Source organism: Callorhinus ursinus, unplaced genomic scaffold (genome assembly GCF_003265705.2).
Source record: "Callorhinus ursinus isolate GAN/ISIS: 27379988/994484 unplaced genomic scaffold, GSC_fseal_2.0 scaffold19, whole genome shotgun sequence".
Classification (NCBI taxonomy): Eukaryota; Metazoa; Chordata; class Mammalia; order Carnivora; family Otariidae; genus Callorhinus; species Callorhinus ursinus.
The window spans coordinates 19,658,084-19,710,381 of record NW_027397081.1 but is presented as its reverse complement, the minus strand read 5'-3'; the positions used below and the strand labels follow the sequence as shown (position 1 = coordinate 19,710,381).

General features: G+C 39.4%; 2 protein-coding genes, 1 long non-coding RNA gene and 1 other non-coding gene across 4 annotated transcripts; 2 read left to right on the top strand and 2 right to left on the bottom strand.

Moving 5' to 3' along the window:
- Nucleotides 1-19,943: 19,943 nt before the first annotated feature.
- On the bottom strand, nucleotides 19,944-20,891 carry LOC112818016 (olfactory receptor 6M1-like). Its single transcript, XM_025865287.2, has one exon. It carries the CDS (start codon nucleotides 20,889-20,891, stop codon nucleotides 19,944-19,946), a length of 948 nt encoding a protein of 315 aa, XP_025721072.2.
- Nucleotides 20,892-32,054: 11,163 nt separating this feature from the next.
- LOC112840243 (olfactory receptor 6M1) lies at nucleotides 32,055-32,996 on the top strand. Its single transcript, XM_025893474.1, has one exon. It carries the CDS (start codon nucleotides 32,055-32,057, stop codon nucleotides 32,994-32,996), a length of 942 nt encoding a protein of 313 aa, XP_025749259.1.
- A 535-nt stretch (nucleotides 32,997-33,531) lies between these two features.
- LOC112840658 (U6 spliceosomal RNA) lies at nucleotides 33,532-33,637 on the top strand. Its single transcript, XR_003212551.1, has one exon. It is a non-coding gene; the product is annotated as a U6 spliceosomal RNA (small nuclear RNA).
- Nucleotides 33,638-42,744: 9,107 nt separating this feature from the next.
- On the bottom strand, nucleotides 42,745-50,961 carry LOC141374583 (uncharacterized). Its single transcript, XR_012381596.1, has 3 exons — nucleotides 50,541-50,961; nucleotides 46,027-46,217; nucleotides 42,745-43,536 (listed from the first exon to the last, which is right to left on the bottom strand). It is a non-coding gene; the product is annotated as an uncharacterized lncRNA (long non-coding RNA).
- Between the last annotated feature and the right edge of the window lie 1,337 nt (nucleotides 50,962-52,298).

Below are 52,298 nucleotides of genomic sequence, written 5' to 3'. Positions count from 1 at the left end.
TAATACAGGATAATAATATCAGTTTCTACATTGATTCTAGTTAGTTATTTGTCCCAAATTTGGGGACACCTGAAAAGTCTCTTACTTTTCCCATACTCAACTATGACTAGGTATTTTAAACTACTCTTTTTCAATATGGGGATAAAAGTGGGAAAAGATTAAAATTATCTGTAGAAATTTCAAGCAAGATCCACTTGCTAGATAAACTCTATTCCTCCAACTATGGACAAAGGGCATCCCAGCCAGAGAACCACTGTTGTATGTAATGAATTCAGTGATCGACTTCCCCTTGCCTGCTAATTCTCACATATTCCTTCCTCCTGACTCAGTTGTAATAAAGTGTTCGGTAACAACAACTACGAACATATGTCTCAACTAATCAGAAGATTCTCAAAGGCTGCAGTGAAATATACCAAATTATTTATTATCAGTGGTCAAGAGTTTAGCTAAGCTACTCCGTGGTATTGCTGCCTTGGCCCCCAATTGGCCAAGCAGCCTGCTGTGACTTTAAACCATTATTAGTCCCTCATGCAAACACATGCCCCAGATAGCAGCCTGCAGAGTCACAAACACATGTAACTTTCTGACATGACCTCTCCAACAGCCCTTGTGCTCAACCATCTTTCCTGCCTGCCAGTACCTTCCTTTTATGGGTATCTCAGTGTAACTTACCAAAACTCACTCTTTTGGTTGCAACTGACTAACCTGGCCTTGGTGGCCCGGGAACCCCAACACCCTCCACCCATAGACTCTAATGAAGGCATGTGCCCCAGGGCCTGCTTCTCTCTCTGTACTCTCCTTCCAAGCCTGCCCCCCTCCCCCCACCAGGCATGCCAGGTACTCCTCCAGGACCTGTGAGTAATAAACTCTCTTGTAATTCCTCTTGTGGCCTATTGAACTGCAGCCCACCGTCTGGTATCCTCTGCTCCACTTAAGAAATGTTAACTTGACAAATTAATTACTAGTTGGTACAACCACATATGACTATTTGCTTCATTCTTGAAATGTACTAAAAAGTAGTTGTGTGTGTGTGTGTGCACATGTGTGATACATTTCAGAAGTATGTATTTCTTTTTGAACTTTAAAATCTTTTATTAAAAAAAATTCTTTATCATCCTGGACTGCTGGCCCACCCCAAGGATATTGTTTATTTTTTATTTATTTTTTTAAAGATTTATTTATTAATTTGAGAGAGCGAGAATGAGAGAGAGAGTACATGAGAGGGGTGAGGGCCAGAGGGAGAGGAAGGCTCCCCGCCGAGCAGGGAGCCCGATGCGGGACTCGATCCCGGCACTCCGGGATCATGACCTGAGCCGAAGGCAGTTGCTTAACCAACTGAGCCACCCAGGCACCCCCCAAGGATATTGTTTAAAGCTAACCAGGGATTCCTTCATTAATATGTTTTCTTACTTTTAGCATTTGGCAGAAAGTAAGCCCCCTTTTTAAAAAGATGATAATGTTGAAATTGATAATGTATAAGCTCTTTCTAGTTATAAAAATTTTAGTAATTAATATATTTTCACCCTTAACCTATTTTTGTTTTTTTTTTTAAAGATTTTATTTATTTGAGAGAGAGATAGCAAGAGAAAGCATGAGCAGGGGGAGGGGCAGAGGAAGAGGTGGGGGATCGGAGAAGCAGGCTCCCCGCGCAGGAGCCCAGTGCAAGGCTGGACCCCAGGACCCTGGAATCAGGACCTGAGCCAAAGGCAGACGCCTAACTGACTGAGCCACCCAGGCGCCCCAGGTTTTTTAGCCGTTCTGAGTAGAGATCTTGAAAAGAATTGACCATCATATAACCACATGATATAAAAGAGAAGAACTTGAAATAACATGTCAAAAGAATACCATATACAACCAATAAATAAAATACCAAGTTATTCTAATACTATTAGTACTTATATAGTCTCTTCATGTGCAGACATACATGTATATACCCTCCTGATGTAGAACTGAATTCAGAGTCATCACCTGACTTTAGGAGTGTATACAAAAAAATGCAGTGTGTCATTTTACTTATTTAGGCAAACATGTTGCATTCTGTTTAGGCAGCAGTCATGAGAGTGACTATGAAAACACCTGTATGTGGGGTGCCTGGGTGTCTGACTTTTGATTTCAGCTCAGGTCATGATCTCAGGGTCCTGGGATCAAGCCCCGCATTGATCAAGGCTAAAAAGAAACTTGCTCTCAAGCCACTTAAAAAAAAAAAAATAGAGGGAAACTTAAATGCATATTATCAAACAAAAGAATTAATTTGAAAAAGGTACTTCTCCATGATTCCAACTCTGCCATTCTGGAAGACGCAAAACTATGGAGTCTGTAAACAGCTCGGTGGTGGTGTGAATGGAGGGAAATCAATAGGCAGAGCACCGAGCATTTTTAGGGCACTGAAATACTCTGTATGATACTGTAATGATGGATACACATTATTATCCGTTTGTCTACACCACAGAATGTACAACACCAAGAGTGAGCCCTAAAGTAAAGTGTGGGCTTTGTGTGATGTGACAGGTTCATCGATGGTAACAGATGTACTGCTTTGGTGAGGGATGTTGGTCATGGGGAAGGCCATGCATGCAGAGGGGCAGTGGGTATTTGGGAAATCTTTGCATCTTCCTCCCAGTGTTGCTCTAAGAAAATAAAATCCTTTAAATAAATAATGGAATTGATATTAGGAAAAAGCATCTTTCAAAGAAAAAGAAATGCTTGATATACTCTTCCTGTATCAACAGTGAACAGTATTAACACAAGAGTGTAAAAAGTCAGTTTGTTCAATCAAAAATTATGATATCTCTGTACAGGGGATATAGGATGAAGACAAATGACCAAAGAACTTAACACTCATCTTTCATAACAGGAATTTAATAGACAATGTGTAAATTTGATAAATTAAGAAAGAAGGATATAAGCATTTATTTAAAAATATGAAGGTAACATTAGAAGAAACAAAAGTGTGTTTTTTTCAAGATTTTATTTATTTATTTGAGAAAGAGAATGAGAGAGAGAGAGAAAGCATGAGAGGGGGGAGGGTCAGAGGGAGAAGCAGACGCCCCGCTGAGCAGGGAGCCCAATGCGAGACTTGATCCTGGGACTCCAGGATCATGACCTGAGCCAAAGGCAGTGTGCTTAACTAACTGAGCCACCCAGGCACCCCACAAAAGTGTTTAAATAATTCCCTATAAGAAAAAGGACTAAGAAGTAGAGAAGGGAAGGAGGAAGTGACCTCTCTTTTTCTGTGCAAAACTTTTAATATTCATTCACTTTTAACTATATAATCTGTTTAGTTTAAAAAATGAAAATCAGGGGCACCTGGGTGGCTCAGTTGGTTAAGTGACCAGCTCTTGATTTCAGCTCAGGTCATGATCTCAGGGTGGTGAGATCAAGCCCTGGGTTGGGCTCCACGCTCAGCACAGAGTGTGCTTGGGATTTTCTTTCCCTCTCCCTGTCCCTCTGCCCCTCCCGCTTGTGCTCTCTCGCAAATAAATAAATAAATAAATAAATAAATAAATAAATAAATCTTTAAAAAAGTGAAAATTAATTTTAAAACAATGGAAGGAAAATGAGACTGGAGGAAAGAATAGCTTAGCTCCCAACCAGGAGAACATGGAAGGAAAGATGCCAACACACCCAGAAATTCTCAGCTCACAGTGACGGAGCACGGGGTACTTAGAGAGCCAAGAAGACTTCATCTTGGTAGAATGGAAAATGATTCAAGTATCTGAGTTGCTGACACTTAACACACTTGAGATAAGCAGAGGGACATGACTTTTGGCTAAAACAGTGAATGTGAAGGCTGATGCGAAGAGTCAAAGCAGTAGCTTTCAGATACTTAGTGATCTGAGGGAGAACAGGAATCCCGTTGCCAGAGCAGGAGCTAATATGGACTCACTAAGCCTATTCCTCCACTGTGGAAACTGATTTTTGTAGCAATACCCCGATCGTGTACATGCGGACAAGAGGAACACCAGTCCACAATGCCCCACCTGGAAATACTTCATGTTGAGTGCCAGTTCTGAAAGGTAGAGCAGAGAGGAGAGAAAAAGAGAAACTACATCAGTATGTTAACGCTGATGATCTCCGTAAGAGAATTTTAATGGATTGTATTTTTGCCTTCATAGTTTCAGACTTCTCTTCACGTATGTATGAGCATGAACTATGTAAAGTGTTCAAATTTTTCAAAACGGTCACTGGTGTTTCACATGAGTCATTACCCATCAGACCTTAGGGCAAAATGCAACCTCCATCGAACTTTGTTCTTGCCTATAACTTGAGGAAGAGTTGGGGGCTGTTCCTGAAATGTTATATTTTATCAAAACATCGTCCAGCTAGTAGGTCAATGAGTCCTTCCCAAAACAATTTCAATATATTCAATCTATCTATCTGCCTATTTCATAAAAAAGAGAAGGAAAATTCTATTCAAGGAAAGAAGGTCAAATGTCCATAGCAGGAAGATATCATAGAAATAGTCTGTAACAGAATGTCTGACACAAAAGACGGATCCAATACATAATGACTGAGTGAAAGATAAATTAGTGGATATATAAAGAGAAGAAAATAAACTATCTTAAAATTATTGCCCTAGAAATCATAATGTAACTAAGAATATTTAAGGCAGGCAGCACATTCATAGACAAAACAGCATGACCAAAGTTGCAAAATTCCTCACAGGTCGTATTTCCTGATGGTTCTGAATTTGTTATAGCACGACAATGTAGAATTACTTCATTAGGCTCTGCTCTTCTGGATTCCTTTTCATTTTTGCTCTTCACCTTTTTCCCTTGGTAATTATCCTTACGTTCACTGTTCTCTGGCTCGCCTGAGTCCTCAAGGAATAGCCTGGAAGAGGTTGAAGAGTTCAAGAATTCAAAATGTGGTGTTTGGGTTCCTATAGTTTCAGAGTTAGAATGAGAGATACAAGCAAGGCAATTAAAATGACAGCATCAGAAATAAAAATCAAGTAAGTTCTACTGGGAAAATTTTACCACCAGAAGAAAAGGCACACATATTCGCAAATTTAAATTTTCTCATGGAAGTACAAGTTCACAGACTCCTTAAATATGTATGAGCTGGCTATAAACTTGGGGTTAAGTAGCTTAATTCTAGACCAAAGTGTATTTCTCCATATATCTTTGTAGATGAAGGCCTATCACAAGTTCAGTTATAAATCCAACAGCTGTGTTTCCTGGAGGAGTGTTGCAGGAACAAAGCTACCACATTTTAGGGAACTCACGAGGCATTGCAACTTCTTCCTTCAAGCCCCGATCCCCAGGGACTTGCTGAGCTTTAATCCCATTCACAACTCATTAAAATGCACTTACCGGGCGCCTGGGTGGCTCAGTTGGTTAAGCGACTGCCTTCGGCTCAGGTCATGATCCTGGAGTCCTGGGATTGAGTCCCGCATCTGGCTCCCCGCTCAGCGGGAAGTCTGCTTCTCCCTCTGACCCTCTTCCCTCTCATGCTCTCTGTCTCTCATTCTCTCTCTCAAATAAATAAATAAAAGCTTAAAAAAAAAATGCACTCATCATGTGCACCTGCAGGGCAACCTGCTACAGCCACCCATGCTTCATTCTATGTCACTTTTGGATAACCCTATAGTGATAATATCATCCCCACCTTACAGATGAGCTAACTGAGGTGCTGAGAGATGAAATAACTGTCTCAAAGGGACTCAGTGAGCAAGTGGAGTCAAACCATGGGTCTGACTTCAAAATCCATCCTCCTGCTTCCTACACCCCACTGTTTCTCTCTGTGGTAAAAACTGCAGGAAAGCTATTTGCAGTGAGTATCTCCCACAGATACAGATAGAAAATCAAAGACAAGGAATTACAGGACTTTAGAGAGAGTCCGTCTCAAATATTTCATTTTACGAATGAGAGAGCTGAGGGTAGAATTTTCAAGATCCAGGTGGTAAGAGAGCCAGAACCAGAACCGATCTTTTGTTCGCCAATTTAATATTATTTCCTTTATGGCATCGAGCCTCCTATTCAGTCCACATTTATTAAACACTTATTAGATGTTAAGAGAGAGTTCTAGAACTATAATACAGAAGATAAAAATCTATAATGGAGTGGAGTTAGGAGAAGGAAAATTGAGGAAAACACTAAAGAAAATTTGGGTTCAAGTCAAATGCATCTGTTAACAAAATCACACTCTTGGCTTGTCAGTAAATGAAGAAGTTTGCTCTATACCAGAGACAGCCCCTCCCACATTTTATCCCCATGATATGGGACTCCTTAAAAACAAATCATCTTATTTTTCTAAAAGTTTAAGAATAAGGGATTTGTGTTAGGTTTGGCTGGCTGGGGTATTGAAAGTGGTGAACACAGAGAATAAATGTTTACATGGCAGCTATTTAGAGGCAATCATGAGATGCCATCCTATCTAATTTACCACTATTCCCATTTATTATTTCTTGTGTATTTTCTCACCAGAACTCTCTCTAAACTGCTCCCAATTTACATTTCTGGCTATCCCAAACACAACACAACACAACACACACACACACCACACACACACACACACACACACACACACACACACACACACACACACGGCTGGAGAGAAGTGTTGCCCTTGTCAGTCTTCACCCCTTTGGTGAGGAAAGGAGCTCTGCCTTAGGAATGTGGGGATGGCTGAAAGCAAGAGTCCTGATACGGGACAGATAAGACTGACAGTAGCTTATTAGTCACATACGCTTACGGCTGAGGAAAGAGGATGCCACATACCATGCAGGACCACATGGGGGATGCCCTCAGAGGCAGAGTGAACAACTGCTTTGTTGGCAGGAACCAAAACCCTTTTGGGGTTTTTGTTTGGTTTGGTTGTTGCTGTTGTTTTTAAATTTTTATTTAAATTCCAGTTAGTTAACATACAGCGTAGTATTAGTTTCAGGTGTACAATTTAGTCATTCGACACTTCCATACAACACCCAGTGCTCATCACGACAAGTGACCTCCTTCATCCCCATCACCTATTTCCCCATCCCCCCCACCTCCCCTCTGGTAACCATCAGTTTGTTCTCTTTAGTCAAGTCTGTTTCTTGGTTTGCTTCTCTCTCTCTCTTTTTCCCCCTTTGCTCATTTGTTTTCTTTTTTTTTTTAATCTCAGTCTTTTTTTTTTAAGATTTTTTATTTATTTACTTGTCAGAGAGAGAGAACACAAGCAGGGTGAGCGGCAGGCAGAGGGAGAAGCAGGCTCCCTGCTGAACAGGGAACCCAATGTGGGATTCGATCCCTTGGGATCATGACCTGAGCCAAAGGCAGACGCTTAACTGACTGAGTCCCCAGGCGTCCCACATTTGCTTTGTTCCTTAAATTCCAAATATGAGTGAAATCATATGGTATTTATCTTTCTCTGACTGAGTTCACTTAGCATAATACTCTCTAGCTCCAACCATGTTGTTGCAAATGGCAAGATTTCATTCTCTTTTATGGCTAAGTAATATTCCAGTGTGTGTGTGTGTGTGTGTGTGTGTGTGTGTGTGTGTGTGTGTACACATTCATCAGTCTTCTTTACCCATTCATCAGTCAGTTGAGGACTGAGGTCTGGTTGAGAGGGGAACTAGACAAACAGGGGCCTTTCCTCAAGTGGGGGAGTATATCTGGCAAAAGTAGGGGAACTTAGTCAGGGCTTTGTGCCCCTGGGAGGCTTGAAAATGTCAAGACTACACATAAAATAGTAGGCATTATAATATATCTCCCCAGTGTTACTTGAAATATGTTTTAAAATACTGCCCACAGGCTCTTGTTTTTATACAAGCTTCCATTTTGGAGGTGTTCATTCCACTGCAAGGAATTATATATTCTCTTTCACTCTCTCTCCTCTCTCTCCTTCCCTCTTTCTCTTCTCTTTGTAGAAATACATATATTTGTAGAAAAATATATTTTATGAATATATATTTGAAAAAATATATAATACACACACACATTTTTATAAATATCCATATATCAGGCAGAAAGGCTGATAAGGAAAAAATAGGGTCATCCATAGGCTGGAGATCTAGGTGAGGCCATGCAGTATGTGTTTAGGAAATAAAACTATAGAATTGGGAGATTGTGGTCCACTATTGGTACCTTGGATTTTGGGATTTCAGAGCTTGAGCAATTCTATCTACAGGTAACACCCAGGTCATAATAATGGAGCTGATGGTTTAAAAGGAATGCAGGTGATACTCATTGGAAGGAAGATTAAGAAATTCAAGTTTTAGTATATTTTATGAACTGTTCACATAGATATTAAGGTTTCCTATGATAGCAATCCCTAGGATGAAGTGGAAGACCACGAACCTCTAAAAAAGTCTTTACTCAATGTGCCACCAATGGTTTTCATGTTTTGAAATTCAATTAAAAAAACCTCCCTCATTGTCTTACCTGAACACTCCATTGCCATTGTTTACCGCTCCCTAGAAACTCAGGTAATAAAGGGCAGAAACAAAGAAAACTTACAAGATTGTGTAAGATAAGCCCTGGGGAAGTTTTATCAAAAACCAGAGGAATGGTGATTTGAAAGTGGAAATTGGGAGCAAAAGAACACTGCTAACAATAGCAACAATAATCCTGAGCCCGTTCCTCCAGCCCTCTGGAACATGGAAGAGAGGTGTGCTTGCTTGCAGGAGCTTCAGGGCTATCAGTGTCCTCAAGTGAAATTCAGATTCATGTTCAGATATACAGGTATCATGTTTTGGCTAAGAGGAGAATGTTTAAGAGAGTTTTTGTTGAAAAAAATATAAATATTAGAGACTACAGTGGATGCTTGAGCAAGCTTGCTGCTGTGGGATAAAGTCAGGAGGTTGGAAGAACAGAGTCGAACTGGGCTGAGTTCAGTCCAAGGGCTTATCTTTCTGAACAGCGACATGACAGGAAAAAGCATAATGGAATTTACTATAGCTGTCTGGAATTTTTAAAATGTAAACTACATCACATTCAAACAAAAATTTGTAGGCATACAAATGGACACAGGAGCGGATGCTCAACATCACTGATCATCAGGGAAATACTAGTCTAGATATCACCTCACACTGGTCAGAATGGCTAAAATTAACAACACAGGAAACAACAGATGTTGGTGAGGATGTGGAGAAAGGGGAACCCTCCTACACTGTTGGTGGGAATGCAAGCTGGTGCAGCTTCTCTGGGAAATAGTATGGAGGTTTCTCAAAAAGTTAAAAATAGAAGTACCCTTTCAGCAATTGTGATACTATGTATTTACCCAAAGGATACAAAAATACTAATTCAAAGGGATAAATGTACCCGGATGTTTACAGCAGCATTATCAACAATAGCCAAATTGTGAAAAAGAATCAAATATCCATTGATGGATAAATGAATAAAGATGTGTTATGTATATACAATGGAATATTACTCTGCCATAAAAAAGAATGAAATCTTGCCATTTGCAATGCCATGGTTGGAGCTACAGAGTACTATGCTAAGAGAAATAAGTCAGTCAGGTATTTAAGTATTCTTACTTTTTAATTTTTCTTTGTATTTTAGTTTAAATAATTTATACTAAGTCCTCTTTCAGTTCACTGATCCTTTCTTCTGATAACACCATTGAGTGGATTTGTTACTTTTGAGAGTGTTTTTTGCTTCTAGCATTTCATTAACCTTATTTTATTTTATTTATTTTATTTTTTATTTTTTTAAAAGACTTTATTTATTTATTTGGCAGAGAGGGACACAGCAAGAGAGGGAACACAAGCAGGGGGAGTGGGAGAGGGAAAAGCAAGCTTCCTGCAGAGCAGGGAGCCTGATGCAGGGCTTGATCCCAGGACCCTGGGATCATGACCTGAGCTGAAGGCAGACGCTTAACGACTGAGCCACCCAGGAGCCCCTCATTAACCTTATTTTAAAATTGCCCACCTCTCCGAGGAAATTTTATGTCTTTTTATGAATGTTTTCTACCCTTTTCACTAAAATTTTTTCTACAGATGTATTGTAGTTAGTTTGAAGTTCTTGTCTAAGAATTCTAGCATCTGGGAGTATGCTCTTACTGACTATTCTTTTTTCTTAATTTGGGATTATTTTCTTGTTTATTTCCATGTCTCATGTTTTACCATTTTATGGTCAACATTATAGTAAAAGATCATGAGAGACCAAAGTAGATAAAATGTATCCAAAAAAGACCATTCCTCTTTCTCTGTCAAGTCAAGGCTTCAGGCTTGTTGATTTTCTTTGTGATTTTTCTCCATTGGTTCCTCAGTTTTGCTATTTCCTTCTTTTTGGATTAATTTGTCCCCTTTTTTTTTTACCAGAATATTAAAGTGCAAGTTTATATCATTAATGTGAGACTTTACTTTTTTTCCAATTTAAGCATTTAATGCTATACTTTCTCTTTAAACTTTCCCTTAGCTGTAACAATTTTGTTATATTGTGTTTTTCTGGTATTTATTTTTTTTTTTACGATTTTATTTTTTAAGTAATCTTTATACCCAAGGTGGGGCTCAAACCCACAACCCTGAGATCAAGTGTCATGGGCTCCCCTGACTGAGTCAGCCAGGTGTCCCTGTGTTTTTATTCTCATTCAATTCAAAATATTTTTAACTTTCCCATCTGACTTCCTCTTTTGCCCCTAGATTATTTAATGACTTTGTTTTCTAATTTCCAAATATTTTGGGACTTCATACATACCCCCTTTGCTAATTAGTTTAATTCTGTTTTGGTCAGAGAATATATTTTGCATAATTTTAAATTCATGATCTTTCTCCTTTTTCGTATGACTATTGCTATTTTGAGTATATTGCTGCCTGAATAAAAGACTATTTCCTTAATCTTCTTTACCCTAGGTGAAACTATGTGACTAATTCTGGCCAAACAGATGCAAGTAGAATTTTTGAGTGGGTCTAGTAAGGTTTCTTAAAAGGGAGGGAATGATCCTTTCTTCTCTCTTTTTCCTTCTTACACCTTTGGGAGTTAACATGTAATAACTGGAGTTCCAACAACCATTCAAGACCACAAGTTGACCTTGAGCATGGAAGTGGCTTGTGAGGATGATAGAGCAAAAAAAAAAAAGGGGGTTTTCCACTCATGTTATGCATGCATAAAGACAGTTTTACTTTTTCTTCATTCTTTATGACTTTTAATTTTTTTCTTTTTTTACTCCATGGGCTAGGCTTTAACAGGTAATATTTATTTACTTATTATTTTTTAAAGATTTTTAATTTATTTTAGAGAAAGAGAGAGAGCATGTGCTGGAGGAACAGAAGGAGAGGGAGAGAATCTCAAGCCAACTCCGTGCACCAAGGCTCAATCTCACCACCCTGAGCCAAAACAAGATTCAGACACTTAACCAACTGTACCACCAGGCACCCTATTTTTATTTATTTATTTATTTATTTATTTATTTATTTATTTATTTATTATTTGAGGGAGAGGGAGGGAGGGGCAGAGGGAGAGAGAGAGAAACAGACATCCCACTGAGCAGGGAGCCTGACATGGGGCTTGATCCCAGGACCCTGAGATCATGACCTGAGTCAAAGGTCACGCTTAACCCACTGAGCCACCCAGGCACCCCCAGGCACCCCATTTTAATGGATAATATTTAATAGAAATGGTGACACAAGCACTATATTTTCATTTGTTATTTTAAGGGGAATATGTGTCACAATCAAGAATGATGGTTTTGAATGTGTTAGATACTGTTTATCAGATTAAGACAATGTCCTAGACTTAGTTTGCAAGGAAGTTTTATAATTAATGGAGGTTGAATATTATCAGCTATATTCTGCTTCAATTATAAGGAAAAATAGTTTGTGTTGACATGCTAAATTATGTTTCCTGATTTTTTGATGTCAAACAATTTTTGCATTCCTAGCATACGCCCAACTCTTTTACACATATCTGAATTCTGTTTGCTAGTATTTTCTTGAGGATTTTTTTCATTTAGATTGATGGTTGATATTAGCCTATACTTTTCCTTTCTCATAAAATCTGGGGTTGGGATCTAATCTGGGGTCCTGGGATCCCAGGACCCTGGGATCATGACCTGAGCTGAAGGCAGACTCTTAACGACTGAGCCACCCAGGCGCCCCAAAACCAAGTCTTTTGTGCAGTGCCCGTTCAAGTTTTTTGTGCATTTAAAAAATTGTTTTTTATTGTTGATTTGTAGGAGTTCTTTGTATTAAAAACAAGATTGGTTTTCAATAATTGTGCTTTCGGGGCGCCTGGGTGTCTCAGTCGTTAAGCCTCTGGTCTTTTTTGTTTTCCTTTTCTAAGAAGTTTGCTACTCCAACGTCACAGATTTTTTTCCCTCTGTCTTTTCCTAGTAACTTTGTGGTTTTAGCTTAGTTTATGTATAGGGAGATGTAATTGTGATTTTTATATGAATGTTTGGTTGTTACAGCAACATTTCTTGGAAAGCTTGAATTCTTTGATTAGGCTTGACATCTTTGCAAGAATGGTTATCTTTCAACTTTCTATTTTACTCCATTGATTTTTGCCTCTCCTTATGCCAATACCATATACTCAGTATTTATAAGAAATCTGGAAATCTTGAAATCAATTGTAAATGCCCTCAACCTTGTTCTTTATTTTTGATAATTTTGTCAATTTTAGATGTTTAGTAATTCCATTATCTGGAATATCTTCTATAAAATAGGAATTATTTTCTTAACTCAAAATTTGTCACAAGTCCTCTCTATAGTATTCTACTCCTAGTTTGCTGGGAATTTTTAATGATTATTTTAATATATATAGCACTAATTTCCCTATTCATGTTTTCTATTTCTTTCTGTACACCTTTCTACGTTTTATATTCTCCTGGGAATTTGTGTATTTAATCTCAGGTTCTAGTATCTTTATTTAAAATTAATTTAGGTTTTAAAATTTATTCCATGGTTGTATCTGTAATTATTTTCTACTTCTTATTCTATATTTTATCTACTTTTCTCTCTCTTATTTATTTTCTCTCTCCCATTGATAAATCTTGGCAATGGTGTACCAACTGAAAAGTCTGGGAAAACTTTTCTCAAAACTGGGTTTTGGTTTGTGTTTTTTTGTTGTTGTTGTTTTGTTGTTGTTATTTATATTTAGTCCTGTTTCCTTTATATCTGGAATTGTCTTTATAATTTCTACCTTTCATTTTTGTTGTTGTTGCTTATTTGTTCTATCCTTCTTTGCCTATTCTGTTGAGTTGAATGCTCAGTTTCTTCATTTTCAAGTTTAAAAAAAAATTTGTTGATAAATGAATTTAAATGTGTAAATTATTCCATAGGCAGTAATGAGCTGCATATAGTTTCCTGTTACTCAATTTAAAATATTTCATAATTTCCTTTGAAATATCATTTTAAATAAAAAGATTGTTTAACATTGTTATTTACTTCAAACCTAGCAGATTTTGTTTAGTGATCTTTTGTTATTGATTTACAATCTTGTCCCTGCACGGTAAGAAAATACAGAGACAAGTTGCTGTACCTCGTATCACCTACTCAAGAAGAGGAGGCGTGCATCATGACGGTACATTGTGCACCGGGGTCCAACAATCTCAGACAACTTTCTCCAACAGGCTGTTTTCTCTGCACCGGTGCTAAGTGGCTGAGATCTTTCACTGAGACCCTGGCCTCCTGTTGCTCAGATTCATAATCCTCTCCTTTGCCTCATGCCATTTTAATCAGCATTGATGCTGTAAGGATTATAGATTCCTTCTTTTTGTAAATATCAAGTTTTAAGAACATATCAAAGCTTATATAAGTTGAGTGAATCCATTGTGGTCCTTTTATAGTTTGAGGATTTGGTAGAACATCGGGATCACCAAATCTGATAGTGACTCATTGAAATTTTAGTAGTTATTCTATCTTCACTCCCTTTCATGCCATTTTTAATTAACTAAGCACTCGGCAGACCTCTCTGGTGGTTGTCTAATTTCAGTCTCTCACTTGTGAGGCTCATTTCTTCCCAAAGTTGGAACTCTTCCAGTATGCTTATTGGAAATAAAGTCCCATGTTACTTTCTGAATTGTAAAATAAGTATCAACACTCAATAACTTTTCCACCTATTTTTTGCAATACAAGAGAGGGAATGTGACCATTCAAAAAATATTCCATTCAGTTTTTCTCAGAACACCTTTCTCGGGTTTGGTTTTCAAAAACTTAAGTTCAAGATAAAAAAAAAAGCCCCTAGAACATTTAATTACATGAATAATACAAGAAAAATGACTGTGTTCTTATTTTTTTTAGATTTATTTATATACTTGAGAGAGAGATAGAGAGAGAAAGAGGAGGGAGGGGCAGAGGGAGAGAGAGTCTCAAGCAGACTCCCTGTTGAGCACAGAGCTCAATGCAGAGCTAGATCCCAAGACCCTGAGATCATGACCTGAGCTGAAATCAAGAGTTGGATGCTTAACCAACTGAGCAACCCAGGTGTCCCAACAACTTTGTGCTTAAGATGCAGAAATTTCCAAAGACTTGTATTTATTTTTATGGAGGGATCCCAATTTAACAAAGTATTCTTTATGAATCTATTTTTTAAATGAATTCAGAATTTTTTTCTTGAATTGCAAAATAAGAGGAAAAGTTATTAAATATATTTTGTGCTTCAGGGAGCTCCTGAATTTCACTATCCTTCTAATATATATTTTATTATGTGTGAAAATTATGTTTATTAATATTTTCCTATATTAAACATTAATATTTGCTTCCAAAATTTCAAAAGCTCTGAAATTGTGGGGGAAAAAAGTATCTGTAGTAGTCTGTGTTCTCCAGAGAAATGAAACATATATATATATGAGCATATATGTGTAGATATTATGAGGAATTGGCACTTGTAATTATGAAAAGTCCCGTGATCGCTGGTGGCATCATTCTAGTCTGAGAACATGGGGATCCAGTGGTGTAAATACCAGTTCAAAGCAGAAGGTGGATGTCCCAGCTCAAACAGGCAGGCAGAAGGGTGACAAATCGTCCCTTCCTCTGCTTTATGTTCTATGCAAGCCCTCAATGGATTGGACAATACCCAGTCACACTGAGGAAGGCCATCCACTTTACTGATCCACAGACACAACTGTTAGTCTCATCTGGAAACCCTCTCTCAGACATACCTAGCAATAACGTGTAATCTGGGCACCCCTGTGGCCCAGCCAAGTTGACATATAAAGTTAACTAAGATAATAGTTCTAATCTTACTCTTCAACACACAATTGTTTCAACATGCTGGATAGTGTGTTTTCTTCCAGTTTGTATACTTTTTGTTTATTCATTTATTCATTTGAGAGAGAGAGAAAGAAAGAACGAGCAGGGGGGGAGGGGCAGAGGGAGAGAGACAAGCAGATTCTCTGCTGAGCTGGAGCCTGTCATGGGGCTGGATCCCAGGACCCAGAGATAATCACCTGAGCTGAAGGCAGATGCTTAACCCACTGAGCCACCCAGGTGCCCTTGCCAGTTTTGAAATGACTTTTCATATATAAGTGATCCATGCTTAAACTTTTAAGAAGTGCTTGAAAGTACTGTTTCTAGAGATTAAAATGTATATTTCAATATTAAAGATTTTTCATCATTTCATTTCCACCTCTTAATTCATTGTTCTGACCCATAGCCGAATAACCTCTTTCTTGGGTTTAATGGGATGAATTTACTAATGAGATGAAACTAATTTCCAGGACTTATGCAGAGTATAGCCTTGCCTAATCCAGTCACATCCCCTGCTGCCTACATGGGATGACGCGTGTTGCCTAAACAAGTAAAATGACACACTGCATTTTTTATATACTCTCCTAAAGTTAGGTGATGACCCATCAAGAGGACATATGTATGCATTTGTGCACATAAAGAGACTATATAATTCCTAATAGCAATAGAATAATGATTTTTATCTATTGGTCATACATAGTGTTCTCTTATTTAACATGTTATTTCAGGTTCCTCCCTCACAATAATTATATGGCCATATGATGGTGATTTCTTTTCAAGATCTCTACTCAGAATGGCTAAAAAACCTGAATGAGGGTAAGATTCAAAAACTGTTAATTGCTATAAATTTTAAAACCAGAAAGAGCTTATACATTATGATTTTTGACATTATCATATTTTATAAGGGGGAGCTTATATAGTGCCAAATGCCGAAAATAAGAAAGCATGTTAATGAGTGAATCTCTAGTTAACTTTAAATAACATCCATGGGGTAAGCCAGCAATTCTAGACGATAAAGAACTATTTATTTATTTATTTATTTATTTATTTATTTATTTTTAATATTTTATTTATTTAGTTGAGAGAGTGAGAGAGAGAGCACACAAGCAGGGGCAGAGGGAGAGGGAGAAGCATATTCTTCTGCTGAGCAGGGAGCCCAATGCAGGGCTGGATCCCAGGACCCTGGGATCATGACCTGAGCTGAGGGCAGACGATTAGCCAATTAGGCTACCCAGGTACCCCAAAGAAATTTTTTTAATAAAGAGTTTTTAAGGATCTCAGACAAAATACACACCTCTGAAATGTACCACACATGCACACACACACGACTACTTTTTAGTACATTTCAAGAATCAAGGATATAATCATATGTGGTTGTACCACCTTGTTATTAATTTGTCAAGTTAACATTTCTTAAGTGGAGCAGAGGATACCAGACGGTGGGCTGCAGTTCAACAGACCATAGGAGGAATTGCAATAAAGAGGCTTATTACTCACAGGTCCTGGATGAAGTACCTGACAGGCCTCAGGGGCCAACTGTGAGGTGAAGGAAGGGTACAGAGAGAGAAGCAGGCCCTGGGGCACATGCCTTCATTAGAATCTATGGGTGGAGGGCTTTGGGGTTCCCGGGCCACCAAGGCCAGTTTAGTCAATTGCAACCAAAAGAGCGAGTTTTGGTAAGTTACAATGAGGCACCCATAAAGGGAAGTTACTGGCAGTGGGGCACGCATAAAGGGAAGTTACTGGCAGGCAGGAAAGATGGTTGAGCACAAGGGCTGTTGGAGAGGTCATGTCAGAAAGTTACATGTGTTTGTGACTCTGCAGGCTGCTATCTGGGACATGTGTTTGCATGAGGGACTAATAATGGTTTAAAGTCACAGCAGGCTGCTTGGCCAATTAGGGGCCAAGGCAGCAATACCACGGAGTAGCTTAGCTAAACTCTTGACCACTGATAATAAATAATTTGGTATATTTCACTGCAGCCTTTGAGAATCTTCTGATTAGTTGAGACATATGTTCGTAGTTGTTGTTACTGAACACTATTACAACTGAGTCAGGAGGAAGGAATATGTGAGAATTAGCAGGCAAGGGGAAGTCGATCACTGAATTCATTACATACAACAGTGGTTCTCTGGCTGGGATGCCCTTTGTCCATAGTTGGAGGAATAGAGTTTATCTAGCAAGTGGATCTTGCTTGAAATTTCTACAGATAATTTTAATCTGTTCCCACTTTTATCCCCCATATTGAAAAAGAGTAGTTTAAAATACCTAGTCATAGTTGAGTATGGGAAAAGTAAGAGACTTTTCAGGTGTCCCCAAATTTGGGACAAGTAACTAACTAGAATCAATGTAGAAACTGATATTATTATCCTGTATTATAACAATGTTGATCATAAGAATAATAATCAACATCAAAGTAAAGCAGTATATTTATGTTATTTTTCAGAGTTTATGAAGTCTTTTTATACTTTCAGTTTCAAGCCTGGCCCAACCTGGGGCCAGTATAGTTGGGTACCCAAATTATGCTTAAATTCTCTTATTTGTTCAGGATATTCTTTTCTGTATTAATGATACCAGATTGGAGCTTTTGAGTAATATGGGAATTCATGAAGAACAGGAAAACAGCACAAAGGGACAATATTCATCATTACCTAAAAATGACTTAAATAAAAACAAACATAGCTAATTTAAAATATGCGTTTGTCAGATATTTTGCTGCTTTTCACTAGTCTTTTCATGTTCTGGGATTTGTAAATTCTTCTGATTGTAAGTGATGACCACTAGAGAGAGTTCAGGATTGGGTACCGGCTTTAAAAAATCCTGTTGTGCTCTGTTCTTTATTTTTTCTCTCTTGGAGCATTACCACCAGCAGCGTAACGCTGGCCAGCGGAGTAATGGCACCTAAAGATATTCATGTCCTAATCCCCAAAATCTGTGAGTGTGTTACTTTACTTGGCAGAAGGGACTTTGCAAACGTAATTCAGGAAAAAGACCTTGAGTCTATGATATTATCCTGGATATTAGGGTGGACCCACTGCAATCAAATGAGTCCTTCAACATGGAGAACTTTGTCAGCCAAGTCAGAGAGGAGATGGAAGGAGGAGAGATTTGAAACTTGTGAGATACTTGCCCCACTACTGTTGGCTTTGAAGGTGGAGGAAGGGGAGCCATGAGCCAAGAACCGAAGCACCTTCTAGAAACGGAAATGGCCCTTGGTTGATAGCCAGCAAGAAAACAGGACCTTGGTCCCACATCTTCAAGGAAGGGAATTCTGTCAACAACTCAGAGGAGTAGGAAATGGATTTCCCAGTAGGAAATGGAAAATCCATTTTCTCCTAGGGCCCCTAGAAAGGAATGCAGCCTGCTGAATTTGGCCTGGAGAGACCTGTGTTGGATGTGTGACCTACAGAATGGTCAGATGACAAATTTGAATAGTTTTAAGCTGCTAAATTTGTTATGCAAGCCACAGGAAACCAATATTGTAACTTTCCAAATCTTATCGTATTAGTGTCTGATAATGAGTGCAGAGCAGTTCATTATATGACTACTTCATTCCTGGCGATACTGTTCTACCTTCGCTGGATCTTTAAACATTTGTTCGCTACAATATTTTATGATGGACTATGTTATTTTACAATATTCTGAGTCCATTCTTAAGGTAGCACTTTCTCTATCTGATTTTCCATGAGAGATTCCATGCCAGTTTAGGGTCTCAGTCATTGTTCATGTAGCTAGAAGGTTAATGACCACACTGGTCACAACGTTTTTGATCTTAAGGATGCCTATTGTCGTGTTCCTATTTTTACACTGTCTTTAAGATTACTTGTCCCATAGCATGGGTTCAGTGGGGGTAAGGACAGAGGGCAAATTAGCCCCTTGCCAATCTTCCTCTAACAAAGAAATGAATCGGGAGAGGATATCTCACTCCAATTGGACCAATCAGATCCTCCTTCCAGGAATTAGGATTTTGAACTCAGGTGATTTAAAATTATATTCTTATAAATTCCATGTACATCAACATTTAAGTTCATATTTAAGTAAACTGTACAAACCCTGGGATATGTTACTGCTCTTCCTTGTTTTTGTTGTTAATTATTATTACTATTATTTGCTAGGGTATTCAGCTGTCAGGGATGAAACCAATCATCTTGCATCTTCTTAATACCTAGAAAAAGCATGAACTTACAATTATACGTGGTTGTATTTCTTAGACCATAAGGTTAAGACTATAAGAAGAAAAAGAAAAAGGAAAAAAAGTGTAAATTGTAAAATATTTCCTACTTTTAACAATGAGAAAATGAAAGTTCAGATAGTGTAAGTGTCGTGTGATAAAAAAGAAATACAGCCATGCTTAAAATTCAGGTTTTCTGGCTTCAGTTAAGTATTTTACATTAATACCTGATATTCTGTATGTGAGACAGTGCAACAATAGGGTTTAAAACATATTTTCTGGAGGGGAGGGGGGTGGGAGGATGAGTTACCCTGGTGGTGGGTATTAAAGAGGGCACGTTCTGCATGGAGCACTGGGTGTTACACACAAACAATGAATCGTGGAACACAATATCAACAACTAATGATGTAATGTATGGTGATTAACATAACAATAAAAATTTTAAAAAATAAACATGTTATTTTCTGTATGCTTGAATTGCCTACTCTGACCTTGACTGTAATACCTTGTATCTGAGGTGGCATGAAGCCTTTTTATATATTCCTACGAATTTCTGACATTATGGTCTTCAAGCATGCTATTCTCCACATGGAGTCCAAGGGTTGAACACAGTCATGATTAGCACACAAACTTTCAAGTTCTCCTGTGCAAAAAGGTTCAAGTTCTCTTGTGCCATAAGGACATAATTTTGTGGATTGCTTCTGTCAAAACTTCTTTTACCTTTTCATTCCTTAGGCTATAAATGAAGGGGTTCAGAAGAGGGGTCACCATTATGGTCATGACAGCTGTCACTTTATCAAACTCCAGTGAGTGGCTCTGGCTGGGCCTCACGTACATGAAGATGTTGCTCCCGTAGGCAATGGACACAACCGTGATGTGAGAAGCGCAGGTGGAAAAGGCCTTCTGACGGCCTTGGGCTGAGGGGATGTGCAGGATGGTAGAGATGATGTAGGTATAGGACACAGTGGTGAATACCAGTGAGGTCAGAAGGACAAGGGAGGATAAGAGGAAGCTTATCATCTCAATGAAATGAGTGTCTATGCAGGCCGCCTGCAACAAAGGGGCAATGTCACAGAAGAAATGGCTAATTTCTCTATAACAGTAGGGCAGTCTGGACACCACAATAATTGGACACAGCACTGAAAAGAAGGCCCCTACCCAGCAGCCCAGAACTAGCAGGAGACAGACCCTGCCGTTCATGATGATGGTGTAGCGCAGGGGGTTACAGATGGCCACGTAGCGGTCAAAGGACATCACCGCCAGGAGGATAAACTCCACTGTCCCCAAGAAAAAAAAGAAGTAGATTTGGGTGATGCAACCAGCAAAAGATATGGTCTTCTTGTCCTCTAGGAGACAAGCTAACAGCTTTGGGGTAACTGAAGTAGTGTATGAAATGTCCAAAAATGACAAATTACTGAGGAAGAAGTACATTGGGGTTTGGAGGCGATTATCAGCCCAGATTAAGGCAATGATGGCAGTATTTCCTGTTAGAGTTAGCATATAAGTAAACAGGAGGACCACAAAGAGGGAGATCTGAAGCTTCTGGATAATAGGGAAGGCAGTCAGGGTAAATTCAGTCACTGTGGTCTGATTTTGCATATCCATCTCATGCAAAACGTAGTGGGCAGCACATCTCTGAAAAAAAAATTATAGAGATGAAAATCAGCTAAAATACGTTTCCAACTCTCAATGTCAGTGCTAAAGATGAAGTAGTAAAAGCTTCGGATGTAGAGTCAAGAGTGATTTTATTCACTCTAATAAATGTAGGACCCTGGGTAAATTACCTGACTTCTTCTAACCTCGGGATTCTCGTATTTAAAATTTTTGGTTGAATGAAATTACCCCTGTGGTCCCATTAAGCTCTAGTCCTTACGATGGTTTTCCTTTTTGAACCAGTGCTCCTTCCCTTCTGTCTTGCATTCTTCCTGATCTCCTGTTTTCCCAGCTAAGTTCTGTGCCTGAGAAGAGACAATACTTAACTGAGAATCCAGCCAGCCAAATTGCAAAAGGAGAAGGGGAATGTTAATAAAAGTTGAGTTCTTTTTTGCCAAATTATTTCAACCCTTCAGGTATCATTCCTATGAAAGAGCAGAAACCCTGAGACTAGCCAAGAGAGTCCAACGAAAGGGAATCTGACCTGCATTTGTCTCTCCTCACTGCTGTTTTTGGGATTTCATGAATGTCAGTGTGATATCTGGTATAATAATAATTGATCTCTCATAAGGCTGCATAGTTTGTTCTTACTTCTTATACTGATAAAGAGTTTTTGATGTCTACACCGTTATGGAGCAAGAAGGTACACGATGTATGCTTCATAATTTGCATAACCTCTTTTATACATTTGAAAAATGTCTTTTAGAAAAATGATCAGTGTGTTTCTTCTTTGTTCCTTCCAATGTCATGTGTAGGGCAAGATCCTAAAGAACAACAAAACTATTCCCTCCCATTTCCCAATTGGGCATTTTTATAGGTTCTCTTAAATAGATCCCTTATACCTTATAGTCTTTTTTTCTCTTATAACGTATATTCTTTTCAGCACTTTGAACATCAGGTTGTTAATAGTTGCGCAAGAAAGTGGATGCAGATGGATGGTGTTTGGAATGCTCCTCTTGGAATACTGCTCAACTTTGGTGACCATCTACTGCATGTTTGTATAATTCAGTTGAAGCCCTGTCCTTTGGTGTTTTATTTCATGACTAATCCTTTAGTTTTATGTTCAAATGACCGATTTGTGAACCTGAGCTAGGATACCTCCAGGTTTGGAGCCCATTGAGTTCCTCTTGAAAGGAGGTCATTTTCCTCATGCTCTCTGTAGGGAAAATAAGTCCTAGCGGCCTTTTTTGCCTTAAAGACTTCTTTTTTCTGAATGGATTTCCATCTGAAAAGTTTGCTGGCACTCTTTCTGGCCCTTGTAGGTGCTCCTTATTTGTATTTCCCATTCATTTATTCCAAAAATCAATTGCTTTTAAGTTATCAAAAGACCTCAGAGGCGCTGATCTATTGAAACAGGCGCCTTGCACCTGTCGGTTTTCTTCCACCATCCATACTGTGACACTCACCCCTCCTCCCACTGCTCCTGCACCCAGGGAATAAAGTTCCAGACTGATTACTACAGCACAAAAGGCATAACCACATCTGGGTGGACACGTGTTAATGTTGCTGAGGTCTAATATAAAAACAGACGAGAGCATGGTATGTGGACAAGTGGAAATGCTTTGAAATTACCTTTCATGTCCCCCTTCCCACCTTCCTCACTGACCACACTGGAGACTAGCAGGTGTTAAGGCAGACAAAGGTGGATTCTCATGCAGCTGCCTATCAGCTGTTCCACTGTTCCTTCCATTTATCTAGCCAACTCTTTCCCAACCTTCCTAAAGTCCTCCGTTTTGCTTCTTGGGTATTTAGTCTTTGATGACCCTGACAGGAGCTTGATTCCCCTCTGGTGTTGTAAAAGCTAGACAGGTTGAGATGTGCAAAAGCACGGTGCCATTTTGATACAAGATCCTGGGATGGTCGAACACAAATGGAGTTGCTGTTTGCCATGGTTGTCATGGGGTCATATATGAATGGGAACAAATGGCGTCGAGAGCTTTCTATTCTGCTGTATTTGGGTCAAATAAACTCTGAGAAGAGCTAAAGATGTATGTAGCTTTGCTCTCCTTGGGGAGTTTCTTAACTTCATGATAGTGGAGAACAAGCTGGCTTTCTGCTGGTCTTCTCTAGATGACCTCTGTGCCCTCCCGAGCCCATCCTGTCTAGAGGGAAAGGTTCTAGATTATGACATCTGTGTCGAAGAATTTAATTATCACCTTCATTTTGGGGGAAGATTGTTCTTCGTTACCATTTGTGGATCCTTGAAAAGTGGCATTAAATTGCCCGTTGGCACAATTCAAGATTCCAGATTTACTCAGAAAAATGTGGACTAATGGAGAAATCAGCAGATTTGGGATCAGAGAACCTGTTTTTTTTTTTTTTTCTTTCTTTCTTTTGGCCACTGTAGCTTTGGATCTTTCATGAGACTCCTAAACATCGTGTCTTAAGTCTTTTCTAAAATGAGGATAATGACAGTGACAGACTGAGGTCCTCAGCTAGGGCCTATGAATACAGTGATGTACGTATATTTGGTGTTCAGTGCATGTTTGTTAAGAACGTGGGGATGGGGAAGGAGGAACAGAAAAGGACTGAGATGTGGTGGGGTGGGGATTGGGGATAATTTGGGATCTTTGCTGCTGTAGGTAAAATGTGACAAAGTTTAATTGCAAGCCGAGTACGTTAAAGACTTCCATTTGCATACTTACAATAAAAATATCATACTTTAAAGCTGCTTGGGGGAGAGCAGTAATTACACTTTAATTCATAAAATACACATGTAAACAAATTTAGTGAGACTCCGACTGCTTCACATATAAATATGGATAGTTGCATAATAAAGTATACTTACATCATACTGATTGTAGCACCCTTGGTATTTTCTCTATTCGAGTATGTTAGGAAACTCAAACTAGGGTTGTTGTTTTTTTTCCTACTGCATTCCCTCCATTATTCTGTCAATTCTGTGATGGCTTCAGTGTTGAATTCTGTGTAAATCTCAGTCATAGTCTGAGACTTTTCCCCGTGTGGTAGCTAATCCCCCTTCCAAACCACACCAAATGGTTATTCAGTGTTTGCTTAAATAGTCCATCCTTCTTCCTCTGAATAAAAAATTGTTCTTTTTCATAACCTCTGTGGCTTTTTCTCAGTTCTTTTTCATATTTTCACAGAAAAAATGAGGCCTCGACTTACACCTGGAATAAGTCCAAGTGTTCCATTATCTCTTCATCTTTCATGTGACACATCCAGTGTATCTCAACCTGAGAATACTCCTCTGAGTTTCAAGTCCTGTGTATTCTGGAGCACATTTTTGTCAGGAAGGGCAGGGTGGCGAGGTTTGGTGGTGAATGGAGAAGTCACACACAGCTGGATCTAGGCAGGTCCTCTGACTTCTATTCTGGATCTCTGGCAAAAGTGGCAAATGCTTCCCCAAATCTCAGCTGGGCTTTTTCTCTTTTAGCTTCGGGAATGTAACTTCTATTCAGTGGATTTCGATTTCTTCTGTGGATCCATCAGATTGTCAGAAGAATTCCTATTTGCATTCACTGAAACATCTCTCTAAACTGTCACCATTCCTGCTCATTCATCACGTATCCTGTGACTTGATTTTACATATCACCACCTTTATTTACTCTCTCCAGAAAATAACATTACCCTGCCTCTACCTAGGTAGAGTAGTAGAGTAAGCACTCCACTAAAATGCTTACAATGGGATGAACTCCGATATTTAATGAGATTTTGTGTTCACCTTCAGAGATTTGGTTTACAATGGCACCTGGGACTATGGCATAAAAGAAGGGTAATGATTATTATTGCCATCACAGAACATCACAGAACTAATCACAGTTATAAAGTTAGGGTCTCCTGGGACACTCTCTTGGTTGTTTATTTTATTTATTTAAAGAGAAACTTGGAGAGCTGCTTTAAAACCTCAGGGAACTAGAAACTTGGAGAACTTAAAACACTTTTTTTTTCTGAAATGATCCTCATATATTGAAATAAGCTTTAAGCTGCTTTCCAAAAAAGAGATTCTTTACATAGATTTGTATGTCTACGTACATAATTTAAATCCATTTTATTGATGTACGATGTACACATCTTGAAAAATTTAAGGGTACAGTTGGTTGAGTTTTGACACTGGTGTCCCTTCATGTAGCTGCCAGCACCACTATGATGGCTTACAGTATTTCCATTATCTTAGAAACTGTTGTGCCCTTTTGCAGGAAATGCTCTCCCCTCCTACCCTCAGCTCCTGAGAACCACTGATGTATTTTCTGTCAGAGTAATTTGCATTTTCTAGAATGTTATATATAAATGCAGTCTAACTTCATGTAATCTTTTGTGTTTGTTTTCTTTCACTTAATCAGATACCTTGAGATTAATCCAAGTGTTTCAGGTGTCAGTCGTTTCTTCCTCTGTATTATGGAGGATTATCTATAAAATAGATTGTGCAGATAGATCACAGTTTGCTTATTCATCAGATGATGGGTACTTGAGTTATTTTCAGTACTGGCTAATGTGAATAAAGCCTCTATGAACAGGTGAGTTCATGTTTTTATGTGTATATTTGTTTTCACTTCTGTTAGATACATTCTGAGAAGTGGGATTACTATGTGTTATAGTAAGAATATGTTTAATTATAAGAAACTGGCAAGATGTTCTCCAAAGTCATTGTATCATAGACATTTGTACTGGTACTATATCAACTCTTAGAGTTCCACATCCTTACTAATGCTTGGTGTTATCAGTCTTCTAAATTTTAGACAGTCTAGTGCTGGAATAATCTGATGCATTATATATATTTTTTTATTTTTTAAGCTTACTTGATGTATAATTGACAAATAAAATTGCACATGTTTAAAGTGTATATCATGAAGAGTTGACATAAATATATATCTTGGGAAATGATCATCACAATCAATTAATTGACACATCCTTCACCTCACATAGTTACTTTTTTTGGTGAGCATGTTTTAACTGTCTACTATTTAGCGAATTTCAAGCACCCAATATAGAATTATTAACTGTGGTCACCACACTGTACATTAGATAGCAGAGTTTATTCATCTTATAACTGAAGGCTTTATGCCTTTGGCTAGCATCTCCCCATTTTCTTCTATTTTGCCTGTTGAGTCATAAGGTAACTTGTCTGACATGTTTATAGCAGCATTATCGACAATGGTCAAATTATGAAATAGCCCAAGCTTCCATTGACTGATGAATGGATAAAGAAGATGTGACATATAGAAATAAGTCAATCAGAGAAAGACATGTATCATATGACCTCACTGATATGAGGAATTCTTAATCTCAGGAAACAAACTGAGGGTTGCTGGAGTGGTGGGGGGTGGGAGGGATGGGGTGGCTGGGTGATGGACATTGGGGAGGGTATGTGCTGTGGTGAGCGCTGTGAATTGTGCAAGACTGTTGAATCACAGATCTGTACCTCTGAAACAAATAATGCAATATATGTTAAGAAAAAAAAAAAGAAGATAGCAGGAGGGGAAGAATGAAGGGGGGTAAATCGGAGGGGGAGATGAACCATGAGAGAGGATGGACTTGAAAAACAAACTGAGGGTTCTAGAGGGGAGGGGGGTGGGGGGATGGGTTAGCCTGGTGATGGATATTAAAGAGGGCACGTTCTGCGTAGAGCACTGGGTGTTATGCACAAACAATGAATCATGGAACACTACATCACAAACTAATGATGTAATGTATGATGATTAACATAACAATAAAAAATTTAAAGAGAAAAAAAAGAAGATGTGACATATATATATAATGGAATATTATTCAGCCATAAAAAGAATGAAACCTTGGGGCCCCTGGGTGGCTCAGTCGTTAAGCGTCTGCCTTCAGCTCAGGTCACAATCCCAGGGTCCTGGGATCGAGCCCCGCATCGGGCTCCCTGCTCAGCGGGAAGCCTGCTTCTCCCTCTCCCACTCCCCCTGCTTGTGTTCCCTCTCTCGCTGTCTCTCTCTGTCAAATAAATAAATAAAATCTATAAAAAAAAAAGAATGAAATCTTGCCATTTTTCGCAACATGGATGGAGCTAGAGAGTATAATGCTAAGCAAAATCAATCAGTCAGAGAAAGACAAATACGATATTACTTCACCCCTGTGTGGAATTTAAGAAACAAAACAAATGAACATAGGGCATAGGGAAAGAGACGTAAATGAAGAAACAGACTCTTAACTGTAGAGAACAAACTGATGGTTCCCAGAGGGGAGGTGTGTGGGGGGAGGGGTGAAATAGGTGATGGGGACTCAGGAGTGCACTATTGATGAGCACCAGATGTTGTATGGAAGTGCTGAATCACTGTATTGTGCGCCTGAAACTATATTACATTGTATGTTAACTAACAGGAATTTAAATAAAACATTTTTTTAAAGATTTTATTTATTTATTTAAGAGAGAGAGAATGAGAGACAGAGAGCATGAGAGGGAAGAGGGTCAGAGGGAGAAGCCGACTCCCCGCTGAGCAGGGAGCCCGATGCTGGACTCGATCCCGGGACTCCAGGATCATGACCTGAGCTGAAGGCAGTCGCTTAACCAACTGAGCCACCCAGGCACCCTAAATAAAACATTTTTAAAAGATTTTAAAAAAACTTTTAAAAAACATGCTGTGCTGATAGAGACAGAGGGACTACATGGCATCTGAAACTCTAGAATATTTATTGTTGGAGAACATTTTCTACTGTATCAATGACTTAAAAAGGATGAAAAGTTTTTTAAGTATTATCTTTCTTTTAAATAGATAAAGCAAAATACCCAGAAAATCCCCAAGGAACCCCTAGCAGGTCAATTTGGCACTTTCTAAAACTTTGTAATTGTGATTAGGTAGTTCAAACCCAAAATTCTTTTGTAACAATATTATTAATTAACTTCCTTTGACCCATATCCCCAAGAGCTGTTTTCATCTAAATCTCTAGGGCATATAAGCCCATAAAAAACATAGTTCATCCACCTACGAAAAAAAGTTCATAGAGAAAAGGAAACTTTATAGAGAAAAAGAACGGGGTAACTTTTTAAAAAATATTCAAGTCACCTTTAATCTGGTGATTTAGAGTACTCAAAACCATTTAGTAAAATCTCCAGTGGAAAAATTAGTATTCTACCAAACATAAAGGTAGAACGAGATACCAAAAACTATTCTAAGTTCCCCTCACTGGGCTGTCACTTGGCAAGGAAGTTAAGTGATGGGCTGTTAAGAAGGATTCTGCATCAGCCACAACTGAGTTAGTTGTACGGGGTTCTATATCCAACACAGCCCAGTTACTAAATAATTCAAATGATTGAGAATTAACCAAAAACTCAAAACTAGCCTTCTTGCAAGGGGAAAAATACCTGTGAATTGAGAATCAATGATTTTCCAGGATAATTTTTTAAATAGAGTTAGGGACGATGTACTCTAATCCAGCTGATTTATTCCTGCAAGTTTTTCGAGCTTCTTAATACTTTACTACCACATTCTCTATCTGCAAAACCAGACTCTAGAGTCTTTTGTGTGGAACTCACTGGGAAGTTATGCAGCAAAGAGGATATCTAGATCATCGAGGTGTTTAAGGCCTGCCATGGTGAAAAAGGTCAGTATTTGGTTGGAAAGGTCAGAACATGAACGTGTATTTGGAATTTACAGAGTTTTGCGTTTAAGGTAAGAGCTTTTCATTCAGCCAGTGCTAAAGCAAGATAGAGATTTCCCACTCACTAAAGTCAGCCAAGCCGTGGCTGGATGGATAGGTAGTGAGGATGCTAATCACAAGGACACATATTGGCATCAGGTGGTTCAGTGATTTAGTCAATTTTATTTTATTTTTAAGAGCTATTTCTATGAGCTATGAGCTAGGCCTAGAAATAGAAGTGGCAAGAGAAAAATATCAAACTACAATATTTAGAGTAAATTCATGCACACATAATAATCACAGTTGGAGCCTCCTGCTATGTCTGCATGTACAAAACATGGGAGAATCTTACATCATTTATACAATCCGTGAAATGTAAGTGTATTTTTTCACCTATGTTTTATTTACTAATATAGTACTTCTGTTAAATGTATCTTCTCATATGTAGTCTCTCTGATCTGTCATATTCTTAGTGGAGTCAGATGCAAATCTGGGGGATTCAGATTAAGGATGCATTAAGAATATTCCTCAGTTCCAAATTAAACTTTCCATAATTTATTGTTATTTATTCAAGAAACAGTTCACTCTAATTATTCATCTCCTTTAAGTTTATCTCAATCCTTTCTGAATGAAGCCATTTTTTAAGCAAGAATCTGTTAGATAGGGGCGCCTGGGTGGCTCAGCCGTTAAGCATCTGCCTTCGGCTCAGGTCATGATCCCGGGGTCCTGGGATTGAGCCCTGCATCGGGCTCCCTGCTCGGCGGGAAGCCTGCTTCTCCCTCTCCCACTCCCCTTGCTGTGTTCCCTCTCTCGCTGTCTCTATCAAATAAATAAATAAAATCTTAAAAAAAAAAAAAGAATCTGTTAGATATTGCCACACATACGATTTAATTTAAACCTCACAGTAGCTCATCTTGAATGTTATATTTATCAAACACTTGAACCTGAAAGTGTGAACTATCATTTGCCTGTTGAACAACCTCCTGGAAATAATAATACAACACACACACACAAAACAGACACTTGGTGCCTCAGACAGAAAGTTCACGTGAGATTTCACATGCTATTATGTTGGTATAGGTATTCATGTTTAGCCACTTCTGTGCAGTAATTTATAGAATCATTTGAGAGCTTGTGTGAGTTTAAGCACATACACACATCCATAATATCATCACCACAATTAAGGTGACAGACACACCCAACACCTCCCAGAGTTTCCTTCACACAATCACGTCTAAGGGTCATATAGTGTCTGAGTGTATGGACGGCACCATAGATATTTAGCCAATTGTTTAGTGTTGGTAATATAGATGATCAACATTTCCTTCCTGTATAGATAATGACTGAGTAAATATTCTTGCACATAAATCACATAAAACTCATCAAATTATGCATATTAAATATGTGCAGTTCTTTGTTGTTGTTTTTTAAGATTTTTTTAAAACATTTTTTTAAAGATTTCATTTATTTATTTCAGAGAGAGAGCGTCCACGAGAAGGGGGAGGGTCAGAGGGAGAAGCAGACTCCCCACTGAGCAGGGAGCCCAATGCAGGACTCGATCCTGGGACTCCAGGATCATGACCTGAGCTGAAGGTAGTCGCTTAACCAACTGAGCCACCCAGGTGCCCCGTTTTTTAAGATTTTATTTTTAAGTAATCTCTGCGCACAACATGGGGCTTGAACTCACGACTCTGAGATCAAGAATTGCTTGCTCCACCAACTGAGCCAACCAGGTGCCCCATGTGCAGTTCTTTGTATATCAATTGTACCTCAAAGAAGCTAATTTTAAAAAAATGAGTGTGCAGAGTTCTAGTAATTGACAGGGCAATGATTATTATTAAAAAAAAAAGAAAAATAAGAAAAGCCAGTTACAAAATAGTATGTCAGCATCATTTATTTTAGATACATATGTAAGTAATTTAATTTTGAAATGGCCTGGAAACACAATCACCAAAATGTTGTCACTGTATCTCTAACAGGTTTGCTTACAGATTATAATTTTCTTTTTTGCATTTGCATATTCTAATCCTTTGCACTGAAAAATGTGATGCTTTTTTTTTGTAATGGGAAACACTTAAAAAATGAAATAGGAAGGCAAAATTTTTATCTTGGAAAAAGAGTAAGAGGGGAGGTGGGAAAAAGGAAAATGAGGGGAATAACCTCTAACTTATTTGTTAAGGAGGAGCTAAGTAAAATCTTGACAAAGAGAGCATGGAGGTTAAAGCATGGGTGCTTTTAACCTGAAATGGGGATATCTGTGCCAAAGAAATTTCTCAGAAACTGGGATAAAGAACAACTAGATGATCTTGATGTACTTTTATGATTTCAACTAATCAAGTAACTAAAGTGAGCTAAATTATCTCTATTTTTACCTCCTGTGTATAATCTGTACCTCTCTGATTTAATCACATTGTCTAGTGTCCCCTTAAATAATCAGCCAGAAATAAGTCAGACAGACAAAGACAAATACCATACAATTTCACTTACATGTGGAATCAAAAAAACAAATGAACAAAACAACAGACTTGTAAATACAGAGAAAAAGCTGGTGGTTGTCAGAAGGAAGGTGGAGGGGGAATGGGATTAAGAGAGCCAAAATTCTAGTCATAAAATAAATAACTCACAAGGATGAAAAGTATAGCACATGGAATATAATCAATAATATTGCAATAACATATGGTGACACATGGTAACTACACTTATTGTGGTGAAACCAAGTAATGCATAGAATTATTGAATGGATACATTTTCTACCTAAAATGTTGTATGTTAATTATACTTCAGTAAAAAATAATAATCAGCCAGATATATGATGTATAGCTTACGTACTTCACAGAGTTTGTAGAAGGTAGGTTGTGGACACAGGGCATACCTAAAGATAAGATACGCACTATGCCCTTTTGATGTGTCATCTAAAGTGATTAGCAGGAACCATGAACCACTGTTCCTTTCAGATACTTCTGGTCTGTTCCCATAGATCTACATATATAAGGAAAAGACTTTCAAAATTGAGACTCTGGAGATAACCATATATTGGAAAAAAGAAATCAACCTTTATCTCTTACTTGTGGCAGATCACCAATGTCAACTGCCCAAGTGAAAGAAAATTTGTTATAGAAAAGACTAGAAAGTATTTAAAAGAATTTCCCTCTCAGTGACTGTAAACTTCAAAAAAATAATTCTTGTTAAAGTGTGAGTCAGTACTTCATAGCACATTTTTATCCAGGAAAATGAAGCTGGGTGCACTGAAGAGAAGAGAAATTTCATTTAATGAAAATGAGTAGAATTTTATTACTGGAAGGAAGCTTAGAGGATTTTTTTAATCCACTCTTCTCCTTTCATTTTATGGAAAAAGTTGTGTCTAAATGGTATTTTGATTTTCCCAAGGATGCCCAGTAATGACTTTCCGATTGAGGGCTAATCCCCTGACCCATCTCCCAATGGAAGGCACGCTCCACAACACGTTTTCAACACATATTTATAAAATGACCTCCTAAGCTGATTTTCCTTTTCTTGTTTCTTAAGGGAGACCATGCCCACCATGTAGCCAAGGCCATGGGAAATTGGAGCACAGTGACTGAATTCACCCTGATCGCCTTCCCTGCTCTCCTAGAGCTTCGCATCTTCCTCTTTGTGGTTCTTTTGCTGACTTACACATTAACCACAACAGGAAACATTATCATCATCTTCCTAATATGGACCAATCATCATCTGCAAACCCCAATGTACATTTTCCTCAGTAATTTGTCCTGTCTAGATATTTTATACACCATGGTCATTACCCCAAAGTTGCTAGCCTGCCTCCTAGGAGAGAAGAAAACCATATCCTTTGCTGGCTGCATCACTCAAACATATTTCTACTTCTTTCTGGGGACAGTGGAATTTATCCTCCTGGCAGTGATGTCCTTTGACCGCTACGTGGCCATCTGTAATCCCTTGCGCTACACAACCATCATGAACAGCAAGACCTGCCTCTTGCTGGTCCTGGGCTGCTGGGTGGGAGCCTTCCTGTCCATGTTGGTACCAACCATTGTAGTGACAAGGCTACCTTACTGTAGAAAAGAAATTGATCATTTTTTCTGTGACATTGCCCCTCTCCTGCAGGCGGCTTGTGTAGATACGTACCTCATTGAGGAGACAAACTTTCTCCTATCTGCCCTTGTCATCCTGAGCTCCCTGGCATTCACTACTGGGTCCTACACCTACATCATCTCTACCATCCTGCACATCCCCTCAGCCCAAGGCCGTCAAAAAGCTTTTTCTACCTGTGCTTCTCACATCACGGTTGTGTCCATTGCCTACGGGAGCAACATCTTTGTGTACGTGAGACCCAACCAGAACTATTCCCTAGATTTTGACAAGGTAGCTGCTGTCCTCATTACAGTGGTGACCCCTCTTCTGAACCCTTTTATTTATAGCTTGAGAAATGAAAAGGTGAAAGAAATGTTGAGAGAGACAGTGAACAGACTCATGTCCTCGATACTTAGGAAAACTTGACATGAGTGTTTAGTACATCACACAACATTTCTTATCTTCAACACATTCATCCTGCATCAGTATAGTACCAGGTGGACATTCCAGAAACCTGGACTGTGTCAATAGGATGAGCTATGACCATACCAAACTGAAGGAAATTCTGCTTACATCTAGGAAAAAAAAAAAATCTAACCTATCAAGTCTTGCATACATGGCTTTAAACCATGAAACATTACCTAAATAAGATCCGGAGGTTTCCAAATCCAGTCTTGGCTAATTCAGTTTATTTTCCAGGTGAATTTGACCATGTCACAATTTATCTGAGACTTAATGTCTCCATCTCTAAATGAAATAATAGATAATAAAGTATCACTACTTACAGCAAGACATGTAAAGTTAGAGCATTTTAACTTCTTGGGTTAGGCACTCTTGAAAATTTCAAGAGATTCAGTTTTCACCTCTTTTTATTTATTTAGACCAAATAAATATGATGTGAGAATTGAGGGTAAAAGAAGTAAGACTCAGGATGCTATCGAGCTTCTGGCAATAAACCTGAGTGCTCTCTCCGGCAACACATACACTAAAATTAGAACAATGCAAAGAAGATCAGCATAGCCTTGCACAAGGAAAACATGCAAATTCGTGAAGCATTCCACATCGTTTGGTGGCAGATGGTAACTAGACTTATCATGGGGATCATTTCATAATGTATAAAAATATGGAATCACTATGATGTACACCTGAAACTAATTTGTATGTCATTTACACTTCAAATAAAAAAAAAGGTACTGGGGGGGAAAAAAAGAAAGAAAAGAAAACCTGAGTGAAAAGTGGAGATATTTGCTGAGAAAAGGAACATAAGAAGGGCAGATCATGAATGACTTTGGTAAAATGTTTAATAGAATTTTGGGGGTAAAAGCCAAAATAAAGTAGGTAGAACAGTCTGCATATATAAAGAAACAGAATAGAGAGTCAACACTTTCAAGAAGGTTGGCTGAGACAATAAGCAGTACGGTAATATAAAGGAAACATGGGTTAGAAAATATTTTCTAACAGATGTGTTTGTTTATCGAATGTTGACCTGGAGGAATATAGTCATGGCCTTAGGCTGAGGCAACAGGAGAGCGTGAAAGACTGATATGATGGGTTACCTGAAACTGTCAAAGGTGAAGACACCAAGACATGAAGGAAAGGATAGTTATTGGCAGAAGTTTGTGTTACATACTGATAAATAGGAATGGATGAACTCAGAAGTAGAACCTATAGCAACTAGGTGAAAATTATCACAGTCCTTTTTGATGGATGGCCCAAACTGAACCTTAAGAAGAAGCTTAGCCACCCAGGCCACCACCCCATTTCAGCAGGAAGCAGCCGGAGCGGTCATTGTCCCATTCCTTAATGGCACTTAGGGTTACTATTCCAGGGAGACGGAAAAAGTAAGGGACAGGCGAGGCTAGGGAGGGAGAGATAGATAAGGGGCTATGTGATCAGGCTTACAGAAATCCCAAAAATGTGGAGTTGTGGGGAAACCAGAGATAAAGGGACAAATTGGACCACCCTACCCTAGGGCTGCGGGGTGGGTGTCTTTATAATAAGCACCTGTGACCAACAAAGAATAACCAGGCCCTAAAAAGGAAGTAAGCCATTGAAGGTGTTATCAACAGAGGTATTAAAAGGATTTAAGTTCCCTGGTTAGCTTTCTATAAAAGACCAACCCTAAAGGCCCTCCTTAGCAACCGTGTCAGGACCCCTCTCACTTCCGAGAGCTTATTCTGTATCCTTGCTTAATAAACTTCTAACACTTAACTCACAAAAAAAAAAAAAAAAGAGAGAGAGAGAGAGGCTTAGCACCTAACTTCAGGTAGAAAAATGGCCAAAGAAAAAGTATAATTTTTAATAATGCGTGCAGAATAGAGCAAATGAACCAGGTCAATCAGTGAGTAATGTGTTAATGTACACAGATCAAAGGAAATGATTCATTCACCCATTTGCCAAGTATGGTTTGGTGCCTACGATGTACCAATAAAGCAAAACAGACAAAACTTCTGCCCCTATTGGATTTAAATTATAATAGGGGGAGACATACAGTAAGTAACATATACAGAAAAATTATATGGAAAATTTTCTCCATGACAAAAGTTATGGAGAAAAATAAAGCAAGAAAGGGGAATAAAAGGTTTGGGAGAGAGAGTTTCGATTTTAAATAAGTTGGTTAAGGAGCTGTGGGAAGAGTTAGAGAAGTAAGCCCTTGTGCTGTAGCAATTGGTCACTGAGAGCAGAGACCATCTGAGAACCTCTGCGGCTGGACCCCAAGGACCAGTGTAAGCACCAAGATGGGAGCTACATTTACCAGCATGCTGCATTAGAACTAAAACCAAAACAGCAGAAGGGCTATACTAATCCCATATTGCTAAGGAACTGGTAATTAAACACAGCCACATTAAAGCAATAAATATTGACTACATGTAAGAAAATTTATTCTTCAGGGGGCACCTGGGTGGCCTCAGTCAGTCAAATGTCTGTCTTCAGATAAGGTCATGATCTCAGGGTTCTGGGATCGAGCCCCATTTCCAGCTCCCTGCTCGGCAGAGAGCCTGCTTCTCCCTCTGCCCCTCCCCCTTCTAGTGCTCTCTCTCTCTCTCTCTCAAATAAATAAAATCTTCAAAAAAAAAAAAGAAAGAAAAATAACGTATTCTTCAGCACAACCATACCTGATTTATCCATGGTGTTGCTTTGATTTCTTTTGATGGATCCCTTTCATAACAAGTTTGAAGTTAAAGACAATTTTTTTTTAAAGGTTTTATTTGTTTATTTATTTAAGAGAGAGAGAGCATGAGTAGAGGGAGGAGCTGAGGGAGAGGGAAGGGGAAAGAATCTCAAGCAGACTCTGTGCTGAGCATGGAGCCCACTGCAGGTCTCCATCTCACGACCTTGAGATCATGACCTGAACTGAAACCAAGAGTCCAACACTTAATTGACTGCACCACCCAGGCACCCCAAGACTTTTTTTTTTTTTAAAAACATCTGAAATAAGGACCTAATGATTTTGTTGTTTAGGACACTGATTCTCAAATTCTGGTTCCCAAACCAGCAGCATTAGCATCATCAGGGAACATATTAGAAGTGTAAATTCCCAGACACCACCCCAGGCCTACTGTATCTGAAACACTGGAGGCAAGCCCAGTATTTTAACAAGCTTTCCAGGTGATACTGAAGATAGCCAACATCTGAGAATCATGGGCTCAGGGAGAGTCAGGCAGGTGTCCAGTTACCCAGACTCATATTATCATTGCTATTGCTCATGAAGAGCCTTGATTAAATATTGCCAGGAAACTTGCCTTAAAATGTACTTGATATCTAGGGACGCCTGGGTGGCTCAGTTGTTAAGCATCTGCCTTCAGCTCAGGTCATGATCCCAGAGTCCTGGGATCGAGTCCTGCATCGGGCTCCTTGCTCAGTGAGGAGCCTGCTTTTCCCTCTCCCTCTGCTGCTCCCCCTGCTTGTGCTCTCTCTCTGTGACAAATAAATAAATAAAAATATTTTTTAAAAAATGTACTTGATATCTAGATTTTTTAAAAATCATATAACATGGTTAATTTTTTTACAAATTTTTATTTAAATTCTAGTTAGTTAACATATAGTGTAATATTGGTTTCAGGAGTAGAATTTAGTGATTCAACACAGTACTATTAATATGATCATTATTATGATAATTATCATTATTCTTCTGGTGGGTACTTAATCATATCTGTTAATTTATTGGGATTGAATTAATTACAAAAATTAAATTTGTTCCTTTTGTGAAGTATTTTCCTGGAGTACTAGAAATAGCTACGTAAGTACTTTGCTTTTTTTTTTTTTAAGTACTTTGCTTTTGAGTCCTGGGCACCTGGCAATGAAATAAGGAGGACTCTCTCTCTTTTTTTTTTTTTTAAGATTTTATTTATTTTTTTGAGAGAGAGCGAGGGAGCACAAGTGGGGGGAGGGGCAGAGGGAGAAGCAGACTCTCCACTGAGGAGGGAGCCAGACAAAGGACTCGATCCCAGGACCCTGGCATCATGACCTGAGACGAAGGCAGACGCTTAACTGACTGAGCCACCCAGGTGCCCCCAGGAGGACTTTCAAAACAGAGTTCCCAGCAATTGTATTAAAGGCCAGATTTGCTGGTCCTTTTCTCAGCCACCTAAATTGCCTGTGATCTCATTATGTCTGTTTTTTTCTGCCTCTAAAAAAGAAAAGAAAAGCTTTAGTTTAATTGTATGGTTCATTACCATCGTGTACATGATGATCATTTCTCCTCAGAACTCATTTTTTAGTCAGGGATTTACTCACACGAGTTGTGTTTAGGATACTTACTGAATCAGTATATACAGCCCAGTCTCTGGATCTAGGTCTTCATTCTGACATCTGCAACCAGTATGATTTGGGGCCAATCACTTCATCTCTCTATACCTCAGTTTCCTTATCTATAAAATGAATTTCATAATAATTTTCATCCTGTAGTATTATTGTAAGAAAAACTTGAAAACACTTACATCACTGAATCAATATTAGCTATCCTCTTTAGGACCCTGTATAAAATTCAATGTGAGGTGATAAAGATAAAAAGAAACAGAACATGATCTCTACTCCTAAGTAATTCATATTTTTTGATTTTTATTGTTATGTTAATCACCATACATTACATCATTAGTTTTTGATGTAGTATTCCGATTTTTTGCGTATAACACCCAGTGCTCCATGCAGAACGTGCCCTCCTTAATGCCCATCACCAGACTAACCCATCCCCCCACCCCCTCCCTTCTAGAACCCTGTTAGTAATTCATATTTTAATTGGAGAAAAAATCACATGAAAGAAAATATCATGAATGATACCGTCTGAAAATAAAGGAATTAAAACTTCTGATTTGGGACATAGTGGAGTAACCTTGCTTAGGTTTTTGACTTTTTGCTTTTTTTTACCTTTTGACTTAAACAACTAGAAAATGCAAAAGTATATAAAGCAACAATTTTCAGGCATTGAGTAATAAGCAATGGAGGATTGTGATCACTGCAAGAAGGGAAACAAAGTAAGCCCTACAACTGCCCCAGTGTACCGTCTGAATGCAGTTTCTAGGCTGCAGCATGGTGGTCAAGCATTCAGCCAGAGGCTGGCAGGGTCTCTGAATTGAGCAGACCTCGGGGAGGTGGGTGACTTGGGTTTGTAGAGAAGAGGACCAGAGATGAGAGACATACACAAAAAGAAAACTCTGGAGATATGCAGAAGGATGCCCTCGAGACTTTGGCGGAGTATAGATCTAAGCATCCATTAAAAAAAAAAAAAAATTACCTGAAGGTGTGAAAGGATCCATGAGAAATAAATCGGCCAAATAATTTTTTGTGACCACGTAGGGATGGACACAGTTTTTGTTCCTAGCAGCCAGAGTGAAAATTGAAAATATGTGAGGCATAAGATAAAGTAATGGGGATAAATTAATCCAAAAGCAAAAGCAAACCTAGCTTTTCCTTCAAAGAGTTTCAAAACAAGATTTGAAAGAATTAACCTGGTCCACAAGTGCCTATGAAGAACAACGCCTAACACACCTTAAAAGAATTCAACCAATTTCATGCCTAGCAAAGTAAAATACACAGCCTCCAAACAAAAATGTGCAGGCATGGGGCGCCTGGGTGGCTGTGATGGTTAAGTGTCTGCCTTCAGCTCAGGTCAGGATCTCCAGGTCCTGGGATTAAGCCCCACATGAGGCTCCCAGCTCAGCAAGGAGTCTGCTTTTCCCTCTTCCTCTGCCTCTCCCCATGATTGTACTCTCTGTCTCTCTCTCTCTTAAATAAATAAATACATTTTTTTAAATGTGTAGGCATACAAAGCAGGATATGGTGATGCATAACCAGAAGGGGAGTCATCAACAGAAACAGACCCAGAAATGACAGGAATTACCAAAGAATATTTAAGCAGCAATTATAAAAACATTCCATGCACCTGAGAATGTAGAATGTAAAATGATTTAATGATGCAATCATTAAATGATTAAAATTAAATGATTAAAAGCATTTATCATGTAAGTATTCTCAAACGGTGGTCACCATCATAACCATCCCCTTTACCCTGCACTTTTACAAATCTTTGTTTGTATTATTTTGTGTTGTTAACAACCATTATTCTTAGACAGAGTTGGCCATGATGACACCATATTCTCGAGGTGTTCGACGAAGCTTTGTAGGAAACGTTTTTTGCCTGAAATGCAATAGGCATGAACTATAGACAAAATGCCCATAAAAAGGGGTTTCCACTAGTTCTTGTACCCTTTTTCTTGCATGCAGGATTACATGTAGGAGTTGGGACCCAATTTCCTCTTGACCTCACCACCAGTCTGTGAACACGAAGCAGGTCACAATAAAATTCCAGATGTCACCAGCGTTTGCCTTTCTCACCCAGACAGGTGCCATAGATTCTCACTCTCCTATTCGACTACATGTTGCTTGGAATCCCCAAGGGATGCTTCATGTGTAGTTATGTATGAACTGTCACTTAATATTATCAGACTCTGGCTGCCCTTTGCTGATTTAGACCATCTTTGAAGGAGCTTGAAAGCACAGATTTCTCATTGTCACCGCAGACTACTCCCTCTGAAAGAAAGTGGATGTTAAGTGACAAAGAAACTTTCAAAGTCTTTCAGTGATCCTAGAATAGCAGACCACTGAGATGGTAGATACGCTGCTCTGTGTTCTGACATATCTGCTATAGTTAGGGACACTAAGCCACATCCCCAGCAGGAGTGAGGAGAATCCCCATTACCCTACTTCACCACCTGGGTGCAGAGATAAGATGGAATATGCCCTATATCTCAAAAGGCCCTTCACTCTCTGCATACGGCCCCTGTTTATAAGGTTTAAAAATGAATCCACATGGCTTGGGTAAATAATATGAAACAGATGCCATGTCATCTTCCCCACCCTGGTGCTACCCATATGCGCCCACCATCTTCAGCCAAAATTCTCATATAAATTGACTCGGAATTTCTTTACCCACCAGTGTGTCACATATTCTTAGCCTCCATCTGGGACCCCTGAGGCACGTAAGTCAGACAGAATTCAAACATAGTGTATTTGAATATCTGAGATGACTTTGTAAGAACGCTCACATCCCTTCCAATTCATGCATTACTCATCCTCTGAGTGAACTGAAGAAACAACTAGAGCAGTGTTGTACATGCCTGGTACTGCCCAACATAAAACAGAAACACAGAGTAAGATATTAACATTCTTGGAGATGAAGTGCTCAAGAATGCCTTAGAAGTTTGAAAGTGATTAACATGTATTAGAAAAATTCTCTAGATACCGTTGTATTTATAAATTTAACCCCTAGATTTTTTTAAATATTTTATTGATTTATTTGACAGAGAGAGAGAGAACACAAGCAGGGGGAGCAGCAAGGAGAGAGAGAGAGGGAGAAGCAGGCTCCCCAACGAGCAGGGAGCCCGAGGCGCGCTTTATCGCAGGACTCTGGAATCATGACCTGAGCCAAAGGCAGACGCTTAACTGACTGAGACACCCAAGCATCCCTAATCCCTAGTCTTTAACATAATCAAACGGAAAAAAAAAAGATTCAATAATAAACCCATCTTAGTGGCAAACTGATAATTCACGAAAATCCATTCTCTTAACTTGAATTTAAACAAAAAAAAAGAAAAAGGAAATCCATTCTCTTAATTTAGTAATTTATCAGATATAGACCTTACTGATAGAAATTTTATGCTCTGCCTTTTAAATACCTAATCATGGGATGCCTGGGTGTTTCAGTTGGTTAAGCGTCTGCCTTTGGCTCAGGTCACGATCTCAGGGACCTGGAATCGAGTCCCACAGCGGGCTTTTTGCTCAGCGGGAGCCTGCATCTGCCTCTGCCTGCCACTTCCCCTGCTTGTGCTCTCTCCCTCCCTTTCTCTGACAAGTAAGTAAAAATCTTTAATAAATAAATAACAAATACCTAATCACATTTTTGTTTGTTTTTATAGTTAAATACCATAAGGAAATTCTTGATCTTCTTGGGGGTTAAATTTGAAAATTAAGTTTCATTAGTAATGCACTCCAACCACAAGGGGGAGTGCAAGACACACAGCACCTGTCTCTCTCTCTCTCTCTCTCTCTCACACACACACACACACACACACACACACACACACACACACACACACACACACGGCAATTTACCTCCTCCTGTAACAGGAGTAATTAACACAGAATTGCACTATTCTGGGGGATCACTGCTCACATTGTACTCTATGACATTTCAAATTCAGGATCTATTAAAGCCTGAGTGTTTTGGTGCTTTAGATGTGGTAAGTGAATCAAGTTAAAATGTTTAAGAATCCTTGGAATCCCTTTTTCAAATATACATGGCTAAAGTATATATGTATCCTGCAGTCAGACAGACCGGGGGTCTCCTACTGCTGAAGACAAGTTGCCCTTCCCCTATTATAATTCCCACATTAAGCTATTATTGGTACAAGGCAGAGGGGCATGATGCCTTAACTGAAGGCCTGTGGCTCTAGGTCTTACAAATTCTTCTTTCCCCTGGTGTGCTTTCCCTTGGATCCTTTCCATGCTGCTTTTTTCTCTAATCTTTAATGTTTTGAAATATTTACTTTTTATAAACAAAGTATTTCTCTCTGAAAACTCATATCCAAAAAGTAATTTGATAAAAAATGTAAAATAAATTATGCCCTGTCCATTCAAATAACTTCTATGATCTAAATATTGAAAATTAACATCAATAAAATGAATATTTTTATATATACATGCATGTATCTTAGTAAGTTTTTCCAAGAATGCATCTTTTTCAGTTCAGTGTTACTTTCTAAACATTTCAACAGGGGTGCCCAGGTGGCTCAGCTGGTTAACCACTCTTGATTTCAGCTCAGGTCATTCTGAGATGGAGCCCCAGGTCCAGCATGGCACTCAGCAGGTAGTCCGCTTGAGATTTTCCCTCTCCCTCTGCCCCTCCCATTTGCATGCACACAAGCTATAAAAAAAATAAGCACTTCAACAAAAAAATCTACAATTTTTTTCAAGTCACGTTTTTTTCTCCTCAAAGCTTCCCTTTGTTATTTATCCACCCCATGCTTTTTTCTTTTTTTTAAGATTTTATTTATTCATTTGAGAGAGAGAGAATGAGAGATAGAGAGCACAAGAGGGAAGAGGGTCAGAGGGAGAAGCACACTCCCCGCCGAGCAGGGAGCCCGATGCGGGACTCGATCCTGGGACTCCAGGATCATGACCTGAGCCGAAGGCAGTCGCTTAACCAACTGAGCCACCCCGGCGCCCCCCATGCTTTTTTCTTAATTAAAAAGTATACATATATGCTTAATTAAAAAGCAATACAGTTGCTTTCGTCATGGGCTAATAGGGACTATAACGAAATTTAGTGGAATTCCCTTTGTTTCTATAACCAGTTTGATTTTATACTGTTTGAAAAACCTTTAGATTTTGGTTGCATTTTGTTCGAAATAAACCAGCAATATTCAACCAAACTTTTTTAACAAATGGAGTGCCAAATAGTTTCATGTTTTAGGGCGTTAGAAAATAGCAATTATTGAAAATGGAGCTTGCAAACCTTAAGACATCAAAATGTTTATGTACTAAAGCAAGGGAAGAACTAAGCAAACTAGAAAATTGAAACTCCAGTTGATGGGGTTTTGGGATATAGGTGAGGTTCAATGGGGAGGAGTCTGGAGCTGATGACTAAGAAAGAATTCTTGAGACGTCTTTGGTGCAAAATGGTGGTTTATTAAAGCATGGGGTCAGGACCCGTGGGCAGAAAGAGCTGCTGCCCCGGGGTTGTGAGCAGTGACTGACTATATACTATGGGGTTGGGGGGGTAAGGGAAAAGGGAGGTTTCCAAAAAAACTTTCTTTGCTAAAGAAGACTCGGGATACCGGAGGCCTTGCCATTGTCAAGTTAAGGTTGTTTACCCCTCTAGTAAGGCATTACACATGAAGATAGTTGGGAACTTCCCGGAGGAACATAACACTCTGCCCACTTCAAGTATCTGTTGATGGGCTGCAAGTTATAAAGTCTTTAACTGTATCTACATTTCCTTCTGGAAGCTAGGTTATTGGTGATAGTATCGAATGCTTTGTTCTTATAGATTGCTAGGACATTTGTAAACTGAGGGAGACTCTCTAAGTTAGTTTTTCCTTTAGGGCAGCCAGAAGTGCCTGAGGAATGTCATATATATATCCCATGGGGGGGTGAGTTGTGGGGTGTCAGCTTCTGCTTTGTCCTCAGCTTGCCTTCTGTTCCCTCATCATTCCCCCCTGAACAATTTGACTCTTAAATCTTTAAGGCTGTTGAAGGTGGAAGGTCTCATCCTCTGTAATGTCTTCCTGCTGAACAGGGGCGTAGAGATGTCCCTACCTATGGGTCAATATTGGTCAGTTGGGGAATGTATAGGGGAGTTACAAAAGGCGGAGGCAGCTGAATCCAACGTGGTCAACATCGATGAACCTCCTTGAGTGGAAAGGATCATCTGTTAGCTGGAAGTTATGGCAGTGAAGAAGTCTTGACACTAGGCAGGGAGACACCAGAAATAAAATAAGGTTAATATTATAATGAGAAAGAGAAATCTGAATAAAAGATCACTGATAGTTGACTTTTGATAATTTTCTTCCAGTCCAGGAGTTTAAAGCAATCACTAAAGGAAAGAGATCATTCAAAGCACCAATTTGAGTATTCACGTCAGGTAGAAACCCAGAAGTCTTTTGTGGCAATCTGGACTGTACATAGCATTCTGTCTTTATAATGGCACAAGTTCCACATGGTGCAGCACTTAAAACATCTAATGCCATTCTATTTTGTAGAACTGCTTTCTGCATTTGAGTCATCTCACTATTTAGTAGAGAAATACTGTTTTGGGTTTCATTTAGGGCTTTTGAGCATGTACTTAAAGAGTTTTCAGGTGTCAAACAACATTCTCCAGTCTCAAAGAGGTACCAAGGATGGATGCTAGGTGGTTATACCAATGAGACACAGAACATACCCACCGTGGTTTTATAAATTTCAAGGGTTAGCTGGGTTGGTAAAGGTTTTAATAATGCATCTGTGCATCCAGGCAAAACCCAGAGTACAGTGGCCTATCCAGCCTGGGGGAAGCCATGGCCACAGGTTATAGAGCTGCATAGCCATTGGGTCCCAGCCAGGAGCCAACCATCTAATACTGGGCCTCCCTGAACTGCAGTCAGGATTTCAAGGGCTACTCGATTTTGGAGGGCCGTTTTTTTTTTTTTAACATGCAATAATTTCAGGCCCATATTTGATTGGGGAGTTATGGCTTGATAATAATCCCCTTTTCTTTAAATTACTCCAAGGGCATGTAAGACTAGAAAGGCATATTTGAAGTCAGTATAAATATTTTTAAGGCTTTTGCCAATAGCAAAGCATAGGTGGGTGTTATTAATTCTGCTTTGGGGCAGGCGTGTTTGCTGACAGGGCTCTGGCCTCAACAGTCTTGAGTTAGACTGACTATAGCATACCCAGCTTTTCTTACTCCTTTTTCCATGAAACTATTGGCATCAGTAAACCAGTTGTCATTCGCAATTTTAATAGGGGCATCTTAAGTCTGGTCAACTCAATAACCTCTGAACAGTTATGAAGTACAATGGTCAGGTCCAGGCATAAGGGTAGCTGGGTTTAAAGTTTGACAGGTTTTAAGTGTTATCTCAGGCATATCTATAAGCATTGCCTGGCGTTTAATAAGTCGGCCTCCCATCATCTATTGGTGGCCTTTGGTCTCTAAGACATTTTGAACCGGATATGGAAGTCATTCCAGTCAGGGACTGTCCCAAAGTGAGCTTGGAGGCTCCTTTTACCAGGAGCACTGTTGTATGCTTAGCTAAAATTGTGCATCCATAGCAGTGGCTTCTAGGGTAAATATAACTATGAGATGAAACCATTAAGAAGCCCTTTTTTTTAAGATTTTATTTATTTATTTGACAGAGAGAGAGAGAGGGAACACAAGCAGGGGGAGTGGGAGAGGGAGAAGAAGCAGGCTTCCCGCTGAGCAGGGAGCCCGATGCGGGGCTCCATCCCAGGACTCTGGGATCATGACCTGAGCAGAAGGCAGACGCTTAACGACTGAGCCACCCAGGCGCCCCAAGAAGCCCCTTTTGTTTGCGGTAAAGCATTAATATCTTAATTACAAGGAATCACTGGCAAGTGGGAGAAGACTTGTCAAGAGAGAAGGGCATCCCCAGGTACAATATCCAATCCAATCATAAAGAAAGTGGGGTTCTCCATTATCTCCACAAGTCCATAGTTAACCCTATGGAGTGGGATATGCTCTGGCTTTTAGGGAATGATTTCATCATCCCGGCCACATAGAATTGGTCAAGGTGCTAGAAGAGTTATACAATTGTTGGTGAATCGATCTCATTTTCCAGTTATTCAAATAATCATACGCCCATGGGATCCTGTTATTATCCCCCAGAATAAAAAGCACAAAGACTGTCTATGAGCTATTGTGGCAATTTCTCTGAAATTGACCTCAAGTTGTCTAGCTTAAGCAAACGTTTAACGATAACCAAAACTAGGATTTAACACCTGCAAAAGTGGGTTATTGAAACACAATTTTTCCCCTCCCTAACCCTCATTTCTGGAGATAGCCAAATCAGGATTAATTTGAAAAAACAAATCAACTTTTAAACAAAGTAATGCATTAATTAATTTATTAATTAACTAATTATTTGTTATTATTTAATTGTTATTAATTAACTAATTGATTACTTTGAAAAAACAAATTAACTTGGCCTAATCATTTACATAAGCTCAGCAAGAATAGTGATTGATCATATAGATCTTTTTAGAATCTGCTTTGCTGGAACATTTATAAGGAATCTTTAGATTGAATGTTTCGAAGCCTCTCCAGGCCAGAAGCCAAGCCAAGTACCTGCCATCAGACATGCCTGCAATACCTGTAGATTTGGGCCAATTCCTCTTCATGGAGATGCCCAAAGAATCCTGAGGTTCCTGCACCTGCCAGGAAGTGATATTCTTTACTCACCTGGTGAGGCTGCTGGGAACTCTAAGCAAGGTATCAGGCCAACAGTTCCAAGGGGCTTTATGGCTCCAGGTTTCATAAAGTCAACCTCAGTTCCTTAAAGCTGTTTGGTCATCTGAGTCTATGCATGTCTCTCTCAAATATGACATTCCAGTCAAAGCCTTGGTAAAATAACCAATGTTTCCAATGGTGTCCTGTTACAAGAGGAACAGATTCTTATTGAACTTATGCAAATGACTATGATTGCCATGGAAGAAATACTTACAGAGACCTTTTGAATGAGAGGATTCAGGTAGAGAGAAAAGTTAAATGCTTCAGTTTGTTTAGAGTATTTTATCACATTTCTGTAAGTCATTGATATCTTTTTTTTAAATCACAGCTCTCAACACACATGTGCTTTTTTTTTAAAAGATTTTATTCATTTATTTGACAGAGAGACACACAGCGCGAGGGGGAACACAAGCAGGGGAGTGGGAGAGGGAGAAGCAGGCTTCCCGCTGAGGGAGTCCGATGCGGGGCTCGATCCCAGGACCCTGGGATCGTGACCTGAGCCGAAGGCAGATGCTGAACGACTGAGCCACCCAGGCGCCCCAGTCATTGATATCTTAAGAGAAAGTCTCCTTAGTCTGGAAGAGTAAACATTAGAAAAAGAGGAATGTTTCGGGCGCCTGGGTGGCTCAGATGGTTAAGCGTCTGCCTTCGGCTCAGGTCATGATCCCAGGGTCCTGGGATCGAGTCCCGCATCGGGCTCCCTGCTCTTTGGGAGCCTGCTTCTCCCTCTGCTCTCTCTCTCTCCCTCTCTCTCTCTCTCCTCTGTCTCTCATGAATAAATAAATAAAATCTTTAAAAAAAAAAATAGAAAAAGAGGAATGTTTCAAGCAAGAGTCACAAAACTCTCATCATCTTTTTTAGTTCATTTAGTCCCATGTTACTATTTCTTAGTTTGAGTGCAGCTTTAGTTAGTTCTGGAAATTTTTACCCATCTCAGTTTTAGGATTTTTAAAGATATTGAATACCTGTATTTGTCCCAAAAGTCCTTTTTATGAATCTCCTTGAAGATGAAACTCATTTTGCATGAGAATAAGAACAATTATAAATGACAAAAACTCACAATGGATATGGTTAAAGATCTGATGATGAGAGTTTACAATATAGCTGGCAAAGAAATCGGGTTATTTCTGTGACACATAACACTTCAATAGCCAGAATATCAAGTGATGATGACCTTATATAAAAAACATTAAAACTTTAGGAATTGCATATAACCTCTAGAATAGTTATAGCATTTATCCAAATGCAACCTAAAGCTTATCATTTGTTTAACAGTACTTCCGGAGTGACGCAGCATACCAAATAAAAGGCCTAATGAGTTAGAGACTTCAATTATAATTTAAATCTTGGGAAGTTTATTAAAACTTCAGAAAGTTATAGCACATGCCTGAATAGGACTTCAGATCATTACAAAACAATTACTTTTATTTAACCAAGGTGACAATAAGATTTGAAAGGCAAATATGTAGGCTTCTATAGTTGTTAGCAAAACTTAACTCCTCTAAAATTTTAACCCAGTGATCGAAGACCTGATAATTACAAAACATAGAAACTGGTTTTCTGGACAGACGAGAAAAAAACCTTTGTTTACATTTTCTTATCCAAAGATGAACAATTCAAGAAACCTTGTCTTCTGAACAGAGAGAATTTCAATCTTATACCAGTGTACCTTTAAAATCCATTCATTTCAATCTTAGTCTGTCCTGACCACACCTAAAATTCCTTTCCAAAGATTTCCCATCAATCTTAATTACATTTAGCAGAATTCTGCACTCTTAGTCTCCAGTGAAAACTAAGTAGTAACCAATTGTGAACTGTTATACCAGAAATCTTTAGATGGCAAATTTGTCAATCAGTTAAACACAAAACATGCTTACCAACAGACTTAAATATCCTTAGTTTTTTGCAATAGGAAGTCAAAACCACAAACCTACAACCAGTAATTAATGATTTAGCACTTTATCCTATTTGGAAAAGACCTAGATGTTCAATAAATTTAATTCCATTTATCATCCAAACAACTTTTTTATACAGTTTCAGGTTACCAAAGACTTTGAAAGCAAAATACCCATAAAAACTTTGAGACAATGAAACATTCTAGTTGTCTTTTTGCTAACAAATTGCAACAGAGAAAACAGGAATTTGTTTGACCTTCAGTAAACCTCAAGAGTAAGTTTAAAGTTATCAGCACTAAACGTCAAAGGCATGTCTATCTTAATCAAACCAACAAAATTAGTTTACATACTGAATTATGTTCCACCTGGATCCTCCCCAATTGTCAATTTTTTTTATCTGAGACACTGGTGGGGAAATCTGGAGTAGGTGGTGTTAGGTCCAGGAGGTGCTCTTCTTGCTCCTTGACAGTGAAGGGAGAAGCCATGGACTCCTCCAGAGTCTGTGGACTCAGCCAGACACTGAAGATGGTACAGAAGCCAATTCTGCAGGCAGCACCCAAGGTGATGCAGGAAACAGGAGAAGGGGGAGGAGGAGACAGAAGAGGCAAAGTGCTGCCAGAAGGCAGAGAAAGGGTTCCCAGGTTTAGGGCTCATCAGCTCCAACAGGAGCGGACCCCATGTTTTCCCACCAACAAGGGGGGAACAGGCAGTTCATGTCGGGCCAGAGAAGACAGGGAATTTCCCCGAAACAAAGGGAGTTTTGGGACTCCCTGCTTGGGAATATTCTTTAAAGTCCCCATCCCGAGGGAGACTAACCACAGTTGGCTCCAGTTACAGCCATTAACCCCGGAAATGAGTGAGGGAGAAGCCCCCACATCTGTTAGGAGGAACAGAGAGAGTCAGCGTCCCCTTTGCTAGGGAGGGCCTGTGTTACCTCCAGCAACCTTGGTTTATTCAGAGGAGGCTTATTCAGATAACTATCATCTATTATGTCATGAGGGGGTTTACTAGCAGACACATTTGGGCAATCACATTCTGCAAGAGGCCCTTAGGTCGGGGTCCTGGTGTAGAGCAATGAAGGCCCAGGTACGAGCTATGAAGGTACCCCAGGTCCATTTGCCCTTTTCCGGCTGAAGACATCTAACTTGATAAATCCCACTGAAGCCCTGCAGTGTTACAGGAGATGAGAATTTCCCTCAATTTTGCAATCCGAATTGTTTCCAATGGGTTAAAAGGCATCCCAAGGGAGAATCCTTGGGAACTGAAGCAGCTCCCACCCTCTTTAACATGGGACGGGAGCTTCTTCAGTGGGTACTAGAGAGGGTCCATTACCAAAGAAAATCCCCTCCCGACTCCCACCCAGGTGGTGTCCCACGCGCAGGATGTCAGAGGTTCCTGGTGTCAAAGCGATCCAAGGTGTCCGTAACAAAATCGCTGTGATCACCGCCGCCGTTGAAGGACCCTGTAGGAGGGAGGCCTGCCCTCCCCCGCCCCCCCCTTCCCCATCACATTCTAGACTATAATGGGTGCCGGTGAATGGACCAAAATACCTTGCCTTGAAGAACCTGCCATTTTGGGGCTCCTGGGTGGCTCAGTTGGTTAAGCGACTGCCTTTGGCTCAGGTCATGATCCTGGAGTCCCAGGATCGAGTCCCGCATTGGGCTCCCTGCTCAGCAGGGAGTCTGCTTCTCCCTCGGACCCTCCCCCCTCTCATGCTCTCTCTAATTCTCTCTCTCAAATAAATAAATAAAATCTTAAAAAAGAAAAGAACCTGCCATTTTAAACCCATGGAGAACACTAGAAAACTTTTACAAGGGTGAAATTATCCAATTTTGTACCTTAAGTAGTTAGAGGACATTGACGGAAAACAGTAAAGATAGAAATCCAACATGATCTAAGCAACATTCCAACACATGTGGTCTTCACAGCCAACTTCCCTAGAAAACGGTCCCCGGTTGGGTTTTAATTCAATCAGGGACTGGTTTCAGTCGGCTCCCAGTGGAGGTCCCGAGGCCAGAAGCGGCTAGACCAGGGATGTGAAGGGGATCACATTAGATCAATCAGGAGGAAACCTCACATGGGCGTCTTAAGATTGGCAGCCGTCCTGGTGACTTAGGTGGCTGTCCTGGGCCCAAGACAGATGACTTGGTACAAGGACAGCAGTAAAGAGAGGGCATCCAGTTTCTGGGTCTTATTACCATCCTGGCCGGGGTACTAACTTCCAGCCAAAAGGCAGACTTTCTCCTCCCCACAGAGTAGCCACGGGCTGGAGGATTTGAGCCTGACCAATTGACATGCAAGTGTTCCAATAAGACTGTACTCCTTGGGGCGCCTGGGTGGCTCAGTCGTTAAGCGTCTGCCTTCTGCTCAGGTCATGATCCCGGGGTCCTGGGATCGATACCCGCATCGGGCTCCCCGCTCAGCGGGAAGCCTGCTTCTCCCTCCCCCACTCCCCCTGCTTGTGTTCCCTCTCTGGCTGCGTCTCTCTGTCAAATAAATAAATAAAATCTTTAAAAAATCCTTGAAGGGCCCCAGAAATAAGAGTAAAGGAAGAGGAGAGAAAGTACTCACCAATTTTCCGCGGAAGCCGAGTCCAGACGTAAGACTCAAAGCCCCACGTTTGGGTGCCATATGATGGGGTTTTGGGATACAGGCGAAGTTCAATGGGGTGGAGTCCGGAGCCGACGACCAAGGAAGAATTCTTGAGATGTCTTTGGTGCAAAATGGTGGTTTATTAAAGCACGGAGGCAGGACCCGTGGGCAGAAAGAGCTGCTGCCCCGGGGTTGTGAGGGGTGGCTGACTATATACTACGGGGTTAGGGGGGCGGGTAAAGGAAAAGGGAGGTTTCCGAAAGAACGTTCACATGCTAAAGAAGACTCACAGGATACCGGAGGCCTTGCCACTGTCAACTTAAGGTTGTTTTTCCCTCGAGTAAAGCATTAACATGAAGATAGTTGGGAACTTCCTGGAGGAACATAGCACTCTGCCCACTTCAAGTATCTGTCGATGGGCTGCAACTTATAAAGACATTTAATTGTATCCACATTTCCTTCTGGAAGCTAGATTATTGATAGAAATGCTTTGTTCTTGTAGATTGCTAAGACATTTGTAAACTGAGGGAGACTCTATAAGTTAAGTTTTTCCTTTAGGGCAGCCAGAAGTGCCTGAAGAATGTCACATAAGTATCCCATGGGGGTGGGGCGGGTTGTGGGGTGTCAGCTTCTGCTTTGTCCTCAGCTTGCCTTCTGTTCCCTCATCACAATGGTGTACAATACTGAATTTTAAAATTCTTTTAATTGTTTAGGGTAATATTAGTGTGTTTTTAGGGAACACATTTCTAGAATTAAAACTATGTAGTCTTGGAAAATATGAACACTTTTAAAATTTAAATTGCCCTCCACAAACTTTATATTAATTTTTACTGCCAAATGCTGTTTATAGAAACTACTTCTGACTTAAAAAGTATTCCTGAAAGAGTACATTAGACCCATTAAGATATAATCTCAGAAAACAAAGGTAGACTGATAGATAATAATGTTAGTGGATAATTAATATTAAGTTGTGTCATGATTACATTACTTTAAGAGTAATTTTTTATTATTATTGTAGCAAGAACACTTCACATGAGATCTATCTCCTTAACAAAATTTTAAGTGTACAATACAGGATTGTAATCTATAAGCACAACTTTGTATGGCAGATCTCTAGGAGTTATTTTTCTTACATAACTCAAACTTTAGACCTTTGAACATCAACTGTGCTCAGCCCCTTTCAACCACCATTCTACTCTCTATTAATTTGACTACTTTTGATTTCTCATATAACTGGAATCATGCGGTATTTGTCCTTCTGCAACTGGCTTATTTCATAATGGACTTCAAGTCCATCCATGTTGTCACATATAACAGAATTTCCTTTATTTTTAAGGCTTAATAACATTCCACTGAATGTACACAGCACCTTTTTCTTTATCCACTCATCCATCAGTGGACATTTGAGTTATTCCCATATCGTGGCAATTGTGAATGTGCTACAATGAACAGGAGAGTTTAGGGGAGGAAAATGTTCTCTTCTCCTATTCCAAGTTTTTTGCCCGGCCTAATAATTAAATTGGTATAAGACAGATTAACAGAAGAAAACCAAATTTAATTCCATACGGACTGAAGCCGCACAAAGAGAGGCTCTCTGATAATCAGGCAAATGAGGCTTGCATGCCACCCTGAGTTAAAAAAGAAGGGGTTTCAAGGTCTGTGACTTCACGGGGAAGGAAGACAATTCACAGGGAAATGGGAAGAGCAAATGTTTGGTAAACAAATGTTTGTCATGCC

Bases quoted from the DNA above. Each gene is read 5' to 3' on its own strand.
- LOC112818016 (XM_025865287.2), bottom strand. From the start codon at position 20,891: ATGGATATGCAAAATCAGACCACAGTGACTGAATTTACCCTGACTGCC.
- LOC112840243 (XM_025893474.1), top strand. From the start codon at position 32,055: ATGGGAAATTGGAGCACAGTGACTGAATTCACCCTGATCGCCTTCCCT.